Genomic DNA, 72089 nt, shown 5'->3' on the forward strand with positions numbered 1-72089 from the left:
TATGGTTATCATGTGCTAGGCATGTGTTTAAGTTAACTAAGAGCACTAACTAGATTTATGGTAAACGACATGCATTGCAACAAAAAATAAACGTAAAGGACGTGCACTGAAATTTTTAAACATAAAGAACGTACAGCGCAATTTAATATGAACGAAAAGGACATGCACGATTATTTTGTCTATTAAAAAATAATAAAAAAAAGAAAAAACAAGTAGTAAAAAATATGAAAGAAAAATGTAAATGTAAAAGTAAATGATAAAATCGTCCCTGAAAGGTTTCATATTTGTTTATACCATAAAAAACACAAAAATACCCACTCTTTAAAAATAATTGATTTAATGATTTTGTGGAAATGATAATAAAACATGAACCTGAAACACTTAGAGCATGAACAACAAGGGTGTTTTTGGTGGACGTTTTTATTTGTCACATGTCACTTGCCCCACCAATCAAATTGTTTCTCTCTCTTGCCCTACACATAATACATGAGACTATGGGGTGTGGGGCGTCGGTTTTGACGTTGAAGGGGGTTTAACGCCGGCTACACCACCCCGGCACGAAGTTGGACTTGGCATTGCCTGCTTGGCGTGGCTATTCTACCTGGCGTGCGCGGGAGGGGTGGGTGACATGACGGGCTGTGATTGGCAATGACGTTGGAAATGAAAGAAGAAATAATGAAAAAATATAACATGGGGCAACTTTTATGTAGTTTTTCATTTTATGTTTTTTTTATGTTGGTTTTTTTAAATTTTTTTGTAGTTTTTTAAAATATTCTATGTAATCTTTTATTTTAGTTAGTGTGTTATTTTGATTAAATGAAATTTTAAATAGTTAAAAGAAATAATAAATTCTATATGGCTGGTCATGCCCAGCTAAGCGACGCCCCACCACACCACTAGTTTTTGAGCATTAGCTTGTGGATCTCAAACTCGACACGTGTCGAGCAATGCCCCTAATTCAAACTCATGCACACCCCATACTCTAAAAACATCAATTTCTCTCTCATCTATTCTCTCTCCTAATCACGCTCACATAGTCAGATGTATGTTTTTTCTTGTTTTTGTGGAAAAACAAATTACGTACCTCTCTCCTACACCAAAACACTCTCTCTTGTACATGTTACCAAATACATCTAAATGCATCCTTATTGTGGATGCAAAACCACTATTCCCTCATGACCACCATAACCCTCCACGTAGTGCCATGTCACCCACATCTAATCCACAATTCAAAACCACTACTCTAAGGGTGTGGTTATAACGCAAACCAATATCCTTTATTTATTTTGATTTATCTTTGTCTAAATAAAAAGAAAAAGAAAATAAAAACTTGAAAAATGTAAAGGAAGACTATGGTTGTCATGATTTAATATATGCAAATCATGGTGGATTATGGAAGGGGGTAGTATAGCGTTCAACTCATGTTCCTATGTGACAAATAATGTTCCAACCATGACCCCACCCCCTTTATTAAAAAAAAAAAAAAAAAAAATATGATGAAAGAAAAGGTTCTTTTTATGTCTGCCACCTAAATTTCTGAACATACAAGATATCATTTTATGCTCGCTCCTAAATTCATTCGACAGTGATCAGCTCCATTTTCAAAGAGGTCATGGAAAGCCTCCAAAAACAGCCGAAGTCGATGGAAGAACTCCCCGAGGAAGTTTTAGCCGAGATCATCATCCGATTACCGGCCAAACGGATTGGTCAACTGAGGTGCGTTTGTAAACCCCTGAATGCACTCTCATCAAACCCTTCTTTCATAAAATCACACCTCCATCGTTCAATCCCCAACAACGATGAAATGCTCTTGGTCTTCCACAACAGATTTTGTTTTGAAGGCGGTAAACCAATCACAGCACACCCCTCTCGATCTCCCCATATTGTAAACCCTAATTTCATTAAATTACCAGTAAATTTTAATATCCCATCTGCATATAACTGCAGCAGTGTTATCGGTTCTGTTAACGGTTTAATATGTTTTGTAGTATGGTCTAGTATTGTACCTGGACCCGATCCTATCATTTATATTTGGAATCCTTCTCTATCTGCTGTAAGGACTCTCCCTCCATTTACTATCCGTGGGTTTGATGATCTTTACTTCAGGTTCGGGTTTGATCCCAAAACTGATGATTTCAAAGTTGTTAAGCTTACTCGCTTATTACATAAATACGTTCACTATCAGTCAGGTGTTAAGAAAAACTGTTTTGATTGGTTACAAGTGGAAGTGTATAGTATGAGAAAAGGCTCCTGGAAAAGAATCAATGACAGGTTTCCTTCGCATGTTGTTCGGTTTTCGGATGAAGATGTTTCTATTACTGGGAATGATGGTCATGACGGTCGTCTTCATTGGCTTTGTAATGTTGTTTCCCGAAGAGCTAAGCAAACAATAATAGCATTTGATTTGGCTACTGAGACATTCAGTGAGATTTATCTTCCTGATTCCATAGCAAATAATAAGAAGGAACCGAGGAAGCAGGTTTTGGGAGATTTGGATGGTAAACTATGTGTGATGTCGTACATCGAAGATGGCGACATCAAAGATGGCGGCGTTGAGGTTTGGGTGATGAATGAATATGGGGTGGCTGAATCTTGGGTGAAACACCATATATTGTCACAGTTTAGTGGTAACGTAGTTCCGATTGGAATCACATTAAGTAATGAGTTCATTCTGCAAGGCGATGACGATAGTCTAGCTTTGTATGATCACATTGCTGCCAAGGTTAAATCCTTCAAGGTTATAGATATAAATAGATATTCTTATGGCACTGTCCAAATTGTTCCTTATGTGGACAGTCTTGTGTGGATAGCACCTGCTAATAGAGTGGATCAACAACAGTTGCGCCATATGTTCGTTGCAAATTTCGGTAAACTCATAACAGATTGGTGAATTGTCAATAAGGTCTGAAGCAGCAAGAATGGTCCTCGTCGTCATGACTATATCTTTTTTTTACAACTATTATGCATTATACAATGTGTGATTCTAATTTAGTCTTGGATCAAGTATCAATTGTTAGTGCCTTCATTACATAAAGATTATCTATTGTTGGCATATATGATGTGTTCGATATTCTGGTTCAGTTTGCTTTTCTGCATCCATATATGACATTGGTGGTGCATCTTTATTGCTTTTATAAATCTTTCCCCTGATAAGTTAGCAACTGTCTAGCTTTGTATTAATTAAGGATACTTGTTATTTTTTCAACGTAATGGTGGTAGTTACAAATCACATCGATATTCAGGTTTTTGTTTTGGTATAAGACATTTTCATCCAAAAGTGGTTTCCATATTAGCTGGTGGCTTATTAGTCAGATTAAGTTAAGGTTTGCAATGTGGCTTATTAGTCAGATTAAGTTAAGGTTTGCAATGAGCAACTAATGAGTCCGTCCACGGACGCATGAACGTGACATTTTCGTAAAGAACGTTGGTCAAATGACATTTTCATAAATTTCCCTTTTAACAAATTGTATTCTTGATACATTCAGATACATTAAACATACGTTGACCCACTCTTAGTACCCTAATTTTAGACTATGGTTGATATGGAATTTTTGTTCCCTAATTGTAATCTGTTGTTATACAGCCGATTTATTAATTGGGTTTTTGCCAAAAGTGTATCTCATCAATGTGGACAACCATCTTTAGTGTTCTTCTGTAACTAGTCTCTGTTTTAAGAAAAAACTTGATGTGCCTTGCTCCTTAAAATAAAATGATTTCTGGCCAAGGAGGCATTGGCCGCATTTTGAATGGTAAAAACGATATCCAGCAATTATATTTCAAATACGAACTTCAGGCGTGTTTTGATCATCAACAACTGATTGGATTATGCAATTGGTCACCCTCTTTTACTGGAGTACTGTTCCCAATTCATGTCCTAGAACATGTCTCATCTCAGTTATTAATAGTTCTGATCATAGCTCATTTTAGCTTTTAAAACTTTCCTTTGGCCCCAACCAAAGTTGTTTTCTACAACTGTTTTTGTCAAAGGCCTATAAAATCTCTTATGTTCCTTCACAAAGTGTGGTATGAAACCTATGCATACTGATCCCTACATATTTGGTGTGGTCCCAACAATAGTGCTTCAATGGTAATTGGAGGTTTGGGGATCAAATCCCCACAACCACTGGTTTACCCTAGGACAAGTGATTTACCTCCCGCATGTTGGCCGTGAGACCGGTCGTCGAGAGACGCCTAGTGGTGGCATACACCATTACATCTGGTGTTATTATTATTACCATTGATGGCGAGACTTCAATCAGGATACCAAGTATAATATATATTTTGTCATTTGACTAAATCCTGTAGGTTGGTGTATAACTTACTTTTTGCATATCGGCTAGAACTATATGACGGTGGCTAACAAGAACACCCAATTAATGTTGTAAATTTAGATATCGTACAGCTAGTCAGTCTGGCATTTAGCAAACATACGCGAAACCTTTCATTCATTAAAGAATGTGTGTGATTCTTTCACTAGTCCTAAAGGCTTTTTTTCTGGTAATCGTTTCACAAGGATTGTGATAGCCTGATTTCAAGTCAATTGCAGATATGAGAATGGCTCCATGCCCGATGGGTCTATCCAGGAGCTCGTCTATCATCAATGTAAGTATAGTTCTCGTCGGATAACTGTGCTTGTAGGTCCCTCTCGGAGGATGAGGTTCAACCTTAACCTTGTTATACTAACCCACTAGCAAGTGCGGAATCCAAGCTAGTGAGCAAACCGGGATGAAACAAGCACAAACACAAACACACAAAGATTCACCGATTAACACCACTTGTATTAATGCGAATGAAAGGTTCCGGTTACAAGCACAATGTTTACAAATCAGTTTTGCAAACCCTCTAGTGTGTGTGTGTGTTCCTGGACAGAATGCTCTCTATCTCTCGGGACTGTCTGTGTGCATCTATCTGTTTGTGAACACACTGCATGGGTATTTATACCCAAACACAGCAAGTCTGTCCGAAAGATCAAGTGGACTGCTCGATAGATCATCTTTCGAGCATCCAGCTCTCGAAGGATACACATATACCTCGAAGGATGGTATATCCTTCGAGGTCCAACTGCATCTATCGAAGGTTAACTATCGAAGGTTAACTTTCGAGCACATCGAAGGATCTATATCATCCTTCGATATCTCATCCTTCGAGACAGACAAAATACAACCATATACTAACTGTTTGGCCAAGTCAAACCAGGAGGACGGTTGACTTGGTCAAACTTACAAGACTAACAGGAACATCGTTTTACATCGTGACCGAACACAGACAAAGTACAGACACAAGTGCACCAACAAACTCCCCCTTGGCTGTAGCTTTGTCACGATCTTTGATGGATGCAGATTTGTCTCGATCTTGATCATCATTGATCTTCATGTCTTCAAGACTCTGATGTCCTTTTACGTCTTCAATGTCGGAGGATCTTCAAAGTCTTCACGTCTTAAAAGCAGAAAGTGTATCAACAAACTACCCGTATCATGTAGGAAGTGTGTTGACAAACTCCCCCCTTAACATAAGCTCCCCCTTGAGTTATGCTCGTGAATGACTTGATCTTCAAAGCTTAAGATCCTTGTGGTGTTGATGATGGTCAGCGGCAACTCGAACATCTTCATCATTTGAGTGCCTTTACGTCATGTCTTTATTCCGAAGCTTGTCATCGACCATGTTCTCCTAGTCTTTAGAATCTGCACATGCAAGAAATCTAAACGCGTAATGAGAACAACTGCTTGGAATATAGTTAACATAAACAAATAACACGCGAATGACCATGTCACAATCAAACACCGTCCGACCGTTTGAAAGTTTTACAAATTTATCAATTTTAAATTCTAACTTTCAAACTTTGCAAATTTCGACCGTTTATGAAGATTTAGTCAATTCGGTTTTCAGTCAGGTTTCAGGTAACGAAGACTCGAGCTCCAACATCGTACGATCGAAAATAAGGTAGAAATAAAATCTTTTTAGCTTTTATAAAGTTTATATTAAAACACACCTAAAATCTTTTTGGTATTTTTAATATTTGAAATGTAAGAACTGAAAGCAGTAAATAAATATATACAGACATTCTTTTTTCGAGTTTCGAGGGTAAGAGAATCATATCAGTGTACGGTCATGCCAAAACACTCTTGTTGTTCAGTTAATTAATATTAAGATAAGCATCCTATAACAATTATCGGTATTGTTGTCCACTTAAGCTCAACTTATCAGATGTAATCATGGCGAGGGGATACGTTAAGGTATGATTTATACTTACCGACCGGTGTTCATCCACATCACGACACATTCCCGTATCAAGGTATGCACGAGGGTTCATCTTACCGGTGAGTATACCGATTATCATCTGTTTGACCGTATATGATGTGAGATTCTCACTTATTTTGAATGAAAACAAGCCCTATGTGATATAATCACTTATTGATGAGGAACTTGATTTTCATATGCATGAGGGCACATGAGCAAGTCCGTGAACAGGTCAGTACTTTCGTACAGCAGAGAGACGAACTTGACTCCCGGATAAATGTGATATTTTATCACTTATTTGATTTGGACATGTGATTGTTTATCACTTATTGAGGTCGAATGCAGTATGTAATATGTACACGTTTGTATAGTATCATGGAAGATCTAGACTTGCGTCCCCGTTATTTTTCGGTAAAAGATACAACCATGATACCCAGATGATAAGCAGCATAAAGACCGAATATCTCAGAACCTCGACAATCTATCAAACGAAATTTCGGTACTAAGACCATATGCCAATGAATGGTTCCCACCTGATCATTAGTCGTTTTAAGATTTATATCACCCTGCACACTTTAAAATGATTGTGAGCCTACCGATACATCTTATATAGAGCTGCTTATCGTTTTTCATTTAAGGTTTAAAGAGGTTTGGATAGACCACTGATGTACTATCATAGAGCTGCTTATCGCTTATTACATAAATACGTTCACTATCAGTCAGGTGTTAAGAAAAACTGTTTTGATTGGTTACAAGTGGAAGTGTATAGTATGAGAAAAGGCTCCTGGAAAAGAATCAATGACAGGTTTCCTTCGCATGTTGTTCGGTTTTCGGATGAAGATGTTTCTATTACTGGGAATGATGGTCATGACGGTCGTCTTCATTGGCTTTGTAATGTTGTTTCCCGAAGAGCTAAGCAAACAATAATAGCATTTGATTTGGCTACTGAGACATTCAGTGAGATTTATCTTCCTGATTCCATAGCAAATAATAAGAAGGAACCGAGGAAGCAGGTTTTGGGAGATTTGGATGGTAAACTATGTGTGATGTCGTACATCGAAGATGGCGACATCAAAGATGGCGGCGTTGAGGTTTGGGTGATGAATGAATATGGGGTGGCTGAATCTTGGGTGAAACACCATATATTGTCACAGTTTAGTGGTAACGTAGTTCCGATTGGAATCACATTAAGTAATGAGTTCATTCTGCAAGGCGATGACGATAGTCTAGCTTTGTATGATCACATTGCTGCCAAGGTTAAATCCTTCAAGGTTATAGATATAAATAGATATTCTTATGGCACTGTCCAAATTGTTCCTTATGTGGACAGTCTTGTGTGGATAGCACCTGCTAATAGAGTGGATCAACAACAGTTGCGCCATATGTTCGTTGCAAATTTCGGTAAACTCATAACAGATTGGTGAATTGTCAATAAGGTCTGAAGCAGCAAGAATGGTCCTCGTCGTCATGACTATATCTTTTTTTTACAACTATTATGCATTATACAATGTGTGATTCTAATTTAGTCTTGGATCAAGTATCAATTGTTAGTGCCTTCATTACATAAAGATTATCTATTGTTGGCATATATGATGTGTTCGATATTCTGGTTCAGTTTGCTTTTCTGCATCCATATATGACATTGGTGGTGCATCTTTATTGCTTTTATAAATCTTTCCCCTGATAAGTTAGCAACTGTCTAGCTTTGTATTAATTAAGGATACTTGTTATTTTTTCAACGTAATGGTGGTAGTTACAAATCACATCGATATTCAGGTTTTTGTTTTGGTATAAGACATTTTCATCCAAAAGTGGTTTCCATATTAGCTGGTGGCTTATTAGTCAGATTAAGTTAAGGTTTGCAATGTGGCTTATTAGTCAGATTAAGTTAAGGTTTGCAATGAGCAACTAATGAGTCCGTCCACGGACGCATGAACGTGACATTTTCGTAAAGAACGTTGGTCAAATGACATTTTCATAAATTTCCCTTTTAACAAATTGTATTCTTGATACATTCAGATACATTAAACATACGTTGACCCACTCTTAGTACCCTAATTTTAGACTATGGTTGATATGGAATTTTTGTTCCCTAATTGTAATCTGTTGTTATACAGCCGATTTATTAATTGGGTTTTTGCCAAAAGTGTATCTCATCAATGTGGACAACCATCTTTAGTGTTCTTCTGTAACTAGTCTCTGTTTTAAGAAAAAACTTGATGTGCCTTGCTCCTTAAAATAAAATGATTTCTGGCCAAGGAGGCATTGGCCGCATTTTGAATGGTAAAAACGATATCCAGCAATTATATTTCAAATACGAACTTCAGGCGTGTTTTGATCATCAACAACTGATTGGATTATGCAATTGGTCACCCTCTTTTACTGGAGTACTGTTCCCAATTCATGTCCTAGAACATGTCTCATCTCAGTTATTAATAGTTCTGATCATAGCTCATTTTAGCTTTTAAAACTTTCCTTTGGCCCCAACCAAAGTTGTTTTCTACAACTGTTTTTGTCAAAGGCCTATAAAATCTCTTATGTTCCTTCACAAAGTGTGGTATGAAACCTATGCATACTGATCCCTACATATTTGGTGTGGTCCCAACAATAGTGCTTCAATGGTAATTGGAGGTTTGGGGATCAAATCCCCACAACCACTGGTTTACCCTAGGACAAGTGATTTACCTCCCGCATGTTGGCCGTGAGACCGGTCGTCGAGAGACGCCTAGTGGTGGCATACACCATTACATCTGGTGTTATTATTATTACCATTGATGGCGAGACTTCAATCAGGATACCAAGTATAATATATATTTTGTCATTTGACTAAATCCTGTAGGTTGGTGTATAACTTACTTTTTGCATATCGGCTAGAACTATATGACGGTGGCTAACAAGAACACCCAATTAATGTTGTAAATTTAGATATCGTACAGCTAGTCAGTCTGGCATTTAGCAAACATACGCGAAACCTTTCATTCATTAAAGAATGTGTGTGATTCTTTCACTAGTCCTAAAGGCTTTTTTTCTGGTAATCGTTTCACAAGGATTGTGATAGCCTGATTTCAAGTCAATTGCAGATATGAGAATGGCTCCATGCCCGATGGGTCTATCCAGGAGCTCGTCTATCATCAATGTAAGTATAGTTCTCGTCGGATAACTGTGCTTGTAGGTCCCTCTCGGAGGATGAGGTTCAACCTTAACCTTGTTATACTAACCCACTAGCAAGTGCGGAATCCAAGCTAGTGAGCAAACCGGGATGAAACAAGCACAAACACAAACACACAAAGATTCACCGATTAACACCACTTGTATTAATGCGAATGAAAGGTTCCGGTTACAAGCACAATGTTTACAAATCAGTTTTGCAAACCCTCTAGTGTGTGTGTGTGTTCCTGGACAGAATGCTCTCTATCTCTCGGGACTGTCTGTGTGCATCTATCTGTTTGTGAACACACTGCATGGGTATTTATACCCAAACACAGCAAGTCTGTCCGAAAGATCAAGTGGACTGCTCGATAGATCATCTTTCGAGCATCCAGCTCTCGAAGGATACACATATACCTCGAAGGATGGTATATCCTTCGAGGTCCAACTGCATCTATCGAAGGTTAACTATCGAAGGTTAACTTTCGAGCACATCGAAGGATCTATATCATCCTTCGATATCTCATCCTTCGAGACAGACAAAATACAACCATATACTAACTGTTTGGCCAAGTCAAACCAGGAGGACGGTTGACTTGGTCAAACTTACAAGACTAACAGGAACATCGTTTTACATCGTGACCGAACACAGACAAAGTACAGACACAAGTGCACCAACAAACTCCCCCTTGGCTGTAGCTTTGTCACGATCTTTGATGGATGCAGATTTGTCTCGATCTTGATCATCATTGATCTTCATGTCTTCAAGACTCTGATGTCCTTTTACGTCTTCAATGTCGGAGGATCTTCAAAGTCTTCACGTCTTGAAAGCAGAAAGTGTATCAACAAACTACCCGTATCATGTAGGAAGTGTGTTGACAAACTCCCCCCTTAACATAAGCTCCCCCTTGAGTTATGCTCGTGAATGACTTGATCTTCAAAGCTTAAGATCCTTGTGGTGTTGATGATGGTCAGCGGCAACTCGAACATCTTCATCATTTGAGTGCCTTTACGTCATGTCTTTATTCCGAAGCTTGTCATCGACCATGTTCTCCTAGTCTTTAGAATCTGCACATGCAAGAAATCTAAACGCGTAATGAGAACAACTGCTTGGAATATAGTTAACATAAACAAATAACACGCGAATGACCATGTCACAATCAAACACCGTCCGACCGTTTGAAAGTTTTACAAATTTATCAATTTTAAATTCTAACTTTCAAACTTTGCAAATTTCGACCGTTTATGAAGATTTAGTCAATTCGGTTTTCAGTCAGGTTTCAGGTAACGAAGACTCGAGCTCCAACATCGTACGATCGAAAATAAGGTAGAAATAAAATCTTTTTAGCTTTTATAAAGTTTATATTAAAACACACCTAAAATCTTTTTGGTATTTTTAATATTTGAAATGTAAGAACTGAAAGCAGTAAATAAATATATACAGACATTCTTTTTTCGAGTTTCGAGGGTAAGAGAATCATATCAGTGTACGGTCATGCCAAAACACTCTTGTTGTTCAGTTAATTAATATTAAGATAAGCATCCTATAACAATTATCGGTATTGTTGTCCACTTAAGCTCAACTTATCAGATGTAATCATGGCGAGGGGATACGTTAAGGTATGATTTATACTTACCGACCGGTGTTCATCCACATCACGACACATTCCCGTATCAAGGTATGCACGAGGGTTCATCTTACCGGTGAGTATACCGATTATCATCTGTTTGACCGTATATGATGTGAGATTCTCACTTATTTTGAATGAAAACAAGCCCTATGTGATATAATCACTTATTGATGAGGAACTTGATTTTCATATGCATGAGGGCACATGAGCAAGTCCGTGAACAGGTCAGTACTTTCGTACAGCAGAGAGACGAACTTGACTCCCGGATAAATGTGATATTTTATCACTTATTTGATTTGGACATGTGATTGTTTATCACTTATTGAGGTCGAATGCAGTATGTAATATGTACACGTTTGTATAGTATCATGGAAGATCTAGACTTGCGTCCCCGTTATTTTTCGGTAAAAGATACAACCATGATACCCAGATGATAAGCAGCATAAAGACCGAATATCTCAGAACCTCGACAATCTATCAAACGAAATTTCGGTACTAAGACCATATGCCAATGAATGGTTCCCACCTGATCATTAGTCGTTTTAAGATTTATATCACCCTGCACACTTTAAAATGATTGTGAGCCTACCGATACATCTTATATAGAGCTGCTTATCGTTTTTCATTTAAGGTTTAAAGAGGTTTGGATAGACCACTGATGTACTATCATTTTCTCTTTTGCTCGCCAGGAAACTCATTTTTGCTTTTCTATTGTTTTTGTGTTTTTGAAATTTTTCGATGTTTTTGGATTTTCAGATTTTGGATTTACTCCCCCTAAAATCAATAAACTAAGACAAATTTAAAACACAAAGGTATTTACAAAAATGATTTTCAGATGTTGGTTTTACTCTTGCTTGACCTTAATGCCGTGTACCAATAATAAAAAGTCAAATCTTGATTTGTCAAATGCTTTGGTAAAAAGGTCGGCACGTTGGTCATCGGTGTGGACCTTAACAACATCGATTAGCCTTTTCTCAAAGCAATCACGTATGAAGTGATATTTGATTTCGATGTGTTTGGTCTTTGAGTGCTGCACAGGATTTCTAGTGATCTGTAAGGCAGCAGAGTTATCAACGTAAATAGGAGTAGTTAGGAATTCAAAACCGTAATCCCGCAATTGTTGTTGGATCCACAGAACTTGGGAGCAACAACTTGAGGCAGCAATGTATTCAGCTTCGCATGTTGATGTAGCGACGCATGTCTGCTTCTTGCACTGCCATGTGACTAGGCGATTTCCTAAAAACTGACATCCAGCCGTTGTGGATTTTCCGTCGATTTTGCATCCGCCAAAATCAGAATCACTGAAAGCGACCAATTCAAAGTTATTATCCCTAGGGTACCACAGACCGGTGTCAGGGTAAGCCTTCAAATAACGAAAAATTCTTTTAACAGCTGCAAGATGTGAGGCCTTCGGGTTAACTTGATATCTGGCAAGTAGGCACGTTGGGTACATTATGTCTGGCCTTGATGCTGTGAGGTACATAAGAGATCCGATCATTGCGCGGTAGTTTGAGGGGCAAACAGCTTCACCCTTCAAGTCTGGAGTAATTCTGTGATTTGTTGGCAATGGGGTACCAATGGGCGTTGCATCAGACATCTGGAACCGGCTCAAGATGTCGCCAACATATTTAGTCTGATGGATGAATATCCCAGACTCAGTTTGTTGCACTTGTAGGCCCAAGAAGAAGGTCATTTCCCCCATAGCACTCATCTCGAATTTATCCTGCATAATGCGCTCGAAATTCCTACACAAGACATCATTAGTAGAACCAAAAATAATATCATCAACGTATACCTGTACCAGAAGAAGATCTCCATCTTGTTCTTTGATGAAAAGAGTACAGTCGATAAGACCTCTACGAAAACCGTTCTCCAGCAGATAGTGTGATAAGGTTGCATACCAAGCTCGCGGTGCTTGATGAAGACCATAGAGAGCTTTGTTGAGCAACCAAACCCGATCGGGATGGATAGGATCTTCAAAACCTGGAGGCTGTTCGACATACACCTCTTCTTCAACCGCACCATGTAAAAATGCACTTTTGACGTCCATCTGGTAAACTTTGAATCCTTTGAATGAGGCATAAGCCAGAAAGATCCGAATAGCTTCCAGACGTGCAACAGGTGCATAGACTTCGTTGTAGTCGATCCCTTCAATCTGACGAAAACCTTGAACGACTAAACGTGCTTTGTTTCGGATAACAACTCCGCGGACATCCTTTTTGCATTTGAAAACCCAACGGGTACCAATCTTCTTGTATCCAGCAGGTTTCTCTACGAGTTTCCAGACACCCAGCTTCTGGCATTGTTGCAGTTCTTCCTGCATTGCTTCAACCCAAGAGTTATCTTTCAAGGCTTCTTTCCAAGTTCTTGGCTCTTCCTGTGAGACATAACACGCGAAAGACCAATCGTTTTGTTGCCCGGATTCTCTAATAGCCGCATACAAGCCTGCATTGTTGTTGTTCCGCAACATGTTTCTTGTTTGAATGCCACTTTGCACATTTCCAATGATGTTTTGTTGAGGATGGGTATTATGAATCCTTGTTTCTGGATTATCTGGAACTGGAATATTTATACCCAGGTTGTTGAGATTAAGATCAACAACTAAATCAATGCCCGGAATTGACGAAGAGGATGATGCAGTTGCTTCAGCTGTTCTATGGGTATCCACTGGAGGAGTACCCTCTGAAGTACCATGAACTGCTGTTGTTGGAGCTTCTTGATCTGCATCTAGAAATTCATCATCCTCTGATGATTCGTTCAATTCGGCTGCATCATGAAAATCCTCATTTTCGAGAGTATTATTGTTCACCGAAGATGGTTCTTGATTGACAAGAATTGGACGAACCACCGGTGAAACTGTTGCATTGTCACTCTCGAAAAACATCCTTGCCGCAGCACTTTCTTCAATGGCTTCAACATTGATCGAATTGAAAAAGTCATCGTACTCAAACATCCAAGGCTGACCAGGACATTTGACTGGCAAAGTGTGCCTTTGTACTCTGACCTCAGACCATTCCTCAACCCTTTTAGTCTCTAGATTCCAGACTCGTAAGTTAGGGGTGGCATACCCAAGAAAGTATCCATCAATTGCTTTTGCCCCAAACTTTCCATTAGGATCGATGATTGTGCATGGAGCTCCAAACGGTTCGAGATAAGACAAATCTGGTTTCCGTTTTTGAAGAAGCTCAAAGCAGGTCTTATTATGTCTTTTGACTGTAAGAACTCGGTTCAATGTGTAACATGCAGAGGCCACAGCTTCAGTCCAGAATGGAATGGGTAACTGCGACTCTACCAACATTGTCCTAGCAGTCTCGATCAATGTGCGGTTCTTACGTTCAGCGACGCCATTTTGTTGAGGAGTATAAGCTGCACTGAACTCATGAAGAATACCCTTTGAAGTGCAAAACTCCGCCATGGCATGATTTTTAAATTCAGTACCATTGTCGCTACGTATCCGCCTAACCTTTAACTTATACAAATTCTCAATCTGAATGATCAAGTTTTTGATAATGCCAAAGGTTTCACTCTTGTGTGCCATGAACGCCACCCAAGAAAATCTTGAATAATCATCAGTTATCACGAGGCAGTATTGATCACCCCGAATACTCTTGTGCTTGACAGGACCGAACAAATCCATGTGCAAACGTTCAAGAGGAACTGCCACCGTGTTGATCTTCTTTGTAGGGTGCTTCTTCTTCGTTTGTTTTCCCTTTTGGCACGAAACACAGACGTCTTGAAGATGGAAATTTTTGAGGGGAACACCATTCACCAATTCATTTGAAACCAAATGATTCATTTTGCGTAAGTGAATGTGACCCATTCGTCTGTGCCAAGAGATAGTGTCTTTTTCTGTGGCTTTGGAAACGAAACAAGTTGCTTGTGCAGACGTAGTAATAGCTTGGCTCATATCAAGGACGTACAAATCATTTATCCTTGGAGCTGACAAGAGAATCCATTCTTTTGGAATTTTGAAGCCGGGCTTCAGCACATAACATCCATTAGCATCAAAGTGTACTGAGAACTGCTTGTCACAGATTTGAGAAACACTAAGAAGATTGTGATCAAGTTGTTGCACAAAGTTGATCTTGTCAAAGCTGACAATCCCGTTGGATATCATTCCTTCACCCGTAATATATCCACCTTTATCTCCAGCAAAAGCAACATAACCTCCTCTAATAGATTTGACGTCGTAGAGAAGCTTCATGTCGCCTGTCATGTGCCTGGATGCCCCACTATCAACAATCCAATGACTACTGATAGTTCCTCCTGGAACACCCTGCACATGAACTCAAATGAATTAGTTGGAGATGGGGACCCAAGCCATTGTGGTCTTGGGTCTTCCATTTTCATCAATGACAATAACTTCTTGTCTTTGATGGTTGGTGAATTGTGATGTTCCCCCTGATTCAGTAACCGATTTTGGTTTCCAGGTCTGTTTTGTTTTACCAGTGTCTTTCTTTAAAATTTTAACTTCATGGTTGTCTGAAGTTTTTGAATTTTCTGGTTTGACAGAAACAGATGATTTGTTAACCACATCGGTTTTAATTGCCTTTTCAATTTTCTTGACCTGTTGGCGTTTTTGTTTCTTTTCCCTTTCTTTTACAAGGCGGGGATCTTGCTTTACAGAAACAGATTGCTTACGGTCAGTTTGGTCACGGGGAACATCAACTTTTCCTTTTTGTTTATGAAGATATGGACAATTTCGAATTATATGTCCAATTGTTCCACACTCAAAACATGATCTTCGTTCTACAAACCCCGAAGTATCATGTGATCGCTTAGCCTATGATGTTGAACTTTGTGAACCCGAGGTACTAGGCTTTGAACTGGTTTGTTCATTTCTTTTCAGAACAGTGGCTTTCTTGACAAAATCTAAGTTAGATTTATTTTCAAACGTTTCAATTTTGTCCGTTCCCGTCGATTTCACAAAGTTTACATTCTTGTTTTTCTTCTGATTCGGCTTCTTTTGAGTTTGAGCCGGTGATTTTGCTTTTGGCTTGGTGTGATTTTGCTGTTTCTGCACTGTTGGTAATTTCTTGTTGCCATATTGTTTTCGAATTTCATCCTTTGGAATAGGAGGACACTGTGTAACTGTAACACGTGGTCCTGTCTTTCCCAAAAACTTACTAGTCGAATTCTCAAAGACTTTACTGATTAAGGATTGATTAACATTCTTAATAGGAAAATCTTTGTCTGAATAAATCTTATCATCACCAACAAGAGTGTACAGCAAGTTCACACTCTCCGACTCGTTTTCAGACGAGGACTCGATTGCAACAGTCTTAGCGGGTTTTGCAGGAGGATCACAAAGAATATGATTCTCGAGAGGTATGTCCTCATTTTTGGCTACCGCATCAGACTTTGCTGGGACAGCATCATCAGATTCATCATCAGAAGAATCAGCATCCTCAATCACAACTGGAGGATCCTGATTCTGTTCAGCAGTTACAAATGTATCTGCTGACCCATCTGGATCTGAGGATACTTCTTTCTGGTATCCGAGTCCTGCTGCAAACTCTTTCACATCTAGAGGCACAGATGGTTCAAAGAACACCCTGTCCTCCTCATCCGGCATGGCATCATAATTATGTCTCACTGGTGGTGGACAATTCTTATAGCCTATGCACGTGACGTCCCTTTTCTCCTTTTGGACATCAATGATGTGATCCAACACATAGCTAGAACTCAAATAACTATCTAACTTGAGTTGGATTGCCTCACTTTCCGTTTTTACACAAGCCATCTCTTTTTGCATAGTCTCAAGGCGAGATATATACAAATTTATGTCAGTTTGTTTTCTAGAAACCATTTTTGTCAGTTCGGTTTTATCTTTCTTTAATTTTTCGATTACTGACTTAAATTCCTTTTCATGGTTTTCGTAAAACATGTTGGCTTCAGTGCATTTGGAAAGGACCACAGTCAATTTCTGATTGTGGATAAAAGTCACATCATACTTTTCTTGCAAAGCTTCATGCTTACTTTGCAAGTCACACAGATTCTCATTCACTGTAGTATGTTTGTCTTGCAAGTCAAACAAACTTGCTTGTACAGCATCATGTTTGCCTTGCAACTCAGACATACTTTTCTCTATATCAGCACATCTAGCACGCAACCTATCACATTCATCACAAGTTACAACAGTGGGTTCATCGACACATACCTGACTTGATGAACCGTCGACATTAGCCATAAAGGCTGAATGGAGAGAAGACGAAGCATAAGCAGCTTGATCCACCAGAATGGATGTTCTTTGAGTTTCTGCTGCAGCTTCCTCCAAAAGTTCATCAATATCTGCATCGATTGCTGCATTTGATGTCTCACCCACATGATCATCGCTCGAACTTGAGGATTCTTCATCTGAACTCCTGCTATAACCCGAAGAGTCTTCATCCTCAGAAGATTCACCACCATTGGCGGAAGATTCTCCACCACTGGTGTGAACTACATCCTTCACAACTTGAGCAAAACATGCTGTTCCATTGGGAGCATCACCACCCAACTGGATTGACCAGTCACAACCTTCATCCACCTGAACCGCAAGTGCTCGGTTGGTTTGGTTGTTGACAGGCACCAATGTACGCTCATTGTTTCTGTTCTGGTTCTGCTGGTTGCCTTGGTTTCTGAAGGGGTTTTGGTTCCCGTGCTGTGCTGGCTTTGTACACTCCCTTTTAAAGTGACCCCGTTCACCACAGTTGAAGCACTTTACTGCCTGTTTATCGAACCCATACTTGGTGTCTCTCTTACTCTCCAAGCTGGTTCTGCCAGTACTTTCCATCCAATCCTTTGCCCTTCTCACAGCACTAGCAAAGGCCCACTTGATATCCATCAAGTCCATCTCTTCTTTATCAATCTGCCGATAGTCTTCTTGTGTCAGATTAATGTTGCCAATCTGACCTTCTATTAACCCACAGTACGCGCTCACTACTGTGTTAAGCAGCTCCATGTGTTCCTTAGCTACTTCTACACTGACTTTAGAGAAGCTTGAAGTGTCGAGCTGTACTGTACTTGGCTTTGATTGTAGACCAGCAGATGATGTTCCTCCATAACATGCACGTTGTTGTTGAGCAGGAGGAGGAGGTGGTGGTTGTATTGGATTTCCATACATGTCTGTGGTGGGAGGTGGCTTAACAGGAACTTGCACTGGATTGCCATACATATCCGTGCTTGTGACAAACGCCGTTTGTAGTGGAGCATGTGGACCGGTTCTTGCAGACGAAGTACTGGAAGTTCCATAATACATTTCTGGATTTTGTGGCAATGGAACTCTCTTCGCCTTTAATGTTTCCTCCTGATCCTTGTTTTCCAAAAGCTGCACGAAGTCGTTGATATTTGTAGTTCTCAACACTCCGTTATACTTCAGGATTTCCAAGAAACTGCTCCATTGGGGAGGCAAAGCATCAGCAAACTTCTTCACCACTTCAGCTTGAGTTGTAGCTACACCAAAATTATTCAACTCAGTAAGCAAATGATAAAACCGGCTTGTCATGTCTCCCAAAGACTCCTTATCCATGCACGTGAAACAGTCGAATTCTTTCTTGAGCAGATCATGACGCAATTGACGTGTTGCTTCATTCCCTACTCCTCTGGTTTTCAACCCGTCCCATAACTTCTTAGTTGTCTTGAAACTGACAAACTGGTGGTAGATATCCTTGCTTAACGCCTGAGTGAGAATGGCGTATGCTTTCTTTTCCAGATCATACGTTTTCTTTTGATCTTCAGGAAGATCGGCAAACGTAGCAGTATCTGAAGCAGCAACTTCTATAGCTTGATCGAAATCTGTGGTGAAACGTATCCACAGCTCGGTGTTTTGACCAAGAACGTATGTACGGAATCTGTCAACCCAGCCCGGATATTCATTTAGATGCATCAACTTTGGAGGACGATTCAAACTTCCGGTTTCGCTTTCGCTCAATAGAATACTTTGGATGCTCGGAGTTTGATTCGATACTAATGCCCATTGACTTGAAGATATGGCATTTGCTTGTGAAGATGTAGACACCGGAGACTCGGCCCATGAAGGTGATAGACTTGTACATGTGTACTTTCCACTGTCGGGAGCCGGTGTACCCCACCATGATGGAGTGGAACCTGAACTTGTATATTTTCCACTGTCTGGAGCAGGAGTTCCCCACCAACTCGGATTCATGTTTGGACAGAAAAATGAATTCTTCTATAACTATCTTCGAAAGATAACAGTAGCCGAAGGATTCCTGATCAAAAGACAAGCTAACACAAACTTGTTAAGTTAAAACAGACAAGACTTGAAAGATCAACACCTTGTTCGAAGGATCAACACTTGTTCGAAGGATCAACAGTGTTCGAAAGATCACTGTTGAATTTCGAACGATTGATTTCGAAAGATTCACAAATTCGAAAGATTCACAATTTGAAAGATCCTTATCTTTCGAAATAAATATCCTTATCTTTCGAACAACTATCCTTCGAATAGATTCCTTGATCGAAGGATAAGACTCTGACTTCGAAGGATGGGTCGAAAGATGTATATCAATCGAAGCTTCCTTGATCGAAAGATGATCTTTCGATGTCGAATGATATCCTTCGAATACTCCTGACACACTGATACTGATATGACAGGTTGGTGAAAAGGTGATGGGTTGGTGAAGTCAACTTTTGGCAAAAGAGTATGGACAGACCATGCCTTTTCTACCAACTTTGATTTTGAAATAAAATATTCCCAAAAAGGAAAACCTTATCCAGAAAATCCGGTCACCGGAACCCACCGGAATTATGGCCTGAAATCACCAAATATCTTAAAAACAAGTTTTAAGTTACCCAACCCGCCTTTGAACACACCCGAAAGGTTTAGAACACGTTTTTATGTTTAAAAATGCAAGAAAACCACCAAAAACGGGTACTAAACCAAGTGTCCAAACACACCAAGAACTTGAACAAACCCGGTTTTAAACAAGGTAAAGAGCCTTAGCTCTGATACCACTTGTAGGTCCCTCTAGGAGGATGAGGTTCAACCTTAACCTTGTTATACTAACCCACTAGCAAGTGCGGAATCCAAGCTAGTGAGCAAACCGGGATGAAACAAGCACAAACACAAACACACAAAGATTCACCGATTAACACCACTTGTATTAATGCGAATGAAAGGTTCCGGTTACAAGCACAATGTTTACAAATCAGTTTTGCAAACCCTCTAGTGTGTGTGTGTGTTCCTGGACAGAATGCTCTCTATTTCTCGGGACTGTCTGTGTGCATCTATCTGTTTGTGAACACACTGCATGGGTATTTATACCCAAACACAGCAAGTCTGTCCGAAAGATCAAGTGGACTGCTCGATAGATCATCTTTCGAGCATCCAGCTCTCGAAGGATACACATATACCTCGAAGGATGGTATATCCTTCGAGGTCCAACTGCATCTATCGAAGGTTAACTATCGAAGGTTAACTTTCGAGCACATCGAAGGATCTATATCATCCTTCGATATCTCATCCTTCGAGACAGACAAAATACAACCATATACTAACTGTTTGGCCAAGTCAAACCAGGAGGACGGTTGACTTGGTCAAACTTACAAGACTAACAGGAACATCGTTTTACATCGTGACCGAACACAAACAAAGTACAGACACAAGTGCACCAACAGTGCTTTATCAGTTCTGTTCGACAAAGTCAAAGGGCAAGTCAAAGTGATTGATTAAATCCGGATAGTATGAGTTAATTGATTAAATTCAGACAGTTTATGTGTTATGTTGTCCGAATTTGTGGACATGTTATGGCCAGGACTTAGGGTTTTGCCTTGCCTCTATATATATATATATATATAGGAGTATAGGTTAGAATTGGGTATCAATTCATCACATTCATTCATCTCAGTGAGAATGGATCTGGGTGATCAGCTTTGTGCAACCTCTCACAAACCCTAGCTATTACTCAACAGTGTGTGCACATTTCTAGAGAGAGAGTGACTATGTGTTAGGGAGAGAAAGCTCGGTTTAGATCTTTGTGATCTAAACCAGCTTGTAGATGATGTATACTCTTTTGGTATGTAATCTGTGATGACTGATTCGTTAATAAAGAGATTCATCTTCTAAATCTTTCTATCTTTTGTGTTTTTTATTGTTCTTCATGTCTTGAATCAAGTGCAATGTTAATGTTCGTCATCGATACGGTGCTTTCACAGTGGTATCAGAGCATGGTTACCGATTCGGAATGGTATAACCGCCTTCCGAATCACCATTGCTCTTGATTTGATGGTTGTTTCCGCCAAACATCATGGAGACGTGAAGATTCTGCAGAAAATTTGAGGATTTTGAAGATGTTCGTCGTCTGAGTTGTTTTCTTCTTTTCCAAGATTGTTTCAGATCTGTGTTTTGATCTGAAAAAGGTACTGTGTGAACTTAATTTTGTGTTAGAAGTTTGGATGTCTGTATTTGTTATTCTCATGACTTGTGTGAAGTTACACTTGTTAGCATTTGTGGTTTGTCCGCATTTAGTGCAAACTTAATTCACATGTCCGCACTTGTCAGCACTTATGAGAACTTAATTGTCCGCACTTATAAGTTCATTAGCTAGTCTGAACTTAAGCTATCAGAAACATCAAAATTCCATTCACACTTAAAAGGTTATCTTGAGGTCCGAACTTATATAGAAGCAGAACTTGTGATTATGTTCTTATCCGTACTTAAAAAAAGAGTTAGTTCTTGTGAAGTGTTGTGTCCGGAGTTAAAAGTTGTCAGAACTTGTGAACTTCAAAGTTATCAGATCTTGTGAACTTCAAAGTTATCAGAACTTGTGAACTTCAAAGTTATCAGAACTTGTGAACTTAGAAGTTATCAGAACTTCTCAAGTTGTCCGTACTTGTTTGTCACTGTGACATTCGGCAAAATTCTGACAATTCGTACAACCTGAACAACTATTACATTATTTATTTTCACATATTTGACTTGATTTTATTTGATTAAGTCTTAGAAGTCTAGGAATTATAAAAATCATAGCTTATTATGATGACAAATCCGTTGCGCTTAGAAACTATATCCTAGATTTACAGCAGAAATGCAAACAGACAAAACTTGTCAGTACCAGTCGCGGTACAGTCTGACACGACAAAAATGAGACATGAAGATATGTCTGCACAAATCAAATTGTCCAAGTCCGCAGAAAAGTAAACCTGCGGAAGTGTACAGCATTCCGCAAAAAGAAACAGTAACTGTCCGAAAAAACCTAAAAATATATATTATTTGTTATAAATAATGTAACGGGTATTAAAAATGACATAAAATCCGCACTTAAATCTTACTGTGTTAAGCTGAACAGCTAGTTCAGTAAACTACCTAACAACAAAGCCGGTACAAGAACTGTGTCAGAAATATTAAAATTTTTAGTCCAGAAAGTTGGATTAATAATTTGGATGATAAAACATGTGCAAAAACAATTTTTGTCATGGGTTTATATAAGTAAAACACAGTGTCAATATTTAACCCGGTACAAGACTTGAACCAAATTTTTCACCCGATCAACGAACTAATAATTTTAGTGGGTTAGGTTTACCTAGTGTCACATTACTTTAAATTATTGAACCTTAAAACTTTATAAAAATTTTTATATAAATTACCAAAGTTCTTGAGGTTTATATACTTAATCAAGATTTTTTAGAAAAAAAAATGCAAAACCCCCTTCCCCCTAGTGATTCATGGTTGGGGTGGGTCCCCTTTTTTGCCCACTCATCCCAATTTGTTGTGTTGGAAGCAAGAAAGCATGATTAGTGTAATAAACAAATCATAACAAATCCAACACTCCATCTTCCTTCATTTTCCAACAACATTCAAAACTTTTCATCTCCTTTCCCTTCTCTCTTGTAATCGGCCAAGCCAAACACTCCCATCTTCACCTTTCAAAAATTCTGATAGACAATATCGTTCAATCCCTTGAGATTCTTTGTATTCACCATCAAATATATATAGATATTACAATGAGGTATTCTAGGAATATAATAAATACAATAATTACACAATTAATCTAGATCCTAAATTATAGCCTACTATACCCCCGCAGTCGAAGCTCGAGGTGAACGGATGCTGAGACTGGATCTGAAATCTTCAAATAAGTGATGAGGAAATCCTTTGGTAAATATGTCCGCAATATGAAATCGAGAAGGGACATGATGAACACGAACTTAGCCTCGCTAAACCTGTTCTCGAACAAAGTGAATGTCCAGTTCAATGTGCTTTGTACGTTGATGTTGAACGGGGTTCCCAAAGAGGTATACGGCACTAACATTGTTGCAAAAAACAATGGTGGCTTTGGATAATGGGTGATGAAGCTCAAGGAGAAGGTTACGTAACCAGCATATTTCATCAACGACATTGGTCACGCCTCGGTATTCTGCTTCGGCACTAGATCGAGAAACACTCTGTTGGCGTTTTGAGGACCAAGAAAGCAGAGTGGGACCGTAGTAAACACAGTAACCAGATGTGGACCTACGAGTGTCGGGACGGCCTGCCCAATCAGCATCAGTGTATGCGGTCAAAGACGAAGCAGAAGAGGGTTCAAGCATTAGACCGTAAGATGTTGTCCCATTAAGGTAACGGATTATGCGCTTTAGTGCCTGCCATGTGCATGCAAATTTGCTGAACCGCATAACTTATGTCTGGACGTGTGAAAGTGAAGTATTGGAGAGCACCTACAAGGCTACGATAGAGAGTAGGATCATCAAATGGAGTGCTGTCAGTCGATGATAACTTTGGTTGCGTGTCGACAGGCGTGTCTACAGGTTTGCATGCATCCATACCAGCACGATGAATAATATCATGGGAGTAAGCTTGTTGTCAGAGAAACATAGTGTTCTTGTGGCGAGTAACACACCCTATACTATATTATATTAAATTATATTATATTATATTAAATTAAATTAAATTATATTATATTATATTATATTATATTATATTATATTATATTATATTATATTATATTAATTATATTATATTATATTATATTATATTATATTATATTATATTATATTATATTATATTATATTATATTATATTATATTATATTATATTATATTATATTATATTATATTATATTATATTATATTATATTATATTATATTATATTATATTATATTATATTATATTATATTATATTATATTATATTATATTATATTATATTATATTATATTATATTATATTATATTATATTATATTATATTATATTATATTATATTATATTATATTATATTATATTATATTATATTATATTATATTATATTATATTATATTATATTATATTATATTATATTATATTATATTATATTATATTATATTATATTATATTATATTATATTATATTATTTTATATTATATTATTTTATATTATTTTATATTATTTTATATTATATTACATTACATTACATTACATTACATTACATTACTATATATTTATTTATTTATTTTATATATATTTTTAAGGGTCATGAATAGTAACATGACTCTTATTTTTTAATAATAATTTTTAAATCATTTTTTCCTTTTTTAAAATTATAACACTACAAGAAATTCAAGTATTAGCGGTGACACTTTTAGTGCCAACATCTAAAAAGTCGCCGCTAAAAGTCTTGATCCAGGACATGGGCTTTTCAATTGATCTGGGCCGTTGTTTGCTTAATTAATTGAAGGACTAGGGTTTATCCCTGAATAAAACATGTGTAAAAAGCTCACACAACCAGTTTAGCGGCATTTTTCCCTGTTTTCCCTCTGTAACACCCCAAATCTCATATGTTATATTATAATAATAAGTTCGTGATGTTTAAGTAATAGAAAACGGTAAGTATGGGTTAGTACCGTAAGAAAATAATGGTAAGTTTAAAATATAGTTATGTAACTAAGTTAACCAAAAGGGGAGTGACCAAGTTAGTATGGGAAATAACAAAATGAACACACTTTAAAGACAAGGGGCTGAATGTGTAAATGTGGAATGAAGTTTAATAAAAAAAAAGGTCAGTGCTTGGTTCTGGGTTATGTACGATCGAGAGAAGGATGGAGCTAGGAAGAACCAAACCCTAACAACATAGAAACCATCAAATTGAAAGGGAAATTGAAGGCTAATCGAATGCATGAAGTAGGAATGTCGATCACTTAAGTATCTCCAACATCAAGTAAGTCGAAATTGGTGTTTTAGTGATGTTTGATTTAATGGGTCTTTGATAATTCGTGAATGTATGTAAGAATATTGATGGTAGAAGGTTACTATTAGTCCATAAGACTTGAATGAAGTATGAAATTCGGATTATATTGATGGTTTTCATGTAAACCCATTTATGTATGAAACCCACATGAAATTTATGAAGGTTTTGAAGTAATGATAGATGTAGTATGATATATGAACTTGAATTATGCTTATTGATGTTAAAGAAATCTGAATATTCGAAGAATTTATGTGTTTATGATGTATTGCCATGATTTTAGAAGGATTTGGTAGGAATGTGCTTAATATGCTTATACATTGTGCTAGTTAAGTAGTACGCACATAAGGTGTTCGATGAAATGCTTGAGTTGAATTGGTTATGTATGAACATGAGAAATTGAAGTATTGATGATCTAATGATGGTATGAAACATAAATGTGAGTAATGAGCGTTATGGTAAATGATGTAAATGTGTGTAAGTGATGTATAACGCGAAAGCTAAACGTATATGTGATGCACCTTATAGGGTCGAGGAAAGGAGGGGAATCAAACCAAGCAAAGGCAATAGGAGCGCACGACTCCGGTAAGTTCATATGAACTTCGCTCATGTAGAATGTAGATTTTGTGTTAGTTCTCTTGTAAATAATTGTTCGATGTTTTATGTGGAAATTTATAGTAAAATGTCTTAATGCGATTTGTTAGTAGAAAAAGGGAAAAGTCTATTGACGACCCGTATAAATGGGTCTAAAGTATGAGAATGAGGTGTTCATGGTGATGTAACTACGAGTCAAGTAAGATGAATATGTTATGAAGTTAAGACAACTAGCGATGACTTTTTATAAGTCGAACTAGTGAAGCAAGGAAAATTGAAAAGTAAGAATAAATATGATCCGTGAGAACGGGTCGGACAAAATAAAATGATTTATGATGATGGAAACTAAGATGGTGCTATATCCATTAAACGGAGTTGTCATATGAGAAATTTAAATGAAAAGATGTAAAAATATAATGACCCCGTAACGGGTCAAATAATGAAGAAAAGCAAATTGTATTAGTAATATGTTTTTAACCAAACTAACTTGTAAGTTTGTGTTATGGATGTAGGTGAATCTCACTCTTGATAATGGCGAGCTTGGATCGAACACACCACATCGCCCTTTATGCGCTTCCGGTTTAGTCGTCTTTGTAAATGGGTCAAAACACTTTCATAATGTAAATGTTAAGTTTATGTCTAAGATGTCTTGTAAGTAAATTAGGATTTTTAAATCTTAATTTTTGGTAGTTCGGACAAAACACTTTTGATGGAATCTTGTATGGTTACAACTTATATGTCTTTTGAAACGCGTCATAGAATTTAGTTTGAATGGTGATTGCTAAAAGCAGGGAATTGTATATAGTACGAACGGGTCATGCCCAATTTTTGTTAAAAATTAGTATGTGGTTACTATTATTTTTGAATGTGAAAAAGTGGGCGTTACAAGTTGGTATCAGAGCCGAGGTTTGAGGGATTCGGGCACGGGATAGGGTGCTCGGACTCAAACCGAAAGCTCAAGATATGGTGTGTGTTCGCTCCAAGACGCGGTTAAGGTACGAATTTAGTATTATGATTTCTAAGTTTCATTTTATCGGAAATGGTTAAGGGAAGGGATGTGGAGTTTTGCTATGGATAATGCCTGGAAATGGTAATTCTGGAAGCCCGGGGGAAAGTTCGGGTGTTACGGTACTCGGGAACGGGTCGAAATGGGTAAAAATATATATATATATTCAGCAGCGTTTTGGGCAGTCGGCAACCCGTCGCCGACGCCCATTCTGCCCGTCGCCGACGCCCTCTTAAATGTACCAGAAGGTCCGACGCCCAAACCCACTGCCTACGCGTTTTGTAACCGACGCCACTTTTGGCTTTGCGTCGCCGACGCCAGGGAGGGTCGTCACCGACGCCACTCCCTGGGTTCGTTTTTCTGATTTTTCTTGGTTGACTTGTGTGATGTATCCCGGACTTCCGAATACCGTAAAACGGATCTAAAGATCGTAATAAACTTCTAGGGAGTAGTGTATGATAGAAAAAGGGGTCGTCGAATTAGTTGATGTATGATTATAAATTGATGGAAAAAGTATAGTACATGGATGTAAGAATGAACTTTAAGAAAGTATGCATATCTTAGCAATTAATGACGTTGATGATGATGATAATGATATTGCCAATGATAATGGTAAAGATGATACCCTATAACGAAAGGTATGCGGTGTGGTCACGAAGTGACCGTTAACACCAAGAATGATGAATGGTATACGGTGTGGTCACGAAGTGACCGCTAACACCGAGAATGATGAATGGTATGCGGTGTGGGCACGGAATAGCCGTTAACATCGAGGATGATGAAAGGAATGCGTTATGGTCACTAAGAGGCTAATAACACCCGGAATTATGAAATAAAAGCATGATAACCATAATTAAAAGGACAAAGGTCAATGAGACATAAGCATGATGGCACGAAGTAACATATAATGAAAGTGAAAAGTGTATGAAATTAACGAATGCGTGATAAGTAAGAGAATGAAAGTCATTGAAATAAGTTAGGCATAGTAACATATTTCCTAAACTATGTTGTAGAACATTTCTTAAGGCAAATCCAATAGTTTCGTTAAGTTTCCGAAAATGCAACCTATGATAATTAGGATCCTCTAAATGTCAACCGGGTCATGTCGAAATGTTTCGAAGTAAGAACGTATATGATTGGAAGGTTGTGAATGAAGTTCTAGTTGAGTTTATCAACCCTATGATGAGAGGTATGTGGTGTGGTTATAAAGGACCGTTGACACCTAGCATGAAAGAAAAGAAAGGAAAGTATAAAAATTTAAAATGCTAGAATGAAGTGAACATGACCAAAGAATAAATTTTAATAATGATCTCGAATGATATAGTAGATGGCTGATGAAAACGAAGAAATTGTTAACAAAATATGTTCCGAGTAGCGGATAGTGCGAGGAAGTAAGTAAGAAGGATGAGTGATTCTATTCCCTTATGAACGAAAGGCATGCCTGATATAGCCTATCGTGACCGATGTTGATGATGATGTACAAGTGAAATGAAAGTTATTGAAATATGAGTATGAATGCATGAATGTAACTTGAGATGACATGGAAAGTATATGAAGTAATGAATGTAGAAAATGCTTAACGTAAATGACGGACGAAAGAGAGTAAACTCAAATGATGTTGGTCTTAAGTAGGAGAATGCTAGTGTAGACGGAACGAATCGTGTGTGGATATGTAGATATAACTAGGTGACCATGTAGATGTATATGTCATGTAGTATGAGTATGAAATGCATACAATGTTATTAATATGGTCTACCGTTTTAAGATGGATTTATGTACATAATTCGAAAGTACATGGATAGGGCAGTTGACTTTTAAAGTCAACAATGTGTGATCATCATGCATTGACTCTTAGACACATATGTTGAAATAGAAAGTTAATGTGCTATGTATTAGATGATTGATGTGTTGTGAATGATGATCATTAGGTTATGTAGATTTGGAATGAAGCGGTTATTAGTATATGTTTTATATATGTTGCAATTGACTAACTAAAGTTAAGTAATGTATGAATGAAAAAGAAAAATGACTTTTTTTTTGTGTGTATGCCGACATATGCTAACCGTGTAATGAGTGTAATGATATGTAAGGATGGAAATCTTGACGATTTACTCAAGCATGGATGGCTAACGGGTCAAGAGGTAACAACGAGGAAAAAAAAAATGAATGAACATGGACGCTAAAGGTAAATGATTCTGATTCACTTCTTAGTATGTATATAGAATTTTCATGTTTATGAATGTGGAGAAATCATGTAAGGTTGTGTAATGAATGAGGGTATTAAGATAAGTATTGACCTTGTTAGACGAAGGTAGAATTCTAAGACGAAGGTAAGTTATTGAAATAAAACGGGTCGAATAAATGCGCAAAGGTAATGTAACGATAATGAAATTCGTAAAGAATAAAGACCCGGGTTAAGGATCTTTAGTCACTTATGTAGGGAAATGTTTTACAGACAATTAGAAACAAATTTCAAGTGAAACGGATGCAAAACGAACGAGTTATGAGAGTTTTGGTATTAAAATGGAAAGCTGATATGGGCACCACCGTAGCTTACGGTGGAGGTCAAGTACAAAATGTAAAGTTATGCATTCCTGCATTTTTCTTTGATTTCGGACCTCGTGAACCCATCCCAAGCCCCGATAAGCATCTATAATGTACTGCAGCCCTACCAAATGGCTTAATAAGTTACGGGTGAGTATGGAACTCATTTTTTTTTAAGATTCGAAACGTACCCGAAAGTTACAAAAAAAAAAAAACGTTTATGACGCGTGAGTAAGAATGGGGTGTTTAAGTGAGTATGCGGGGAAATGAATTAAGTATGTGGGCCAGTATGTATAGTTTTAATTACATTTCAATAGCTGAAACTTGTAAGTAATCATGAGTAGGAGTGAGTATGTACATAAGTCTGTACATACGTGTCTTATATGGAGATTATAATTAGGATGCATTAGCAAATCTTTTGGAACGACTTAAGTGTATGTGAGAGCTTGTTAGGTAATTGCCTTAGCATTACAATTGCTAGAAGGAATGACGTATGTACGACGGCTATGGAATGTGATGACAAGTATAGTTGCGTATGACACTTCGAGTGTAATATGAGATACACAAATGTAAATATTGATTACTCGATTATATTGATAGCGTGATTAAAGCCTTATGTTGGCCCTTGTAATCAAGGGGTAGTCGGTAGAGAAGTTAGAGCAAGTTGGTATACACCCGGCAAGTATAAATGTATGCATTAAATTGCGGTTAACCATGTAGATATGATAAATCATCAATGAAAGAAATATTGGTCTCGTGTAGAGATCACACGAAGGTGTCGCAAGAAAAGTATGAAAAGAACTATCAAGCAATTGACATGAAAGAAATTTTGCTTGATATTGGCCCTAGAAGTATGGGGAGTATTTAGAAGCTGAATAGTTAGAAACTATTGAATGATGTTTGATTTGTGATTTTAAATGAATGAATAGGATTGAACAAGTATGAATATTATGATAATTATTTCCCCTGAGTAGATGTTAGAGGTATGCGGGAATGAATAATCTGACAGATAAGTTTTGAGAAATCAGCTTGAACAGTTGAACGATAATCATGAAATAATGTAATAGGATAGCTTTGATTCATATAAGATTGAATTACCAAATGTATTAGACAAGTTTAGAGTAGTAATGACCGATTCATCACGAGGGATGATCGAAAGAAAGCATGTTATCGAGGTTCGAGGTATGTAATTGCGAAGGGATACAGATAAATTCGTCAGAATGTATGTATCCAGGTTTCGGGGACGAAACCTTCTTTAAGGGGGGTAGACTTGTAACACCCCAAATCTCATATGTTATATTATAATAATAAGTTCGTGATGTTTAAGTAATAGAAAACGGTAAGTATGGGTTAGTACCGTAAGAAAATAATGGTAAGTTTAAAATATAGTTATGTAACTAAGTTAACCAAAAGGGGAGTGACCAAGTTAGTATGGGAAATAACAAAATGAACACACTTTAAAGACAAAGGGCTGAATGTGTAAATGTGGAATGAAGTTTAATAAAAAAAAAGGTCAGTGCTTGGTTCTGGGTTATGTACGATCGAGAGAAGGATGGAGCTAGGAAGAACCAAACCCTAACAACATAGAAACCATCAAATTGAAAGGGAAATTGAAGGCTAATCGAATGCATGAAGTAGGAATGTCGATCACTTAAGTATCTCCAACATCAAGTAAGTCGAAATTGGTGTTTTAGTGATGTTTGATTTAATGGGTCTTTGATAATTCGTGAATGTATGTAAGAATATTGATGGTAGAAGGTTACTATTAGTCCATAAGACTTGAATGAAGTATGAAATTCGGATTATATTGATGGTTTTCATGTAAACCCATTTATGTATGAAACCCACATGAAATTTATGAAGGTTTTGAAGTAATGATAGATGTAGTATGATATATGAACTTGAATTATGCTTATTGATGTTAAAGAAATCTGAATATTCGAAGAATTTATGTGTTTATGATGTATTGCCATGATTTTAGAAGGATTTGGTAGGAATGTGCTTAATATGCTTATACATTGTGCTAGTTAAGTAGTACGCACATAAGGTGTTCGATGAAATGCTTGAGTTGAATTGGTTATGTATGAACATGAGAAATTGAAGTATTGATGATCTAATGATGGTATGAAACATAAATGTGAGTAATGAGCGTTATGGTAAATGATGTAAATGTGTGTAAGTGATGTATAACGCGAAAGCTAAACGTATATGTGATGCACCTTATAGGGTCGAGGAAAGGAGGGGAATCAAACCAAGCAAAGGCAATAGGAGCGCACGACTCCGGTAAGTTCATATGAACTTCGCTCATGTAGAATGTAGATTTTGTGTTAGTTCTCTTGTAAATAATTGTTCGATGTTTTATGTGGAAATTTATAGTAAAATGTCTTAATGCGATTTGTTAGTAGAAAAAGGGAAAAGTCTATTGACGACCCGTATAAATGGGTCTAAAGTATGAGAATGAGGTGTTCATGGTGATGTAACTACGAGTCAAGTAAGATGAATATGTTATGAAGTTAAGACAACTAGCGATGACTTTTTATAAGTCGAACTAGTGAAGCAAGGAAAATTGAAAAGTAAGAATAAATATGATCCGTGAGAACGGGTCGGACAAAATAAAATGATTTATGATGATGGAAACTAAGATGGTGCTATATCCATTAAACGGAGTTGTCATATGAGAAATTTAAATGAAAAGATGTAAAAATATAATGACCCCGTAACGGGTCAAATAATGAAGAAAAGCAAATTGTATTAGTAATATGTTTTTAACCAAACTAACTTGTAAGTTTGTGTTATGGATGTAGGTGAATCTCACTCTTGATAATGGCGAGCTTGGATCGAACACACCACATCGCCCTTTATGCGCTTCCGGTTTAGTCGTCTTTGTAAATGGGTCAAAACACTTTCATAATGTAAATGTTAAGTTTATGTCTAAGATGTCTTGTAAGTAAATTAGGATTTTTAAATCTTAATTTTTGGTAGTTCGGACAAAACACTTTTGATGGAATCTTGTATGGTTACAACTTATATGTCTTTTGAAACGCGTCATAGAATTTAGTTTGAATGGTGATTGCTAAAAGCAGGGAATTGTATATAGTACGAACGGGTCATGCCCAATTTTTGTTAAAAATTAGTATGTGGTTACTATTATTTTTGAATGTGAAAAAGTGGGCGTTACACCCTCCAAGATGAAATCTGCACACACCACAACTCATCATCTCCACCGTCGCACCGTTGCACAACCTTGAGTCTGTCGGAGCACTATCGCACCGTCGCACCGCCTTCACTCTCCGGAGCACCTCCATCTCGCCTGATTCTCCGACACCACTTCGAAAACAATACGAATATTCCAAATTGCTTTGTAATTTCAGTTGTTATGTTAATAATTTGAGTAGATCTGTTGTTGATTTCATGATGTTTGACTCTTTTTTAGTCAAATACAAGTATGGTTAGGGTTGCAGATTTGGGTGCGGGTTGGGTTGGGCTTTTTTTTTCAGAACACAAGGGTTGGGTTAGGCTATTTATACATGGCATTAGATGTATTTCCAGTAGGTACCTAAGAGAAGTTTAGATTAGGAGAAGTAGAAGTGCACAAATCGGGTTTTTGGCTCAAACTGGTTCGGTTGAAACCTTGTGGGGTTAGCTCAAAGGAACTCAACCTCGGTTTTTAGTGGAATAGGTTCGGGATCTTACCTGGCTTTTTAGGGGAAAGGCCCGGGTTTGACCGGTTTAAAATGGGGTACTGGTTTGGTTCGGGTTTGACCGGCCTGAGCGACCATAGAAGTCGTCGCTAAAAAGTTAAAGGAATTAGCGGCGACACGTACTATTAGCGGCGACATGACAAGCATTAGTGATGGTTCATTTGCGGCGACTCATTAGCGGCAACAATTGGGAGTATTAGCTGCGACAAAAGTCGCTGCTACTGCGACAATTCTTTGTAGTGTATGTCCTTTACAATAATATTTTTTTCTGTTTTTAATAAAAAAAAATTTTCTTTTTTGCAAATCATATTTACTTGATCAATTAAGATTTAATATGATGTTTTATTGAAAATTTGGTTTCTTTAAATTTTTTTTATCTTTTAGTAATTATTTTTCTTTTTTTTAAATAATTATTTTTTAAATCATATTTCCTTCGTAATAATTTTTTTTCTTTTTTAAATCGTTCTTCCTTTATCATTTAACTTGTTTTATTTAATAAATTATGTTTGTTAATTTTTTTAACAGTCTAAATGCATAATTTTGCTTAGTTTTTGTATATTCTAGTATAATTTTTTTCTAAAAACGAGTTTTTATTGAAAATATAGTATTTTTTGGTATGGTAAAACTCTACGATGATAAACTGAACCGATGATGACGGTTTGGCTTTCTAAACAAAATCTTTCAATCTAAAATAACATTTGTTTTACATTATCATTTGTTTCGTTTCGCCGCAACGTGCAACTTCAGCAAACCAATTATATATTAATATAAAGTGATGATGAATAGTGGTATATATTTTTATTTTTGAGTAAATTGCCAAACTTTTCCCTGAGGTTTGAGAATACTTGCTTGTTTCATAGAAACAACTTTTTTTTTGAATTATATTGCCCTTCACTTTTGAATTTTTTTTGCCATTTTCATCCAAATATCTAACTTTTTTCCCATAAATTTCCAAATGTTTGAGATTTTTCGCCGTTTTCATCCAAATATTTGACAGATAAAATAACCCAAATTAGACGTTTGGATAAAAATGGCAAAACATCTAAAAGCGAAGAGAACTATGGTACAAAAAAGTTGTTTTGGATGAAACTTAAAAACATATTGAAACCTCGTGGACGAGTTTGACAATTTACTCTTTACTTTTCATTAGTTTTGTATTTTTATATTATAGACGCTAAAATCACTATAAGAAATTTTCTCTGATAAATCGACTTTTCTCGACGACGTGTTGTTGGGACAGCCTATCCCGACAACCAGTCGTCTAGAAAAGTTATGTCACCACACCTGCGACGCTAATGGTCAGAATGTCGTCGAGAAAGAGTTGTTGGGACTGAGGACCCATTAATGACAACAAGTTGTCTCTAAGGGGTCGTTGAAAATAAATATTATTTAAATAAAAAAATAATTATATAATACTACAAAAACCAACTTGGGTACGTCTCTTTTATTTAAAAGTCACACCACTTCAACTTAGAAAATTAGCAGCTAATGAAGAGATAAATGGGTGCCTCTTCAAACCATTGTGATATTGAACTTGCAACTCTTAGAAAAGGTTTGATGTATATAAATCATGTTGATTCAAAATAAATATAGATCGTGTAAATAAAGAGAGGAAAGGATACGTGGGTTTATTAATTATATAACTAAATAAGAAATCTTTACATATGACCATTTACATAAATTAAATAAATTAAATTTAATGTAACCGCCACATCTTCTTATCAACCGGCACATCATATCCCAAAAAATCCTTTTTTTATTTATTCGTATTCCTTTCACCACGTCTTCTTAACCTAGATCAATATATCATTCAAATATCACCAAATCTTAAACGTCTTGACGAAACTAAATTGGCATCCCTTTACCTTCACCAAAATCCCTTAGCCTTTCTTCAAACTCATTTGTAAATCACTCACGTTCGACATAAAGCCATAATGGTAGCATTTTTTAATTATGTTCAATCGATTCAATCATATGCTTTTCTATAATTATGTTCATTAATGTTTTTATTGCAATTATGCAGAGTGATGGCGATTCGCAGAAAAACAAAGCAAGAATCTTATGATTTGTAGAGTTAATTCTCATTGTTGATGGCGAATTTGGTGTTACTGAAATCCAAGAAGAATATCATCAAAAGTCAGAGTCGATTTAGTTATAAATCCACGATTATAATTAGAACTTCAATCTATTCAATAATATGTGTTTTCTATAATTAACGTTATTATCTTGAATTCCTATAATTGCAATCTATTCAATCATATGCGTTTTCTATAATTAATGTTATTATCTTGGTCATGATTCAATGTTATTTTTTTTTAATTTGATTTGCATTTTCTTGTGAAGATGATTTGTTGTTTATTTCGACATAGTTTGGTCACTTTAAAAATATGAATAACGTTTGGATTTTGATACACTTCTTTATTATTTTCTTAAAATGACTATTATGCTTATCATGTGCTAGGCATGTGTTTAACTTAACTAAGAGGAATAACTAGATTCATGGTAAACGACATGCATTGCAACAAAAAATAAACGTAAAGGACGTGCACTGAAACTTTTAAACATAAAGGATAAAGGACGTATAGTGCAATTTACTATGAACGATAAGGACATGCACAATTATTTTGTCTATTTAAAATAATAAAAAAAAAGAAAAAACAAGTAGTAAAAAATATGAAAGACAAATGTAAAAGTAAATGATAAAATCATCCTTGAACATATTTGTTTATATCATAAAAAAAATACCATCTCTTTAAGAAAAATAAATTGATTTAATGATTTTGTGGAAATGACAATAAAACACGAACCTGAAACACTTAGAGCATGAGCAACAATGGTGTTTTTGGTGGACGTTTTTATTTGTCACATGTCACTTGCCCCACCAATCAAATTGTTTCTCTCTCTTGCCCTACACACAATACATGAGACTATGGGGCGTGGGGCGTCGGTTTTGGCGTTGAAGGGGGTTTAACGCCGGCTACATCACCCCGGCACGAAGTTGGGCTTGGCATTGCCTGCTTGGCGTGGCTATTCTACATGGCGTGCGCGGGAGGGGTGGGTGACATGACGGGCTGTGAAAGCAGCCGTTAGGGGGTAGCTGTTGTCAAACGGCAAGTTTAAAAAAATTATTTGCATATTAAACAAATATATAAATACCCACCAATTTTTTACAATTTTTACCACTTCTCTACTTGTTCTACCATATCTCTTTATTTTTTATAAAACCAACCCATACCCGCCCACCTGGTAAGACATGTCAAAAAAGCGGCTTCAAAGATTGAGATCGGGTTCAGCATCGGGTAAAGAGTTGTACACCGAACAGTTGGAAGATCTTAATACCAAAATTCATACATTTAATTTCCTCCAACAACAAAGGATCGAGATCAGGAAGATATCTGTGACAACTCAAGTTTCCAAGATTCTATCTCCGCATTAATTGCACGATAACTGTTTAGTTGTTTGATTGTTTGACTTGTAACTGTACATTGGATTATAAGTTGAGATGGTTGTTTGATTTATTATGTGTTTAATATGAGTAAAGTGTTTGGTTGCATAATCATGAACTTGTAAACTGCTTAGGATTAGAGCCACCCGATGAAACAAGTAAGTTTCGCCATCAACCAACCCGACGAAACAACTGTGTTTCGCTATAAATCAATTCGACGAAACGGTGCGTTTCGCCATCTTTATCTCGACGAAACAAAAGTGTTTCGTCGGCCCATTGATTCGCCGAGGCCCAGTAAAGGCAAAATACGTAACGATGGGTATTTTATCGAAACAACTGTTCCATTCGTCACACTTTAGCAATCAGAAACCCTAGAGCTCCCTCTCCCGGTTGACGGCAACTACGTGTCCTCGAATCTCTCTGTAATCAATCAAGTTATTATTCCGTTCATCGCGGTTAGTGTTTAACCCTTGCGTGATTGTTTGATTTATATCATCGTTAACTGTTTTGCTTGAAATCATTAGGGATCGATGCTAAATAATTTTTGTGTTCATGTTTGGTTGATAAATGGACTATAAGAGGATCTATTGTATCGGTTACAATTCCGTGTGTCAAGATCGGATTGCTTGTTGTTGATGATCAGAATAGGATGTTGATAATGATGAATCTGTGAATGTGCTCTCATGTAATGGCTAACACATATGCTAGATTGTCTAAGGTTAACACATGATTATGTTATGATTGGTAATCAATGATATCGATGATTTGCTGAATGACTGTATGATTTGCCGCATGGTGATGAACGATGTTAGTAACAGCTGTGATTATTGGTTAGGGTTCTGGGCAATCATCAGTTACGCGACGTAACTGACATTGCAGACGAAACACAAATCAGGGTGAAACAGAGGGTGTTTCGCCGAGAGCGAACATGACGAATCAAGTGTGTTTCACCGAGGGATATCACGACGAAACAGGGGTGTTTCGTCGAAGGGGACTCACGGCGAAACAGGGGTGTTTCGCCGAATGGGTAAACTGCTCAGTAACTTGGTTAGTTTCTGTTAAAGGTTAACTGGGTTAGTTAACTGTTGTTAAATGTTAAGCACTACTTGTATGTGTTTGAATACGTACTTTGTGTTATTTTGGTGATCACTGATTCAATATCCACCGTGATTGTACTTATACGTGAACTTCGTGAATGTAAACTGATTATGTACACGTGCGTACTTTAGGACTTGACTGATTATCTGTGAGCACATACTTTAGCATACCGAGCAAACCAAGGTGAGTTCACATTCTTTCCAAGGCATGGGATTCCCAAGGGTTGGGAATGGGTAAATGAACTAAACGGTAATTACGACCATCCTCCGTGGGTAGGATGCCAAGTATACACACTGGACCAAACCTCTATCATGAAGTCCCTCATTTATATCGACTTAATCGCCGAGGCCTATGGAGAGCGGGTCATTAGTTGATAGCGCTATTAGGTTTAACAAACCTCACACCGTGTCGTTCGAACGGGCGTGTACTAATGGACTATGGGCAAAGGGTCAATGCTGATAGACATTGACTTAGGGCACCTCTTACATTTTCGTAGCAGTCGATACACACGGTCTAGTAAAACATGGGAAGCCCCCACTAATCTTCGCACACATGTTTGGGAGACGGCGATACAAATTAATACGATACATGGTTTACAAAACGAACGTTTGATTTACGAAACGAATACTATAACTAAACAACCAACTGTGAACTCGCTCAACTTTGTTGTTGACTCGTTGTTACATGCCTTGCAGGTCGCTAGGTACTCATGGAGCTTGCACAGGGAGGCGCGGTCGTTGGGGGACATGGCAGTGTGTGCCATTGTTAATGCATTATCTGTCTATCACCTCCGTCAATCTAGTCCGTAGCAGAAACCCAAGAAAACGGGAGTTATATTGTTATTTTAGTGATGTTTAGTCAAAAAGGCAAGGTGGCATAATTGTAATTAATGAGATTCCTCATTAAACTCCTTGGCCTATAAATAGAACCTTTAGGGTTCTCATTTAGAACTTTTGTCACAATTGTCATTAGGAGCTTACAAGTTGTAGAGAGAGAAACTAGAGAGAGAAAGTGACATCGTGATTCAGGTTTTGTCATTTTCAGATCTAATCAATAGAATCACGTTTATATTACATCTCGTGTGTTCGGTTGCGTTCGTGTACGGATTCCGCACGTTATACGTTCGATTACGCAATCGTTTCGGAGTCAAACCGGTCCTACAAGTGGTATCAGAGCAGGAGCTCGATTGCACTGATCTATCACACGATTTCGCACAGGATTTCATCAGAATCAGATCCAAATTTCATCTATTTCTTCATATATTTCATATTTTTCACATTTTTTTTCTGAAAATCGCCAAATTGAACAGGTTTTCACGGTCCGTTTCAGCTGATTTTTGGATATGTTGTGCGTATAGACCTGATCTACAACCCTACCAAGTTTCAGATCGAAACTCCAAGCCGTTTAGGAGATATTCAAATTTTTTGATCCGATTCCGTTTGTACAGCGACTGTCCGTTTGAATCAAGGAGGTTCCGTTTGAAATTGACACCTATCGTTTGAAATGGGGTTCCCGTTTGAACTGACCGTTTGAAGCAGTCCTTCACGTTTGAAAAGTGTCCGTTTGAAAGTGACATAACGTTTGAAAGGTGTCAACCGTTTGAAACACGATCTCGTTTGAAAGTGGTTATCAGTCATCACGTGATTAAAGTTGGAAAGTTCAATCGAATTGTTTGTCGTTCTTGAATGAATAAGAATTGCATGTGATAATAACAGACTTATCAACATCATCGGGTCATGTGTTAAAAAAATGTGCATGTGTCATTGACAAATCGAGGTTTTTAAGGGGTAATCATGATAATGCATGTGTTTGTTGGTTGGTCGGCTTAGTGGAACAAAAAGGCCCAATCATCGATTCATTTAACATTGCCGTCCATTGATAATTGCCGCCCATTAACAGTAATCGGCCCGATCAGGTTGAAGTATTAAAAAAAATTGTTGGCAAGTTGTTGTCATTGTGATCACGTGAAGTCACCGCCCCTTGAAAGTTTTTTGTTTTGGCTCATGTGCACCGCCCATACAAAGGCCGGCCCTATCATATTTTGACAAGCAATTTAGAGGCCCAATCAAAGCATTTTAATCATAATTGCACCGCCAAATTGATTGATTGGATGTTATTTGACATAAGAAAGTTGATCTGATGTTGTTGTTATAAAAAAAAACAGTCCGTTTGAAAGGAGTTCGTTTGAAAGCAGTCTGGTTGAAAGTAGTTCGTTTGAAAACTTGTATTCCGTTTGAAAATGGTGATCGTTTAAGCCTGATGTCCGTTTGAACGTGAAATAATTTGAATTTGACTGGCCGTTTGAATTAACCTACCGTTTGAAAGGGTTCCGTTTCAAAGGGAAAATCCGCTTATTTGACCAATCTGATTTCGCTCATACGTTCAATCTGATTTCGTCCAAGTGTCAAGATCATTTCACGACAATTGAGTATTAGTGTATTTCAAAATTACTTGATATTGTTTTTAACTGATAAGTATTTGTTTGTCTGTGATTCAGGTATTTCAAGAATTTCAAGACATGGCAAATAATGATCATGATGCCTGGTGGAGAAGAGACAGTGCAAGATGGGAGATTGGCAAGCTGTATGAACCATTTCAAGAAGCACAGAGAGCCAAGAGATGGAATGAAGAGTTGGAGTGTTACTTGGATCCATAGGGTAATCCAGTGGTAGATCCGTCAAAAGTTGATTTTGATGCTGTAACCAATGTGTTTCCAAGTGAGCGTACTTTCAACACAAAAAGGCTTTCTGATAAAAGCTATCTGCCAGAATTGATGAACAAGTTGAGAGAAGTCTTTGAAGCAAGTCTACCGAAGGTGGTAGAGATGAAGAAGAGAAAAGAAGAAGAGTTGAAGAAGATGATTGAAGAGGTAAAGACTGTTGCAAAGCTTGTTGGTGAAGAGAATCAAAAAGCTGAGGAAGAACAGAAGCCGAAAGAGATGGAAGAAAAAGTTGAGAAGATACAGGAGACAAAGGGAGCTGAGCACGTCGAGGTGTCAATCACTGAGGTAATAAAATCTTCTGAATTATCAAATGTTGAATTGGTTGTAGAAAAGGAAAACAAGTGCAGGAATTGCATTGAAAAATGCAAAGCCTGTACTGAAAAAGAAGAAATAATAAAAACAAAAGATAATGAAATGAATAAACTTGAAAATGCTTTAAAATTGAAATGTAAAGAAAGGATTGACACAGAGCAAAGTTTAAAATTAAAAGTTGAGAAATTAACACAGAGATGTCATGATTTTGAAAAAGAAAATAAGGTTTTGAAAGAAAAATGTGACACAAAATGTGTTGATTGCATTGAGAAAGAATCTAAGTTTCTAGAGTTACAAAAACAGTATGATTCTTTAAAATGGCCAAGTCAGAGAGTACAAGAAGCTTATGATACTTTGAAAAGCCAAGTCAAAAGTTTTGATCAAAGATTGTCTGAAACTTTAACAACCAAAGAAATGTACGAAAGACAGTTTAAAGAAAAGCTAATTGAATTAAACAAGCGTGTTGATGAAATTGCTAATCTTAAACAAGTCTTGGCTGAAAAAGAAAAGATTGTTACAAAACTTCAAAGTTATCATAACTCTTCGTACATTCTCGAACGCATTTTCAATATCACACCAAATGACAAAGATACTAATAATTGTAAAAAGGGTATTGGTTCAGAGTTTCATTAGGTACCACCACCATTGAGAGACAATTATACTTTTTATGATGAGGAAAAGGTGGCAAAGGGTTTGAACATAGCTGACCAATTACCTGAAAGTATCGATGTGACTTACACCAAAACTGATGATACTAATGATTCAGAGGTGGTGAGTAAGGTGGTTGATAGTGTTTTGAAAGATGAGTTTACAAAAGGTAAGTCTGAATCACAGGATGAAGATGAAGGAAATCTTTATGATGGATATATGAAAGACACAAAATCCGAGAAGAATTTGAATGATGATTCAAAAGGATTGGTTTATACCATGATTGGATCGGACAAACTATTCTTAGATGTTGTTTTCCCGATTCAGAATGTGATTTCAGAGAAAATTGACAAAGTTTTAAAGATGGTTGAAATTGAGAAGTCTGAAATGTCGAAGTTTGCTGGTAAAGGTTTCAAAGGGTCTTATAACAAACATGGTTCTAGGAAGAAAAACATGAAGTCTGGTTTGGGGTATAAGAAGAAATATAATCGAAACAGAACTGAAAGGTCCAATTTTCAGACAAAAATGACTTTTGTTCAAGGAAAAAGCTTCACCGAAGAAGAAAAATTCAAAATTGGAAAACAATCTAATGCAGAGTTTGAGGCCATGAAAAAGAAACAACAACAGCCAAAAGATGTGTCAAAGAAAGTTTGTTTTAAATGTGATCAAATTGGACATGTTGTACGGAAGTGTCAAAATCCAAAGTCTGTTGATGTTGAAAAACAGAAATCTGGGAATGAGAAACTAAGGTCAACCAGATTTGATTCGAGACAAACTTGGAAGTATACAACAAACAAGTTTGCCTCAAATCAAAATTGGAAATCAAACCCGAACAGGTTTAATTCTAGACAGACCTGGAATTCTCACACACCCAGATTGAGAACGACACGGAGTTGGAGAACATCTGTTAATATGACAAAACCTCAAGAGTTTTGGAAACCTAAAAATGTTGTTCAAAATCAAAAGGTTTCAGAAAGGAACAGATTTTTACAAAAGAGGTACTCCGGGAGGTCAAGTGTGGTCTGTTAAGAAAAGTGTTGATTTGATGAAAGATGAGAATGTTGGCATGAAAACTGAGAAACAAAAACAAATTTGGAAACCAAAAACTGAAACAATAAGTTCAACTTCTGAGATGAAAACGTCTGAGGATTCAGTTTTGGTTGCCTGTGATGCAAATTTTCCACCGCTCAAGGCTGAAAACTTTAAAATTCAGGTTGCTAGAATCAAGGTTACACCTAAGGCTGCTGAGGCCTGGGTGGACACCATGTTTGATTAAGCGGTTGGAATTGCCGGAGCTTCCTTTATCGCGAAGCATGAATCGGCATCTTTATTGATTGAAATTTTTTTTGTCAAATTGTTTAAGTATTTGATAAAGTTTGAATATGCAGGTGCTAAATGCTGATGAAGATTGTGAGAGTGTTGCACAGGAAGAGATTGAAGATCCCTGGTTTTGGTCAGACAGGGAGTTTGTTTGTTGTTTTGTATAAATTTGAATTGTGTTTGATGATTGTTGTTTGCTTGTTTGTTGTTTGTTTGTTTGGTTGATGATTGTAATGTTTGATGTTAGTTTGCTTTGAATAAGTGTTGAGTGACTACGCCGAAACCCTCACGGCTGAACAAGCATGATTACTGTCACAGGTTGAAGAACGGTTATCTAACTGTCAAAATCAATGGGTTGTACATCATGGGGGTACGTTATATTTTCTGCAAAACAGAGCATGAGATGCAGAAAATGGATGGCGAGACAAAGCTATCAGTATCGGTTTGTCAAATTTCTTTAATGATTTTGCATTTTAGGGGGAGATATATTGTCAGAAAATACAAAAACATTAGAAAATTTGAAAAAAGTCAAAAACATGATAAAATTCAAAAATTTGAGTTTTGCGTAAAAAGAGGAAATGATAGTACATCAGTAGACAGTTACAGTATACTAAAGAATTGTAATGATTAAATAGCGTTAAACAGTCTCACTGATGATATACCGATAGGTTTTTATACATTTAGTAGACTTTTTCAGGATATAAACCTAAATTCAAATACTTGCTTATTTTGTGGGGAACACTACTTGGATATATAGGTAACCCCTGAAATCTCGTTTGAAAGGTCCCATATTCTGAGATACTAGGTCTTTATACTCAGTGATATCTGGGGTATTATTCCGGGACTTCTGCTGTATGGAAGTACTGACCTAGTCCCCGAATAATACTTTCTGCAAAATGCTTGAAACACAGCATCGCCCTCAGCAAGCTGATGAAACAATAAAATTGATAGTCGCTGCTGTTGTAATTAAAAGATCCTCTAAAGGGGACACACCAAAAGTCGAGCCGTCATCTCTCTGCTGAACGGAAGTTCTGACCAGAGCTCTCACGGTTTCGCATCTAACCCCTTACAGATATCATCTGTGGTATACTCACCTGTAAGACTGAATATCTGGGATTTGGATACGGGAGTATATTCAAGAGGTGGGACACATGAATGAGTTTAAGTCTTAAAATATCTAAATCGTATCCTGAATCAGTTGAAATTTGTATGAAAATTTAAGATGGATCAGTATATTCTAAGTGAATTGTTTAATTCTTAATGTGAATTTAAGCTCAACGGTACTTGTGACTTGTCAAAAACTGATATGATCCTCTGATGCATACTCAAACAAAAATATTATTTGTAAATATGTTTGTACATATTTCTTTACTGCTTTATATTTTCAGAAAATACAAAAGGATTTTGATTTCTGCTTTATTTTCGATAAACCGATGTCTGAGTTGCTGAGTTTCAAAATCTAAGTAACCTGATTGTGTTTCTGAAAATAAAACAAGTTCATTAATTTGAAACTTGAAATTTCTAGAAAAACTTCAAAAACAGTTTGTGAATATCTTCAAGGTCATTAATTCGAACTTGAATGATTAACTGAGAGGGATTTGGATGTGTAGATTGTTAAAATCTTTGTAATAGAGATAGTTTACGATCTGATTTGTTAATATTGTCAAAACTATGAAGTTTGTTGACAGGGGGAGTGTATTAGAGAACATGTTTAATGATTTCGAAAATATTGTTACTTATGAATGTTTGAGGATTACAGGAAAGATCCAGACTACGATCCCAAGAGCTGAGTCTAAGGGGGAGTCTGAAGACGAGCTCAACGAAAATGAAACCATACATAGAGCCAGATATCATTTCTGTAAGAGCTTGTAGCCGGAAAGCAAGGTGTCGATCCCAAAAGCACGGAAGCTTGACGAAAGGGGGAGCCTGAAGAGTTTACCAAAAGGGGAAGCTGAAGCTGAAGACAGATCCACCGGGATTCTGTTTAAGCAAGGGGGAGTCTGTGTTGCTAAAGACGTGTTAAAGCTTCAAGAAGACTCAAAGAGAGAGAGAAAGAAAAGATGCTACGAGTTGACTACGGATTGACTACAACAATATCCAAGGGGGAGTCTGTTAATGCATTATCTGTCTATCGCCTCCGTCAGTCTAGTCCGTAGCAGAAACCGAAGAAAACGAGAGTTATATTGTTATTTTAGTGATGTTTAGTCAAAAAGGTAAGGTGGCATAATTGTAATTAATGAGATTCCTCATTAAACTCCTTGGCCTATAAATAGAACCTTTAGGGTTCTCATTTAGAACTTTTGTCACAATTGTCATTAGGAGCTTACAAGTTGTAGAGAGAGAAACTAGAGAGAGAAAGTGACATCGTGATTCAGGTTTTGTACGTTTTCAAATCTAATCAATAGAATCACGTTTATATTACATCTCATGTGTTCGGTCGCGTTCGTGTACGGATGCTAAAAACATTACTTTATTTCATACCTAATACTTACATTGGGTTTTACAATTATGCTTCCGCTAAACACTTAACTACGTTTTTTATTTGAAACACCTTTCATATTGTGTGGTTGAATTTTACTTATTACTTGTTATATTCAATATGATTGGTGGCTTGATTCTGCTCAGTCACGCCTCCAGACGGTGATACTCCGCGTGTGGATTTTGGGGGTGTGAGAATATCCAAGCATCGTTCGATAAAAAGATATCTCTGAAAGAAAAACGCGAAGATATGAAATTTCTCGCCATGCCCGTCGATCACCTTACCGGCCCAAAATTGGCAATGACGTTGGAAATGAAAGAAGAAATAATCAAAAAATATAACATGGGGTAACTTTTATGTAGTTTTTCATTTTATGTTTTTTTTTTTATTTTATGTTGGTTTTTTAAATTTTCTTTGTAGTTTTTTAAAATATTCTATGTAATCTTTTATTTTAGTTAGTGTGTTATTTTTATTAAAAGAAATTTTAAATAGTTAAAAGAAATAATAAATTCCACATGGCTGGTCATGCAGTGACGCTCCACCACATCCCTAGTTTTTGAGTATTAGTTTGTGGATCTCAAACTCGACACGTGTTGAGCAATGCCCCTGATTCAAACTCATGCACACCACATAGTCTAAAAACACCAATTTCTCTCTTATCTATTCTCTCTCCTAATCAGGATCACATAGTCACATGTATGTTTTTTCTTGTTTTTGTGGAAAAACAAAATACGTATCTCTCTCCTCCACCTAAACACTCTCTCTCATCCATGTTACCAAATACAACTAAACGCATCCTTATTATGGATGCAAAACCACTATTCTAAGGGTGTGCTTATGACCCAAACCACTATTACCTTATGACCACCATGACCCTCCACGTCAGTGTCATGTCACCCACATCTAATCCACAATTCAAAACCACTACTCTAAGGGTGTGATCATAACCCAAACCAATATCCTTTATTTATTTTAATTTATCTTTGTCTAGAGAAAAAGGAAATGAAAACTTGAAAAATGGAAAGAAAGACCATAGTTATCATGATTTAATCCATACAAATCATGGTAGATAGGGAAGGATGTAGTATAGCGTTCAATTGATAGGTTCTTTTTATGTCTGCCACCTATATTTCTTAACATACAAGATATCATTTTATGCTCGCTTCTAAATTCATTCGACAGTGATCAGCTCCATTTTCAAAGAGGTCATGGAAAGCCTCCAAAAACAGCCGAAGTCGATGGAAGAACTCCCCGAGGAAGTTTTAGCCGAGATCATCATCCGATTACCGGCCAAACGGATTGGTCAACTGAGGTGCGTTTGTAAACCCCTGAATGCACTCTCATCAAACCCTTCTTTCATAAAATCACACCTCCATCGTTCAATCCCCAACAACGATGAAATGCTCTTGGTCTTCCACAACAAATTTTGTTTTGAAGGCGGTAAACCAATCACAGCACACCCCTCTCGATCTACCCATATTGTAAACCCTAATTTCATTAAATTACCAGGCAATTTTAATATCCCATCTGCATATAACTGCAGCAGTGTTATCGGTTCTGTTAACGGTTTAATATGTTTTCTAGTATGGTCTAGTATTGTACCTGGACCCTATCCTATCATTTATATTTGGAATCCTTCTCTATCTGCTGTAAGGACTCTCCCTCCATTTACTATCCGTGGGTTTGATGATCTTTACTTCAGGTTCGGGTTTGATCCCAAAACTGACGATTTCAAAGTTGTTAAGCTTACTCGCTTATTACATAAATACATTCACTATCAGTCAGGTGTTAAGAAAAACTGTTTTGATTGGTTACAAGTGGAAGTGTATAGTTTGAGAAAAGGCTCCTGGAAAATAATCAAGGACAGGTTTCCTTCGCATGTTGTTTGGTTTTTGGATGAAGATGTTTCTATTATTGGGAATTGTTGGCCCCAAAATGGATCTTTGATCTCTAGACAATTGAATAACTTGAATATAAACTGAATATCTGAATACAATACAATTGTTGAGAGTGATTTGCAAATGAGAAATCTATCCCTATTTATAGTTTCTAAAGGGTGCGATACAAATTGACGCGTCTCCTCTCGAACGGTTGCGTCTCTTGAATTGTGTGGATGTGATTAAACATGAAGAGATGCGTCCCTTGATTCCAAAAGTCACGTCCCTTTGTCTCTGATGTATTGCCGCCCTTTGTAACTCCTTGTTGAATAGACGTGCCCTTGCTTCCCAATAGACGTGACCATGCCTTGATAGTGTCTGGCGAAATCAAACAGATGCACTCCAAGGGTGTCGCAACCCTTGAGGGTGTTGGTTGTCAAGTTTCATCTTGACACTTTCAGCCCTTGAACTTTATAACCGTCATATACTATCTTTAAACTAATTGCGAATCAACCCTTGCACTTTGGATGTGTAGAGATTAGTGATTTCATTCACCCCCCTAATCTCGAACATCCTTGAGTTGTTGTAGATCTTAAACTCCGAGTAGTTTTATCTTCTCGAATCTCCTCTGTATTTATCACTTCACATGTAATCTTCTTATTCACGAACCTTGCTCCTCACGAACTTTCTTCACACGAACTTGCTTCACACGAACTTGTTTCACACCAACATTTTTCTTCACACTTGTCTTGACCGCACTTGATTTGTATCACACGAACCTTTTCTTGTTTAGTTGTCTCAACACGAACTCCACCGGTCTTGATTAACTTGCTCACCATCATATCACATGATCAGAATCCATTCCTCATAGATTTTTGATACACTGGCTCACCCAGATCTCTCTTGCGGTTGTATCATACAACAATTTTTTTGAACCAGTCACAGGACACGCATGTCTTCTTCTTGATCTATCACAGATTTAATCTCGTCATCACGTCATCACGGTTGTTTCATACAACGGGTTCTTCATCATTGATTGCTTCCCTCACGGATTCTTCACTTTTTCTTGATCCATTCACTAGATTGTTTTGTTGTACCTTTCCCTTTGATCGTTTCACACGACCAAATTCCATGTTTCTACCGCTCTTCATCGTCTAGGCACATCAGAAGTGTCGGTTCATCATCATCTTCTGTTTCGACCAAGAGTGTCTCACTTTCTTTGGTTTTCTTGGTTGGGCATTCATAGGCATAGTGCCCAAGTTTCTCACAAATGTAGCAAGTGATTTTTGACTTATCTCTCATAGTCGGTGTCTCTTGCTTGCTATCATCCCTTTGTGGTTTGTCGGTTCCTTCCGACTCGTAAGAGGTGTGTCCTCCACCTCTATGTTGATAATTGCCTCTCCCTCGGCCTCGTGACGGACGGAATCTCCCTCGTCCATGATTTCCAACATGTTGTCCATAACCCGCAAACAAAAGTTCTTCTAGATTGTTCACGGGGCTTACCTTTTTCTTCAACGTTAACCTTTCTTCATACGTTTTTAATATGCCAATAGCTTCGTCTAGCATCATTGTGTCTAGATCGAAGTATTGCTCGATCGATGCAACTATTTGAATAAATCTATCTGGCACGGCGTTTAGAAGTTTTTGTACCAGAGTGGATTGATTCAACGTCCTTCCGTACTTGCTTGCCCGTGTAACAATATTATTGATCTTTGTAGTGAACTCGTCTATTGTGTCATCTTCCTTCATTTGCAATAACTCAAATTCTGACATGAGTGTATGTAAACGCGCCTTTTGCAAATGGTCTACACCAACATGTCTAGTCTTGAGATTTTCCCAAATTTCCTTTGCAGTCTTGCAACTTGCAACTTGCAATACAACGTCTTCCGGTATTGCTTGGAATAGATAAGCAATTGCCATCTTATCTTTCTTAACATCCGTCTGTGTATTTTCTGCTGGTTCAATCATTTCCCAAAGTCCATTTGCTTCCAATATCGTTTTGATGCGAATTGCCCAAACCGTATAGTTTGTTGCTTTCAAAATAGGACACTGGAATTGGGAAAGAGAACTTCCTTCCTTCTGAATTATGACTTGTGAATTTGGTCTGGTTGTTCCTGACATGTCTTCTGACAGAACAATCTTCACTTTCAAAAAACTTTTATCTTTCTTGGTTTCTTCAAACCTCTAATCCTTAACCTCCGCGTATAACCCAACGCGTAACAAACAATCAATCTAATTCGCACTAAACCCCGGAATGAAAACCCTAGATTCCTAACCCGTGGTTCGACCCTGAACTGAAAATAAAACTAACTTGCGATTTGAGAAAGAATAATAAAACCTGATCGCGAATTCCCTGCGATGCCTAGAGCCCGATGCTCTGATACCAATTGTTGGCCCAAAAATGGATCTTTGATCTCTAGACAATTGAATAACTTGAATATAAACTGAGTATTTGAATACAATACAATTGTTGAGAGTGATTTGCAAATGAGAAATCTATCCCTATTTATAGTTTCTAAAGGGTGCGATCCAATAGACGCGTCTCCTCGCGAACGGTTGCGTCTCTTGAATTGTGTGGATGTGATTAAACATGAAGAGATGTGTCCCTTGATTCCAAAAGTCGCGTCCCTTTGTCTCTGATGTATTGCCGCCCTTTGTAACTCCTTGTTGAATAGACGTTCCCTTGCTTCCCAATAGACGTGACCATGTCTTCCAATCAACATGATCATGCCTTCTAATTAACATGACCATGCCTTGATAGTGTCTGGCGAAATCAAACAGATGCACTCCAAGGGTGTTGCAACCCTTGAGGGTGTTGGTTGTCAAGTTTCATCTTGACACTTTCAGCCCTTGAACTTTATAACCGCCATATACTATCTTTAAACTAATTATGAATCAACCCTTGCACTTTTGATGTGTAGAGATTAGTGATTTCAGGAATGATTGTCATGATGGTCGTCTTCATTGGCTTTGTAATGTTGTTTCCCAAAGAGCTAAGCAAACAATAATAGCATTTGATTTGGCTATTGAAACATTCAGTGAGATTTATCTGCCTGATTCCATAGCAAATAATAAGAAGGAACCGAGGAAGCAGGTTTTGGGAGATTTGGCTGGTAAACTATGTGTGATGTCGTACATCGAAGATGGCGACATCGAAGATGGCGACATCGAAGATGGCGACATCGAAGATGGCGACATCGAAGATGGCGACATCGAAGATGGTGACATCAAAGATGGCGACATTGAGGTTTGGGTGATGAACGAATATAGGGTGGCGGAATCTTGGGTGAAACACCATATATTGTCACAGCTTAGTGGTAACGTAGTTCCGATTGGAATCACATTAAGTAATGAGTTCATTCTGCAAGGCGATGACGATAGTCTAGCTTTGTATGATCACATTGCTGCCAAGGTTAAATCCTTCAAGGTTATAGATATAAATAGATATTCTTATGGCATTGTCCAATTGTTCCTTATGTGGACAGTCTTGTGTGGATAGCACCTACTAATAGAGTGGATCAACAACAGTTGCGCCATATGTTAGTTGCAAATTTCGGTAAACTCATAACAGATTGGTGAATTGTCAATAAGGTCTGAAGCAGCAAGAATGGTCTTCGTCATGACTATATCTTTTTTTACAACTATTATGCATTATACTATTTGTGTTTCTAATTTAGTCTTGGATCAAGTATCAATTGTTAGTGCCTTCATTACATATAGATTCTCTATTGATGGCATATATTGTTAGTAATTCGTTAAACTTGAATGAGGATCTCCTTAGGGTTTTGCAGGATTTCGAATAATATTGTTCATATGATAATGAATTGATAATAACTGAATGTTATGATACAAATATATATATGTACATAAAACATATAGATGTAACCGATAACTACCCTATACATAACTTATAATAAACCATAAATAATAATAATAGTAATAATAATAGTAATGATATCTAGCTTATATATATATATCTAACACCCTCCCGTAAGCTAGATCATCTCAGAGACATGCGTAGAAGTTCCTTTAGCCGAATGAAATCCTTTGGTTGTAATGTTTTTGTCATGATATCAGCTAACTGATCTTTTGTCGCACAAAAGATAACAGTTACTTCTCTTTTCTTGATTAAGTCTCTGAAGAAATGATACTTAACTCTTATACGTTTGCTTTTCCCATGATAAACGGGATCTCTTGCCAGACATATAGTTGACTTCTTGTCACAGTATATAGGAATTGAGAAATCATTTTTTCCTTGTAAGTCATCTAAGATTCCCTTGATCCATAGAGCTTCACAACCTGTCAAGGATAATGCCATATATTCGGCTTCTGTTGAGGACAGTGCTACCACCTTTTGTTTCTTTGACTGCCTTGAAATAGGACCTGATCCTAAGTGAAAAATGTATCCAGAAGTACTCTTGCTATCATCCATATCTCCTGCATAATCACTATCACTAAAACCTACAAGATTTTTCTTTCCTCCTCTAGAATATGTAATTCCTTGATCTTGTGTCCCTTTGATGTATTTGAGTATGCGTTTGGCTTCTTTCCAGTGACTCTTCTTTGGACATTCCATGAATCTGCTAACTTTGCTTACTGCAAACATGATGTCTGGTCTTGTATTTGTTAAATACATTAGACTTCCTACTAGGCTTCGATATATATCTTTATCTGCAAAATCTTCTGGATCTTCTTTGGACAACTTTAGTCCATATCCCATAGGTGTAGATACAGTATTGTAGTGTGTCATTCTATTCTTTTGTAACAGATTTCTCATGTACTTTCTTTGAGAGAGAATAATGTTTCGATTCTCATACAGCACCTCCATACCAAGGAAATAGTGTAATCGTCCCATATCAGTCATTTCAAATTCCTTATTCATTGACCCTTTAAATTCGGTAATTAAGTGCATGGAACTGCTTGCAATTACTAAGTCATCTACATACAAGCATATCACTAACTTTCCTTCTTTGGTGTCTTTAATGTATAAAGTGTGTTCGTATACATACTTTCTAAACTCATGTTGCATAAAGTATGAGTCTATGCGACTGTACCACGCTCTTGGTGCTTGTTTTAGACCATAGAGAGCTCGTTTGAGATAGCATACCTTTCGTTTTTTTCCCTTTTTAATGTATCCTTGAGGTTGCTCAATATAGACTTATAGACTTGTGCCTTTAGTTTTCCATTTAGGAAGGCCGTTTGACGTCCATATGATGAAGATGCCACCCATATTGTGCCGCCAGGGCTAACACTAAACGAACTGTTTCGAATCTTATTACTGGTGCAAATACCTCTTGATAATCTATTCCATACTTTTGCTTGTATCCTTTTACTACCAGCCTGGCTTTGTATTTGTCCACATTCCCCTTTTCATCGTACTTCGTTTTGTAAATCCATTTTACTCTTATTGGTTTTTGATGTTTTGGTGGATCCACCAGTACCCATGTTTGATTTTTCCCATGTTTGATTTTTGTTGATGGATTCCATTTCTTTGTCCATCGCTTCTATCTATCTCGAATCTATACTCGCTTCTTCATAAGTTGTTGGATCTGTGCTTGCATAGAGAACAAAATTCACCATTTGACTTTCATTGTATTTTTGTAACACTTCTGCATCAGTGAGTTTTCTTGTGTCTCAGTATACATTGTTGATGCTTTTAGTCCAAATGATTTCATTTTCTGAGTCCGTTGATGAAGAATCATCAGTTTGTTGTTGGACTTGACCATCGTTCTGCTGTTGAGTCTGATCCGTTCCCGAGTTATCATCATCTTGCTGGCTATTGTTGGTTGTTTCTTGAGATAGTTCTTCACCTACCGAAGCTGTATTGGAGTTATCAGCATCCTGTTCTCGGTCCTTATCTGACTTATAATTGTCTCGGATTTGTCTCTCATCTTCATCAGATATAACGAATGGTATATTTGATACTTCACTGTCGAAAACCCATCTTTTTTTTTTCATCAAAAATCACATCAGGACTGATGATGATCCTTTTAGTTTGAGGGTTATACAGCTTATAACCCTTGCTGGCTTCACTATATCCAACAAATATTGTTTCTTCAGTCTTGTTGGATAGTTTATCTCTAAGTTGCTTAGGTATGTGAACATAAGCTAGACAACCAAACACTTTCAGATGTTCTACATTTGGTTTCTGTCCATTCCTTGCTTCATACGGAGTAATATTTGGTCTAGTCTTCGTAATGGTTCGGTTAAGAATATGGGTAGTGCATGCTATAGCTTCCGCCCAGTAACAATTTGGTAATTGTTTGATATTCATCATGCTCCTTCTTAATTCCATTAGTGTTCTGTTCTTCCGTTCGGCTACTCCGTTCTGTTGAGGAGAATAGCTATTTGTAAGTTGATGTCGAATTCCATTGAGTTTCAGATAATCCTGAAATAGTTTGCTGCGATATTCTCCTCCGCGATCCGTTCTTAAGGTTTTAACTAAATAACTTGACTGTTTTTCATTCAAGGCTTTGAATATCTTAAAATAATTCAGTGCCTCAGATTTGAATTTGAGAAAGTATACCCATGTCTTTCGAGTATAGTCATCGATGAATGTAATAAAATATCTACATCCACCTATTGACTCCGTTCTCATTGTACCGCATATGTCAGAATGAACGAGTTGTAGTGGTTCATTTGCTTGCCATGTCATTTTCCTTTGAAAAGGTTTCCTGCTTGCTTTCCAGATATACATCCCTCACATACATTATCATCCTTTTCCATTTTTGGTAATCCAACTACTAGCTCCTTGTTTCCCATATCAATCAATGTGTCCATATTCACATGTCCATAACGTTTATGCCATAGATTTGAAGTGTTCTTGATTGTCATATTCATGACAAACTGTAATTCACTTTCGGGATATAAGGGAAACATCTTATTGTTCGTCATCTTGACTATACCGAAGACTTCATAATTTGCATCTTTAATAGTGCATCTGTCGCCTTTGAATGAGACTTGATACCCCTTTTGTATGAGTTGTCCTACACTTAACAAGTTATGTTTTAAACCCTTCACATAAAATACGTTCGGTATCTTTCTTGCTCGTCCTCGTATCGAAATAGAAACATCTCCGCTACCTAATACCTCCAACCGCTTGTCGTCACCTGTCCTCGCCTCTTTCTTTAATGATTCATCGAGATAAGTGAAACATTCTCGGTTACCAGTCATATGATTGCTGCAGCCACTATCGAGATACCAACAGTCACTTTTGACTGTCTCTTCCATATTAAATATCATGAACATAGTATCTTCTTGTTCATCTGTTTCTTCCTCCTTGTGAATTAACACATTATCCGATCTTTCGCGTTCATCCTTTTGTTGACAAAACTTGGCAGTATGACCAAGTTTATGACAATTGAAACATCTTATCGAATTCATATTCACATTCCTACCCTTGTTCTCGTCCCCTTCCAGCGGATTCATTCTTAGATGTTTGTTTGTAACGATCTTGATTTGCATTTGTAACTTGAAATGCGTGTTCAACTGGACTGTCATCGTATCGCTTCAATCTCAATTCAGGAGATTGAAGTATCCCCATTAATTCTTCAGTGGAGACATCTCCTAGATTTTTGGTTTCCTCTATCGTAATTACGACTGATTCGAAATTTCGAGTTAGGCTTCTTAAGATTTTTTTCTACAATTCTCTATTCATCTATCTTTTCTTCGTTCACTTAATTGATTCACTATATGGGTTGTCCTGTTGAAGTAATCTTCAACGGATTCACCCTCTTTCATATTCAAAGAATGGAATTCATATTTAAGAGATTGGAGTTTTACAGTTTTTACCCGGCTTTCTCCCTTGTATGATTTATGAAGAATGGTCCAGGCTTCCTTCGCTGATCTTGCCAGAGAAATTCTTTCGAACACCGTATCGATCACAGACTGGTAAATAATGTGTAACGCTCATTTATCCTTTTTTACAGAATCTCGATATGTTGCGGTTGCTTCGTCGATGGGATTTGATCCCAATTCTTGATATCCATCATCAACAATCGTCCATAATACCTGTGATTCGAGTAATACCTTCATTTGTATGTGCCAATGATAAAAATTTTGTCCAGTCAGTTTGGGATCTGTGTTTGAATTCCCTGTGTTTGGTTCATGTTCTTGAATCCGAAAAAAAAAAACTTTAACGTGAATCGAGTGCTTGTATCTTGGATCGGATATGGCTCTGATACCACTATGTTAGTAATTCGTTAAACTTGAATGAGGATCTCCTTAGGGTTTTGTCAGTATTAGTGGTTTGTCCACCTTTGGTGCAAATTTAATTCACATGCCCGCACTTGTCAGCACTTATTAGAACTTAATTGTCCGCACTTGTAAGTTCATTAGCTAGTCCGAACTTAAGCTATCAGAACTTAAAACATCAAAATTCCATTCACACTTAAAAGGTTATCTTGAGGTCCGAACTTATACAGAAGCAGAACTTGTGATTATGTTCTTATCCGCAATTAAAAAAAGAGTTAGTTCTTGTGAAGTGTTGTGTCCGGACATAAAAGTTGTCAGAACTTGTGAACTTAAAAGTTATCAGAACTTGTGAACTTAGAAGTTATCAGAACTTCTCTAGTTGTCCGAACTTGTTTGTCACACCCCAACCGATGGCGGAAACATCGGAGTGAGACGAAAACATGATTGTTCATAGCATCATAACACTAATTTGTGACTATATAATTAATCAAGATTTCATAAATATTAAAATGTCATACATGGTTCCAAAACATGATCAAATTGTATCAAACATAAATCAAAACATTGTTTATTTCTAAGGTGTGTTTCTAAGTCCACCCTAAACTTGTTTCTTCACTAACATCATCTTTCAACCTGCAACATGTATTAAAATAATGATCAAAAAAAATGTTGCGGGTATACAAGTTTGAATACATAGCATAAAATAAAATGTTTAAACGTGTTCGTATCCAACATGAATAATGCATACAAGTTACTAATATGCTGAACGGGTGTAAACTATATGTCAAACCAAAGTTTCCAACGCAATCATGATTACCCAACATCGTCAAGACGGAGAGGGTGTAACATGTTTTACTTAACAATACCCTAAGAATCGGGAGGTGTGTTAATCCTACAGCGCTATAATTGTTATGGTAGGCTAGCAAAGCTGATGAGCATATAGCAAAGTTAATGCATACAGGTTGTGGCATATTTGAAGAATTTTATCCGTCTTTTCTTGAATAAGCTCAGGGCCAGTAAGTTACGCATCACCAATTTCGTGCCAACAAATAGGAGATCGGCACTTGCGACCAGATAATGCCTCAAAAGGAGTCATTTGAATACTAGAGTAGTAGATGTTGTTGTACGAGAACTCAATCAAAGGTAAATGTACATCCCAATTACCACCAAAGTCGATAACACAGGAGCGAAGCATGTCCTCTATGTAACGTCCTGTTCCTTCCTTTGTACTTTCCTTAATTAGAAAGTGTCGCTTGTATTTCTATTTTTGGTAATCTTGTAGTCTTGTAATCGTCCTTTCGTTGTAATCGTTGTAAAATCCGAGACTTGGATCATGAATAAAACTCGTGATTCTTTAAATTCATGTTATACATACTTCCTACTTGTTCATACGTTTAAATTCGTGAAAACATTTGATACATTATTTGTAATTCCTGGAAATGTGTACTATACTTGCAAATACGTGAAACACGTGAATCATACATCAATTAAATGCATACGAAGCTTATTTACGTCATACATACGATACATCATACTTCATCATACTTGTCTTATGTTATTCATACTTTTTTTAACCTTATAATATACTTATATGACATAATACACCCTTGAAACACTTAAAAACTTGCAAAAATAAACATAAGGGACTATAATTGTCAACATTCGAAACTAATGCCCAGCCCCCACCTCGGGTCGCGCCCCGCTGTAACGCCCTGCGTTTTGAAACTTTTATATTTTGGCAAGTTTACAACACTTTATGTGGTTGTGAAATTTCGGTTGATGTTTTAGACAACTTATGAAATTAACTTAATCATTATTGAAACAAATAGTGTTGTGGATTCTATTAAGCAATATCATTCGCTTAGTGACGTGCCCTGATGTTTCCGCCATCGTTGGGGTGTGACATCGTGACCCATCCCATTACCTGGCTCGCAATCGGCGACGCTCTCGGATCCGCATTCAGCTCGAATAGGTTACGGGATTGGTCACTTTTTTGAGCTTATTTCTTGTGTTTTATGTGTGTTTCTTACATTTAATACCCACCTAATCAACCCTAATCCATCCACTATAAAACCCAAGCCTCCTCCACACATTTTTCACTTTGTAAACACTCTAAACTCACTCTCAAACACACCAAAACGCAGCTGAAAACAGAAGACAATCAGATTCATATCAACTCACAAAAATGAGCATAACTTCCTCATTTTTCCATCTTTTTCAATGATTCTTCTTCCTAAACACTTGGAACAACCTTAGGTATGTTTCCAACAGGTTTTCCATGGAAAAGCAAGGCTGGAACATCACCATAAAAGGCTCCAAACTTTCTGTTTTGATTAAACACTTGATTAACTCACTTAAACTTAAGGTTTCTTATACACATTCCTATGTCCTTATTCTCATAATCAAATCTATGGTTAGTTGGGCTTAAAAACAAGGTTGTGACATGTAAATCCATAGATTTAATCCACACAAACATTATGTTTTGATAAGGTTTTAGCCTACAAGTGATGAACAAGCTTAAAGCTTGAAGTTGTGTGATTACTTGGATTAGCTTGGGTTATCCTGCCTTCAATCCACACATCACTTGATGATTTCTTAGCTAGATAGTATATATTTCCGTTTCCTAATGTATGTCTATGACCATCCTTGTTGTCTTATGACAACTAGTGTATTGGTGACAACTTAAGAGGTTCCTAAATGGAAGATTTATCTTCCTACCTCCTACATGACTTCTATGACATCCTTGTGATAATCTTGGACAAATAACTTATAATATAAACTATATAAGATATATAATACTTATAATAACCAAACTTTTGATGATAACCAAATGCTTATTTGTCAAAATGGTAGGTTACACCACCTAAGAGCATAATACTCGTCACGATTCTAATGGGCATTTTGACCCATGAAAACATTTAAATTCTTTTGAGTTTCATAGTGTCAAGAATGAGTATTTTGTGATAGATGGTTATTTTCTCATATGATACTTTCCATGTTCCTTTTTATTCCGAATCCTTAATCTTCCATTATCCTCCAATACTCATACACCTTTGTTTCTTCGTGTAGAAGGACTTGGTGTTCCAACCTCCCACAACAACAACTCTCTCGCGGATTAACAAGTGGAAAGCCTGCAAAACCGTTAGTATACTTGAACCCACTTTTCATTTACCACTTTTTTGGGGTGTAACATTTTTATCTATGAAACTTACACTTAAACTTTATTCGTAAATGCACAAACATTCCTTATACATTCTTGCATACTTGATTAATTGATACATTGAACTTGGGGTTATACGTTTTGTGTTAGACTTATCATTAGCTTCGATCGAGCCTATCCTTGACATATATAGTGCTATGGGATTAGCGCACCACCCGTATTGTTGAGGTTATGTTAAGAGCTTATTGCATTTCATCATTGGTTTGATTTGTTAAACACATGCCGATTTTAATGTTATTATTGTATCAATAACTTGCCATGTGGAATTTTTTAAACTCATTTTTTATGCTATGTATGTATGAAAACTTGTATACTCGCATTTGCTTTTGCATTGAACTTTATTTTAAACATTTTACAGGTTGAGGATGACGATGCTATGAAATTGAAGTGGCGATGATGCTTAGATACACATATAGACGATGTTGATACATTTTATGTGGACGCGTCCTGTTGAGTTTCGTCGACGTTGTGTCAACTTTGAAGTTTCGTCGTTCCCTCATTTGAGTTTCGTCGATGTTGTGTCAAGCTACCTATATAAACACCTTCTGGTTTTAGTGTGAATCTATGAGAGCATACCCTGAGAGTTTTACCTCAAACTGTGTGTATCTGTTTGAACCGTGTTCTCATCTAATCAATTGATTATGTTTCATTGGTTACCTTGTGTTGTTACTCTCTATGTTTGGTTTGGCATAGTCACGGGGATTCCGCACTCGTGACCGTGTTTGTGATAAACAAGTGATTTGGTTTCGTTAATCGACCCTCCGGGAATCGGGACCTACAAGTGGTATCAGAGCTTTGGCACTTATCCTTGTTTAAAACCAAACATAGTTGGGTTTTTATCTAGTGTTGAAACTGGTTGTTGTTGTTAGGATCTGAGGCTGTCATGATTTGTGTTTGTTTGCATAAAATGATGAAGTGCAGCGGAAATGAGTAGCAAACTTTGTAAACACAAACAAAGAAGAGAAAAGTATGATAAACAATTGCTTTACATCAAGTTGAATGGTTACAAAGCAAATCAAGAGATTACAAGCATGCTTACAATACTAAACTCCCCCTCAGCCTGATACTCCCTGGTTGATCGTACAAGATGAAAGGAGATGAGCAAAAAGCTCCAAGCTCAAATAGAACAGTACAGGTACTGCTCTATTTATAGTGCCGATCAAACCACTGAGAATCAAAACTGACGTCACCATGAAAGTGACATCTAACAACCTAACAACCTGTAACTACTGACTAGTACAAGCCCTGCTTACTAAACAACTGATTACAAGATATAAGTTAAACTGCTGCTATTGAATCTGCTGTTGATACTAAGCCATTGTTGTGGTTGAGCAGTGGTTCACCTTTGGTTGATCAGGCCTTTGGTTCAACAGTGCTTGTCTTCAACAGGGCTTTGGTCCTCAGCAGTATTTTGAGACATCAGTAGATTGAACATCAGTGCTTAGTCTCCAGCAGTCTTTAGGAATCAGCAGTTGTTGTAGGTCAACATTTGTTGTAGAATATCAGTACTTTGAGTTGCATCAGATGTTGGAGCCACTGTCAAGGGGAAAGTTTAGTGTAAACCGCTGCTTATGATGAATCCACTGTTCTGAACCAGTTTTGGCTTTACATCATCTGTTCCTCTGGTAGGGTTCAATCCCAACAATCTCCCCCTGGAACAGATGATGCCAAAACACTTCATTATTCAGGATCTTTATTGTCTCATCAGGAGTTCCCTTACTTGATCTTTGATTTGTAATTTAAAGTTCATGGAATCCTTATCACCCTCATCCCTGCACAGTGTAAGCTCAAGGAGATCTTGCAAATCTTCAACACCCAGGCCAAATGTTGTTTCCCTTGATATACGCTTCACCTCACCATTGGATCTGAGCAAAGTCGATACGTGGGTCTTTTGATCAGACTTTCACTTTAGTATCTTTGAATCCAATGGGTTTCTTGGGAGAGGTTTATTTGAACGATGAGTTTTGAGATTGAGGCCTAGTAATGACAACTTTGAGCAGTAATTTGAGATTTTGCTGTTTCTTGTAGTTCTGCTCTAAGTGTCTGAAGAACCATCTTTATGATATATTCTCTGAAGCTTGGTCTTCTTTTGGTATTTCAGCATCCATCTGCTTTGTTTCCCTTTTTGATAAAGGATGGCAGTGGTTTATTTAGTGGGGGTGTCAGTGGTTGTGGTGTGTGTTGATGTGGTATTGGTGGCAGTTGTTTGGGTGACAGATGTTGTTAATGGTGGAGGAGTAAGTGATTTTGTGAGAACAGAAGTTGTGGTTGAAGTAGTAACTGGCTTAGTTTTAGAAGCTGTGGTGGTTGATTGCCTTGTTTTTCTAACAGGACTCTTCTTTAATGAAGTACCAACCTCTTCTTTTCCTTTTTTGCATAACTATCTTTTTCTCAACCAAAGCTCTGCTCGCATCCCTTACCCTTTTAACATCAGCAGTGGTTTTAGGACCAGCTGAATTAATTTGACTTGAATGATCCTCATTTGTGTATCTTCATCATCTGCTTGAATTTTCAGGGTTTCATCACCTCCCTTTTCCTTTTCTTTGACAGATGTTTCAGCAGAAGTTACTGAGAGATTTTCCTCAGAGTCATTTTCTCCCCCTTTTTGGCATCATCAACTCTTTCGAAGATAGGTGCAGGGTTTGAAATAAATTCCATAACTCATTTGCCGCAGGTGCTTGTGGTGGAGCAAGTGCTTGAGTTGGAACAGCAGTGGGTTGCACCATTTGTACTGTTAACAACTGTTGCAGCGTTTCTTTGATCTCTGCAACAGAAGTATCCAGTTTTTCGACATGTTCCGTCAATTCTAGGTACTTTAAACCATCACCCAAATTAATGAGATCATCTGATTTCCCACTAGCCGTGGTTTTATCAGTAGTTGAGGTAGGGAGTGTACTCCAAACATTAACCACTGATGCCCCTTTTTCATGGTACTGGGGACTTCTTTCTTCATAATGAGAAACACCTTTTAGTGAACCAGTGAAGACTGGATACACACGAGTTCCCAGTGAAGAAATTGCCTTCAAGGAAGTCTTATTGATGAAACTACTGTCCAAATGCAAACCAGTGGGTTCAGCACTTGTAGTAGCTGCTTCACTTGAATTACCACCAAGAGTTACTTATAACTCAAGGGGTATAACCTCCTCAGTTGTTGCTGGGATAGCAGAGGTATAAGCATCAGACTCAGTCACTTGTTGGAGTGTACTCTCAGTGATAGGTGTTTGAGAGGAACTGATTTATGTCTGAGTTATATCCAAAGCATGCAACAAGGTTATTATTGATGGTGGTATTTGTGAAATGATGATGGGAGTTGAAAGTGAATTTGCCCCGGGCAGTGGACTGTGGATGATGAAATCAAGTGATTCCAGAGCATCATAATTTGGTGTCCCTGTTCTTACAACCTGTTCTTTTTGAGAAGAAGCAGGAGGAGTTTGAGGCATGAGTTGAGATCTTTCGACCATCTGCTGTGAGGAAGTAGCAACAGTGGTTTCTAGTGACTTTTGTGTTGTCACTGGCAGTTGCTCTGGGATCTCATCTTCCAGAGTTGCCTTTATTGTAGGTTTGGGGGCTTTTGAATTTTCCTTTTGTTTTGGTGGGTTTAGGTGTGGGTTTCACAACAGTTGTTTTGCTGTTGTGATCACCTTGAGCAGTGGGCTCAGCAGCAGGTGCCTGAGGAGCAGTGGTAGCTGCTAAAGTCTGCTCAGGAGCCTCTGCTTGTGTTTTGGAAACAGACTTTGAGGATTTATTGAAAAATTCAATTTTAAACTATTTTTAAGGTTTTATTTTGATTTTCTGAAAACATTTTGATGCTATTTACACATGAAACACAAGAATGCTTGCTTTGATCCATGTTTAGCATTCCAATCCTAGAGATGAAGTTTTCAAAGGTAGATGTATCAAATTCTTAGGTTTGTACATTTGCCAACTGATCTTTAGGATGGACATGATGCAAAGAAATCAAACCTTCTTCATAGCAATCCCCCACACAGTGGTGTCTGATGTCCAGTGATGATGGATGAATGAGATACTGGATTTTTGATGATATATTTCAGCTACTCGACATCCCTGCATAAAAGAAGTCTTTTGAGCAATTTATATCAAAATCCAATAACATATTTTGACGTTACAAACAGTTGGACTTTTCAGCAACAACAACAGCATCATAATATTCTTCAATCAGTGTTGTGGAAACATCTGCTGCATGTGTACAGTCAAAATACTAAGCTTATTGCCTAGGAATTGATATCCCCCTGATGTAGTCTTTTCACACTCTTGGTGTCTGTACTTGTTTGAGTACGATAAATCTTGACAAACATGCTCCTAGCATATGCAATGTTCTTTGAGGACCCACTATTTGCCTAAGGATTCTCATCCTTTGGCTGTGGCACAAGTTTTTCAAGCTTGTTGTCACTGAACTGCTGAAGCTCTTGTTAGGAGACAACTACCCAACTTTCTGTTTTTCATTGCTTTATGGCACTTTGACTTGTTGATGGAGTGGTAGAGAGTCAGCAAGAAGACACATGTTTTAGGATAGCCTTTTTAAAAGAATCCTTTTCATTGATGTTGCCAAGAGAATGGTGAAATGGTTGAGTTTTAAGGAGGATTGATGTTTTAACAGGTGGAGCTGCAGATGTGAATCATCTGAGCTAACCACTGCTGGTGACTTTAATGATCCAGCAGTAGCTTGAAATGGATGTGAAAGGATTTGAAGGAGGGGTTTGGCACACTGAAGATTTTTTTTTTCTTTTGATGAATATTTATCAACAGTGGTTTGGTGAAGTGGTGGTAGAGAATTAGAAAGCAACTTAGATCAAACACTATTTGTACATCAGTGGATGAGCTTTAACAGTTGTTTTGTACATCTGCTGCTCTGATGATGGAAACGATTTTGGTATCATGTCCAAGATCTGTTGATGATGAATGTGGGTCACCTGCAGAACCAAATACTTGACAAACATATTTTAAATGCAAGTTTATCAGAATTAATCATAACAGCAGGGTTTACAGGGATTTTTAATGCAGCAAATTTACTTGTTTCAGCATTCAAGGTGTTACCACATGTTTATCTATTTCAAGTTTTGAACACTTTTATAGATTCCTGACAGTGGTTTAGTACCCCATATGATGGAAACCTTTTTACTATGGCTACTCATTTTGTGTCATTAGAACATGAGCATCCAAGTATTTTAAGGTCTGTTAGCAACCAATCTTTAATCAGTGTTAAAACAAACTTGAGTTTGACATGACCTTGACACTTGCACCATTTCCTTTTGATCTATTTTCAAGGATAGTATCACCAAAAAAAATAAAGGTCTACATCCTGACAGGTGTTTGAACTTTTGCTATCAAAAACAAGTAAGAGTACAAAATATATCATTCCAAAAAAAAATAAAGAATAATATATCCTGTTTTATTTTGAGAAAACTTTACAAAAAAAAGAGTAAAAGTTTTCTGAAAATAAAGTCAATTAGATCTGGTGTGTCTCAAGAGTTAAAATAACTTTGAATAAGGTCAAAATCACTTCATTCTCAAGCTTAGGACAATGGTCAGTGGTTTGAACCAAAGTCCTGTAACCACTGTTTGGTACCATTTCCTTGTCAGTTGATTGTTACCATGAGGAGCCAGTTCACAGGGGTTTTGAAAGTTCTTTGTGAACCTTATTACCATGTGAATAATTTCTGAAAAATTTGGCCTATTCCTCTTTATTGAAAGATATCTGGAGATACTTTTGTTACCTGAACTTCCCTGAAACAATGATTGTGCATGGATGATTGATGACATTATGTTTGACCAAAAATGCAGATCTATTTTTGGTTTTCCTTTTGTAGGATTAACCGGTGGACTCTTAAGTGTTTTGGGTTTATACTCTTTTCTTTTGAATTCAAAAGTTTTGAGATAAACACACTTTTGAGTTTTTGTAATTTTTCTTCTTTCCCTTTTTGCCCTTTCCATAGAAAAGTATTGAAACTTTTTACTGGAAGGTTTTCAAGGAAAGAATACTCAATCCGAAATCATTTTCAGCAACGTTTTGAGAGATTTGGACATTTTTGCACTTGCTTATGCCAAATTCCACATTACTCATGATCTGGATATTTTAACTGCTGATTTTCTTAATGTATTCTTAACATAGTTGATTTTGGTCCTTTCAGAGAAACCTCAACCTGTTTTTCAATACATAAGATCTAAATAGCTAAAGTTTTAATTTCCCTCTTTTTATGCTAACAAAAACACTAATGTTATCATTCGAACATAGATTTTTGTTAACATGAGGCAAACACTTTAGAAGCAGTCATGATAAAAACATCACAACCTTCATAGAAACAATTGAAATCAATTTGTAAACTAAATAGATTATACCATAGTTATCAGACATATTTTCAGATCTGAGCACTATAGGTGTTCTATGCATGATATCACTTGTTATATGAAGTTTGTGTGTCATATGACATCTTGGTTGTTTTACAGAGTATCAGATCTATCATTTTGAACATGATTTCTCGTTGCTCTGTTTTTCAACTGAATACAATCAACCTTAGTATTAATGAATTTTGAGCTGAACTGTTATGTCAAATTGATTGTTAGATCGAATTTGACTGTCCAGGCTCTGATACCAATTGTTAGGATCTGAGGCTGTCATGATTTGTGTTTGTTTGCATAAAATGATGAAGTGCAGCGGAAATGAGTAGCAAACTTTGTAAACACAAACAAAGAAGAGAAAAGTATGATAAACAATTACTTTACATCAAGTTGAATGGTTACAAAGCAAATCAAGAGATTACAAGCATGCTTACAATACTAAACTCCCCCTCAGCCTGATACTCCCTGGTTGATCGTACAAGATGAAAGGAGATGAGCAAAAAGCTCCAAGCTCAAATAGAACAGTACAGGTACTGCTCTATTTATAGTGCAGATCAAACCACTGAGAATCAAAACTGACGTCACCATGAAAGTGACATCTAACAACCTAACAACCTGTAACTACTGACTAGTACAAGCCTTGCTTACTAAACAACTGATTACAAGATATAAGTTAAACTGCTGCTGTTGAATCTGCTGTTGATACTAAGCCATTGTTGTGGTTGAGCAGTGGTTCACCTTTGGTTGATCAGGCCTTTGGTTCAACAGTGCTTGTCTTCAACAGGGCTTTGGTCCTCAGCAGTATTTTGAGACATCAGTAGATTGAACATCAGTGCTTAGTCTCCAGCAGTCTTTAGGAATCAGCAGTTGTTGTAGGTCAACATTTGTTGTAGAATATCAGTACTTTGAGTTGCATCAGATGTTGGAGCCACTGTCAAGGGGAAAGTTTAGTGTAAACCGCTGCTTATGATGAATCCACTGTTCTGAACCAGTTTTGGCTTTACATCATCTGTTCCTCTGGTAGGGTTCAATCCCAACAGTTGTTGATTTTCTGAAAATTGTTCTTGAAATTCATATTTTTCTGGAAAATAACTCTTAAAACCTGTTAGATCTTGTTTGTTTTGCCAAAGTTTTGTCAAAAATCTCCGTTGTATTACTTGCTTATGTAATAAAACCGGGTTTTACTTGAAAGTTTGAGAAAAAATTGTTGTTCGGAAAAATCTTCAGTGAGCGGAAAGTTCATTTCTTCATCAAACCTTCATAGAGTTCTTGTGTGTTCTTCATGCCATCTACTTTTTGATCTTTTGTGAAGTAACTGTTCACGATGTTGCTCAATTAAAAATCATATTTGTTTTGAAAATTGTGTTTTCAAGGTACGGTGGGTTGTTGAATCGGTGAGATAGGCATGCTGTAAGTTGAAAAAGGGTGTACTTTGTCAGAAGAGATAAGATTTACTTTTTACAAATCTCATCAACTCTCTGTTCCTATCTCTTTGTTGACCAAAGTCCCATCTCGACGAAAACCATCAGAAGTTTCGTCAAAAAGGAATTCAGTCGAAACTTCAGAAGTTTCGTCAGAAAGTTTCGTCTAACATCATCTTGAGTTTCGTAAAGGAGAGTTTCGCCAAAGATCATCATAAGTTTCGTCATTAAGAGTTTCGTCATTATCAGTTGTGTTTCGTCAAAGATCCTTTTTGAGTTTCGTGGGAGAGTTTCATCATTCAGATTTTCGCCAAACCACCCACTAGAGTTTCGTCACACTAGAGTTTCGCCAAAGGTCAAGTAGAGTTTCGTCATAACAGGTTTCATCGAGCAAAGGTTTCGTCGACTAGATTGTTTCGTCAAACAAGTTTCGCCAAGACCAGAGTTTCGACGAGAAACTTGTGCATTTTTCACAGAAGCTTTGCATATCTATCATAACAGTCTGTTTTCAAGTGTGTAACCAGGTCTTCACTCTCATACATCAATCATGAGTTGTACAAGTCCACGGGATTGGAGCACGGATCCAAGATCAGGTGAAGATCAGACTTCGGCAGCCGTTTGGTTAAGGAATGTCATGCCTCAAAAATCTATTAGTGCTAGCCAAGGGGCATTGTTGACGAACCAGAATCTAGAGAAGAAGGCGTTTGCTATTCTCACACAAGCACTCCACAAAGACATCTATCATCAATTTGGCTATTGTACCAGCACGAAAGCCTTATGGGATGCCTTGGTAGCAAGAGGAGAAGGGAATGCGGCTACAAGAAAGACACGACATGATCTGCTGAAGAAGGAATTTGAATCATTTCAATTCATGGACAATGAAACACTAAATGATATGACAACTCGTTTTTGTCATTTAATTAGTGAAATGTATTCTTATGATGTTCTTGCAACTCAATAGGAAATGGTTGCTAGGTTTGCTGATGCTCTACCCCCGAAATGGAGTTTTTTTATTGAATTGCTAAAGCATACGGGTAGTCTAGATACTGTCAGTAACTATGAATTCATTCAGAAGTTGGAGAACAAGAATGATGAAGAAATCCGGAAAGCTAAACGAATTCCTGTTCCTCAAAATACTGAAATGTACCTCACATGTTTTAACTCTTTAGCTAGTTCCAGTTGCAGTTCAGCTCAGCAACCAAAACTCCAAACGGTGTTTATGTCCAACACAAGTTCTTTTCCTTTTCCCCAGTCAGCTCCTCCTCTGGTTTTCGATCCAAGTGCTTATCAACCGTCAGGGCATATGATTACTCAAGCTCATGCTTTTTCAAAACCTCAATTTGATCCAAGTGCGTATATTCTGACACCGTCACAAGCCAAATCACAACCTCAACAAGCTAATTACAGTAACACCTTTCATCCTCAAAACTCCAACACCGTCAGAATTGATACTTCCAATCTTTCAAAAGTCAGTGTAGAAGTTGCAAAGGAACATATGGAACTTCTCAACACAATGTTCAGTGCCTACTGTGGATTGGTTGCACGTCAAATTGGAAACTTTAATTTGACCAATGACGATTATGAACAGATAGACCGTGATGAAATGGAGTTAAGGGACATCAAGTGGGCATTTGCGAGTGTTGTTTGAAGGGCCAAGGATTTTATGAAACGAACCGGAAGAACTACCTTGGAAAGCAAAAAGGATACAAAGTACGGTTTCGACAAGGATGCAGTAACGTGTTTTAATTGCGGCGAGAAGGGTCATTTCAAATGGGAGTGCACTCGACCGAGCAAACAAGGCAACCATAATCCCTTCCGAAGTCAGACAAGTACTTCCAACGCAAATCAAGGTAACCGTGAAAGAGGGATAGTAGCTGTGAACAACACCAACAACCGAGACCAGTCTGGGCCATCAAACACCAATCGGGCTCTAGTCGTTCAAGCTGATGAAGGATGTAACTGGTCAGTACAGTTTGGAGATGATGATCAAGAAAGAGGAGGAACCGCATGTTATGCAAAGATCATCAATCACATCAAGCATGTTCACAAAGAAGAGTTTTCTGATAGCGATGATAACTCTGGTTATAGCGGGAGTTCGGATGAAGAAAGTTCAAATTCGGGTGGTTATTATTTTAATGTTGATGATTTATTGAAGGAAACTGAGGAGTTAAAGTGTCATAAATCTATTCTGATCAAGAAGGCCACTGTCGCATCAAAGGAAATGGAGATATTTCTTTTCTGAAGACGGATCTTTTTCTTATCAGACTGCCTTTATGGCAAATGTCTCGGCCTCGATTGTCACACCCCCAAAATCCACATGCGGAGTACCACCGCTTGGAGGCGTGACTGACCAGGATCTTAACCATCAATCACATTGAACTCATAAGTATAAGTGAATAATACTTTCATTTATAAACAACAGGTGTTACAATATCACAATGTTTCACAGTTTACAGCGGAAGCTTATTTAACTCAATGAGGGTTTATAAAACCACATGTAAGTTCTTAGTTCTTGTGTTGCGTTTCCTTGTGTCTCGACCCATGACCACTCCAGCATCCCAGACAGCAAGTTCCTTGGATATGCATCTATAAGCCTGCAAGGCATGTAATAGAGAGTCAACAACTAGTTGAGCGAGTTCACAGTTAATAGTTCAGTAATAGTATAGTGTGAGTAGTAGTATGTTCGTTCGTTATGTCATGTATCGTATCAGTTTCCATCGCGGCCTCCCAGGCAGGTATGCGAAGATATTAGGGGATGTTTTTCCCGAGTATTCTAGACTAGGTTTATTTGTATCGCGGCCTCCCAGGCAGGTGTGCGAAGATTAGTACATTTAGTTCGCGGCCTTCCTATGGCAGGTGTGCGAAGTCAGTCATAATATCGCGGCCAACCCTTGGCAGGTGTGCGAAGATCAGTTCAATAAGTGTTACTAGTCTAGCCGTATCTTATCGTTGGGTTCTATCATCCGAGTATATACAATAAGTCATCCAATCCCATTCCCACCCGGGAACCCCATGCCTTGGCTGTGTGAACTCACCTTGGTTTGCTCGGTAGAATTAATTACTCGTGTAATAGTCAGCCAAACACGTCCTATCATTGTTTACTAACAACGTTCAGTTTATATTCACATGGCATCGCGTAGATTTTCACGTATTACACAAGTAACAAACAAGTAAGACACATATCCCTACCGCTTATCATAACAAGTGTACGAATCCCAAGCACTCTCACGTCACAAATTCGTATCTTCCAATATCATGCAATCAAACAGTTAAGTTCACAAACTAGACAACATATTACGCAATGACCATTCGAGTCACAAGTTACTTGGTTTCACAAGTATAACCGACTAACAACTCATAACAGTTTAATAAGTCAATCCACTTAAAGTACGACCCACTAGTTAATTAGTGTTCTAATTATAAATCCTTGTTGTCAGACGGTGGCTTGAAGTCAATTACATTTGCATGTTATTCAAGGCCTATAATTCAAACACATAGCATATGATTTCAAAGTTTAAAGATGCCATTTAAAACAATTCAGTACATCACGTGACATCTCTTATACAATCCATATGTATCGGCCCATGTGAACATCAGCTTTAACATTTCAATCGGTCCAATTAATTTTTCTGAACAACAGTATGCGGCCCAATTACCTTTAAGAGCATTAATTGTGATGTTGGCCATTATCTAAAATCAATTCATTTACAAACCATGCTACCACTAACACATAAACAATGTTATTAAATCCCTTTTTCATCACAGATTCATTTTTGTTATTACCCAAAACATATCTTCCTAACACTGGTTCAAAACTTGTATCTCTTAGTCATTCTAACATTACAACCTTAATCACCCTTTAAAACTTCATGATCAAAATTGTATATACGCAATAGTTTAATTATAAAGATAATTCATAACAATTATTGATGATTCTATGAAACCCTAAACATTCTAAGCAATCGGTTAAACTATCTGAGTCTCATAATCATCCAAGGCATTTTATCATAACATAAACATCGACTACTGTGTAAATAACCAACCCACATGACCACATGAATACACATAACCCAAAACAATAAACATGTACTAATACAATTATGCATGATAAGAGAATCTGATTCACAATGAAGTGAGATTATACTAACCAGGCAATGTACGGAACGAAGCACTAGAGATGATCCCTAAGAGAAGGAGCTTCGACAGGGGGGGGCTGTCTCTTGCCGCACGCAACTTGGAATAGGTAGGGTTTACCGATTAAAACATTCACGTAAAGGTTTGTACAAGAATAAATAACCGATCGCTACTGGGCCAAAGGCCCACTCTTGTTTTCGTTGGACCCATGGTGGACGAAAACACGTTTTCGTGGGTGGGGTTTTCGGCTAGAGGTGATTTCGTGGGTGAGGGTGTGTTTTTGGCAAGGTTCCATATTTTAATTATACTAAACACAATATCAACATGAAACATATTATTAACATACACCCAATGTAATGCACACCATATGTATATATATACCAATTACAATACGATTTAACATATTGCCAACCTGTACAGTTGTGAAAACAAACAAGTCGTGTAAACAAACAACTTAAACAATTAACGTGCAATTAATGCGAAGATGGAATCTTGGAAACTCGAGTTGTCACATTATCCCCAACTTGAAAGAAATTTTGTCCCGAAATTTAGTACGTGGTTACTGAGGAAGCTAGTTGTGTTGCGTGTTTCACTGGTTTTCCTGGGGTGTCACATCATTCCCCCGTTGGATTGGAATTTCGTCCCGAAATTCCGCAGTAGCTTCAGCCTCAGTAGTGGTTGCACTATTTCCGAACAACTGGGGATATTTGAGTTTCATTTGATCTTCTCGTTCCCAGGTGAACTCTGGGCCACATTTGGAGTTCCAATGAACTCGGACAAGAGGGATTCTCTTGTGTTTGTGGACCTTAACATCCCGGTCCGTGATTTCTACAGGTTCCTCGACGAAGTGCAACTGCTCGTCGATAGTGAGTTCTTTAAATGGAATTATGAGGGTCTCATCTGACAGACACTTCTTTAGATTCGACACGTGGAATACGTTGTGAACTGCCCCGAGTTCAGCTGGTAGGTTCAGTCTATAGGCTACTTGGCCTATTCTTTCTATGATCTCGAACGGTCCGACATACCGCGGATTGAGTTTGCCCCGCTTGCCAAAACGAACCACACCCTTCCAGGGTGAGACTTTATGTAAAACCCGGTCCCCGACCTGAAATTCCAATGGCTTCCTACGCTTATCCGCGTAGCTTTTCTGGCGATCACGAGCTGCCGCCATGCGTTGTCGTATTTGTGCTATTCGTTCAGTAGCATCAACTACCATTTCTGGTTCTGTAATCTGACTATCCCCCACCTCTGCCCAACAGAGAGGTGACCGGCATTTACGCCCGTACAATGCCTCGAATGGAGGGGCTTGTATGCTGGTGTGGTAACTGTTATTGTACGAAAACTCCACTAAAAGGGAGGTGTTTTTCCCAGCTGTTGCCGAAATCGATAACACATGCCCGAAGCATGTCTTCTAGAGTTTGGATCGTGTGCTCAGACTGCCCATCCGTCTGAGGGTGGTAAGGTGTGCTCATGTCTAATCGAGAGCCAAAAGCTTTGTGCATCGCTTGCCATAGTTCTGAAGTGAATCGTGCATCCCGATCCGAAATAATAGAGGTGGGCACCCCGTGCCTCGAAACAACTTCTTTCAAGTAGATGTCTGCTAATGTAGAGAACTTATCCGTTTCTTTGATAGCCAAGAAATGAGCAGACTTCGTGAGTCGATTAACGATCACCCAAATAGTGTCATTCCCGCATTGGGATCTAGGTAGGCCAGTAACAAAATCCATGGAAATTTCTTCTCATTTCCACTGTGGTATCCTGGGTTGCTGAAGTAGGCCTGAGGGTTTCTGGTACTCTGTCTTGACTCTCGCACAAGTCAAACATTTGCCGACGTAAGTTGCAATGTGG

General features: G+C 37.5%; 3 protein-coding genes and 2 long non-coding RNA genes across 5 annotated transcripts; 4 read left to right on the forward strand and 1 right to left on the reverse strand.

Moving 5' to 3' along the window:
- The first annotated feature begins 1561 nt into the window (after positions 1-1561).
- LOC110870923 (F-box/kelch-repeat protein At3g06240) lies at positions 1562-3070 on the forward strand. Its single transcript, XM_022119983.1, has one exon. The coding sequence runs from the start codon at positions 1613-1615 to the stop codon at positions 2888-2890; it is 1278 nt and encodes a 425-aa protein (XP_021975675.1). The 5' UTR covers positions 1562-1612; the 3' UTR covers positions 2891-3070.
- Positions 3071-7007: 3937 nt separating this feature from the next.
- Positions 7008-7661, forward strand: LOC110870921 (F-box/kelch-repeat protein At3g06240-like). Its single transcript, XM_022119982.2, has one exon. The coding sequence runs from the start codon at positions 7008-7010 to the stop codon at positions 7659-7661; it is 654 nt and encodes a 217-aa protein (XP_021975674.1).
- Positions 7662-24999: 17338 nt separating this feature from the next.
- On the forward strand, positions 25000-26602 carry LOC110870919. Its single transcript, XR_002553347.2, has 3 exons — positions 25000-25143; positions 25699-25755; positions 26277-26602. It is a non-coding gene; the product is annotated as an uncharacterized LOC110870919 (long non-coding RNA).
- A 4239-nt stretch (positions 26603-30841) lies between these two features.
- LOC110870920 lies at positions 30842-32249 on the forward strand. The gene is made up of 3 exons (XR_002553348.2): positions 30842-30985; positions 31541-31597; positions 32119-32249. It is a non-coding gene; the product is annotated as an uncharacterized LOC110870920 (long non-coding RNA).
- Positions 32250-48053: 15804 nt separating this feature from the next.
- Positions 48054-49037, reverse strand: LOC110869708. The gene has a single exon (XM_022118938.1). The coding sequence runs from the start codon at positions 49035-49037 to the stop codon at positions 48054-48056; it is 984 nt and encodes a 327-aa protein (XP_021974630.1).
- Positions 49038-72089: the final 23052 nt, after the last annotated feature.

The sequence above is a fragment of the Helianthus annuus genome, chromosome 8 (assembly GCF_002127325.2).
Source record: "Helianthus annuus cultivar XRQ/B chromosome 8, HanXRQr2.0-SUNRISE, whole genome shotgun sequence".
In the NCBI taxonomy this organism is placed as follows: Eukaryota; Viridiplantae; Streptophyta; class Magnoliopsida; order Asterales; family Asteraceae; genus Helianthus; species Helianthus annuus.

Bases quoted from the DNA above. Each gene is read 5' to 3' on its own strand.
- LOC110870923 (XM_022119983.1), top strand. From the start codon at position 1,613: ATGGAAAGCCTCCAAAAACAGCCGAAGTCGATGGAAGAACTCCCCGAG.
- LOC110870921 (XM_022119982.2), top strand. From the start codon at position 7,008: ATGAGAAAAGGCTCCTGGAAAAGAATCAATGACAGGTTTCCTTCGCAT.
- LOC110869708 (XM_022118938.1), bottom strand. From the start codon at position 49,037: ATGTCAGGAACAACCAGACCAAATTCACAAGTCATAATTCAGAAGGAA.